The sequence below is a fragment of the Trifolium pratense genome, linkage group LG4, assembly GCF_020283565.1.
Source record: "Trifolium pratense cultivar HEN17-A07 linkage group LG4, ARS_RC_1.1, whole genome shotgun sequence".
Classification (NCBI taxonomy): domain Eukaryota; kingdom Viridiplantae; phylum Streptophyta; class Magnoliopsida; order Fabales; family Fabaceae; genus Trifolium; species Trifolium pratense.
In genome coordinates, this window is record NC_060062.1 from 46,483,021 (window position 1) to 46,550,715 (window position 67,695).

At 30.6% G+C, this 67,695-nt stretch overlaps 3 protein-coding genes across 3 annotated transcripts; 2 read left to right on the forward strand and 1 right to left on the reverse strand.

Moving 5' to 3' along the window:
* The first annotated feature begins 13,894 nt into the window (after positions 1-13,894).
* LOC123919801 (probable LRR receptor-like serine/threonine-protein kinase At4g37250) lies at positions 13,895-17,193 on the forward strand. Its single transcript, XM_045971804.1, has 2 exons — positions 13,895-15,685; positions 16,339-17,193. Exons 1-2 carry the CDS (start codon positions 14,020-14,022, stop codon positions 17,013-17,015), a joined length of 2,343 nt encoding a protein of 780 aa, XP_045827760.1. The 5' UTR covers positions 13,895-14,019; the 3' UTR covers positions 17,016-17,193.
* A 17,779-nt stretch (positions 17,194-34,972) lies between these two features.
* LOC123919802 (cyclin-D3-2) lies at positions 34,973-36,909 on the reverse strand. The gene is made up of 4 exons (XM_045971805.1): positions 36,250-36,909; positions 35,937-36,138; positions 35,638-35,771; positions 34,973-35,509 (listed from the first exon to the last, which is right to left on the reverse strand). Exons 1-4 carry the CDS (start codon positions 36,748-36,750, stop codon positions 35,225-35,227), a joined length of 1,122 nt encoding a protein of 373 aa, XP_045827761.1. The 5' UTR covers positions 36,751-36,909; the 3' UTR covers positions 34,973-35,224.
* A 24,125-nt stretch (positions 36,910-61,034) lies between these two features.
* On the forward strand, positions 61,035-63,158 carry LOC123919803 (F-box protein SKIP2). The gene has a single exon (XM_045971806.1). It carries the CDS (start codon positions 61,122-61,124, stop codon positions 62,859-62,861), a length of 1,740 nt encoding a protein of 579 aa, XP_045827762.1. The 5' UTR covers positions 61,035-61,121; the 3' UTR covers positions 62,862-63,158.
* The last annotated feature ends 4,537 nt before the right edge of the window (positions 63,159-67,695 follow it).

Genomic DNA, 67,695 nt, shown 5'->3' on the forward strand with positions numbered 1-67,695 from the left:
CTCTATGTAACTCTAAATTTAGTGGGGTTTGATTCTGTGGAAAGCTAACTCAATTACGGTCATTTCGGTATCACTTTGATGAATTATTGATCCAAATTGAGTTTTGTGCTAAGCTTTGAAGTTGAGACTCAGAAGTAGATTTTGTGCTTGTGAGGGGGGCAAAATCCAAAAAATTATAAAATAGGGGGGGTAAAATTCCAATTTATTCAAAATAGGGTGGTAAAACTGCATATAAGCCATAATAATATAATAAAGTTAATTAGTATCAAACTTATTTTCACCACCAATTTAATCTGGTTCGGGGGTCAGTTCTGACATCAAATGATTCTGGTCACCACGGAATCAACCAACGATTGGTACTATCAAACTTACTAAATTACCCTAAATATTCCTGGTAAATTTATAATTTTTGATTAAAAATATACACGGGACTATTATTTCTCAGTGAAACATAAAAAATTGAATAAATAAGTTTACAAGAAATAATTAACACAATAAGGATAATAAGAATAATTTATTTCAAATGATTCATTTGAACTTCTGGTTCTTATTTTTCAACTGTTTATTCTCTCTCTCTAATATTGGAAAAATTAACTCATCACTTGATAATTAGCGTATAGGACTGTAGATAAGTCTCCAATTTTTCTATCTCAAACTACTTTATAATGTATGGAGATTCATATCAAATATATTTTCTCAATATTCTTTTATAATTCGTCTTAGTGCATTATATTGGAGCAATTGGAACATACAACACATCCAAAAATGCTTATATGAAAAATATTAGGTTATGAACCTAAACTTAATTGGAAATTAAGGGGAGGACTTTCATATTATAATGTATTGGCTTGATGCGAATCAAAAGCTCAATATACCGTGTGCAACCATAGATTTTCAGGTAGATGATGAGTATGAGAGAGAATATTGTCTTCAAAGTTGTCCAATTTTTTTTGTACAAATATCATTTCTCAAATCATATTGAGTCTTTTGAGAGATTCTTGACGCCATTCACAAAACAGCGCGTGAGATATATTGATCATGTAGTGATTGATTGTTGGGAAGGTATGTTATAATCGCATTTCTTAGCTTCTGTTCCTGTGCTTATTGTCGCTCTATTATCCACTTTCACACCTCATTCAACTGAATAAACACCTAATTTAAAATGGATGATTCTGACGGTATTGATTAATGAAGCAAAGATATTGTCTTCCTTATATTATTCCGATGCTCCACCACTCGACCATGTGATACCTTCATGTGCAAGCATTTGTGTCGGAATTCTGGTGTTACAAATAAATCATTATTTTTTTAATTATTATTACTAGGCCCTTTGGTACTAATAAAACCTTAACGTTACCCATAGTCACATTATACAAAATCACTTTACAGTCTATCTACACCTTATAATTTAATGACATATATTTTTTAAGTTTATTAAACTTGATCTAAAGTAAAATATACACATATTCTCAACTAAGATTATGGGTGCATGTGTGAATCTAGTTGTATAAATCTGTGTATTATGGATTAGACAAAGCACAAGACAAAATGCCAGTGAGAAAACAAACCTTTAGTCAGCCTGGTGTTAAGGAGCAGCCACTTACTACTTAGGACTTAAATCTAAGTGTCACATAATTAAACATAAGTATTAATTAATGTTTAATATTTGTTGGACTTTAGACCAAGTCACGCCATGCCTTACCATCCACGGGTCGACTCCGCTTACCGAAGCTCAACTGCTTAAACAACCTCTTTTATATTCCTTCATAACGTTGTTGACAAGTTTTTATCATCTTAATTTCTTCATTGATTTTTGTTCTCTTTGGCTAAGTCCAATTAACTAAATCAATAAACTAATTGGAATCAAGGGTTAATAAGTTGGTGAGGCATACACTATTTGGTGATAATTTGAAGTATTTGTCCAACAATATGCGAACAAGCTACGTAAGTAGATTTGTATGTAGTACCAACAACCAACGTACTCTTAATCAATTTTTACTTCACATGAATATGGTTTGTTATCATTAGTTATTGGGTAAATATCTGCAAATTATTAAGAGATAATGTAGAAAAAACCTAATAAGTTCAATTAAAGACTAATTGTTTGGGTCATTTATTTATTTATTTTTCACCACCAGTTGAATCTAGTTCGGGGGTCAATTCTGACATCAAGTGGTTTCAGCCCTCTCCCGATCACAGTTGCGGGGGACATGTTAAGGATCTAAAAAATATTAACTATTTATTGTAAAAAATAAAATTGAATGCACACTTTACAAAAGAAAATTTTCATATTTGATACCTAATGACACATATTAGTATTTTCCATATAATTTTTAGTTAGACTTCACTTACGGATGAAATTTGAATCACCAAGACCTCTTTTTAGGAATTAGAGGGTTAAAAGCTCTATAGCATTGGCACTCATGATCGATGACGTGTTTGGTATTCGACACTTGCCGGTGTTGACGTGTCAGTGTTATGTTTGGTATCTGTCGTGCTTTCATAGTTAAATACAACTAAAAATTAAGCACAAGTAAGTACTACTAGTTTTCACTATCTCTGCCTGTTATATACTATTCCAAATTGTTTGGTTGATGATCAACTTAACAAAATGTGAAGAGATTGAAAGATTCCAAGTGGTAACTTATTGAATAAGGAAAGGGATGAGAAACAAGATCCGTTCATTGGGGGAAGCAAACGTTGTTGAAAGGTTAAGGTAAAAGGAACAGCAATTCCGTTCTTTCAATGTTGATGAAAATAAAAAGGCAAAAACAAACTTATTCATAGCTAAGCGCCAATAACTAAAGTGTTACACTAACTCAATGAATAGTCAAATTTCTTTTTGGCCCTTACTCATTGTACACCAACTTAAAGGCATTGGATGCAGAATCTTTTCACAAACTTTGGGATTACATTGCACATAAAAGGTCTTAAATGAAGGAATTAATTGAGAAATGACATAGACTAGACATCACTAAATTCACCACTACTAAAATTATCATTTCAATGTCCTTTTTTATTCCTTTCTAAAAATAGTGTTTTCTATTATTGGTATATTAGTATGGAGCTGCTTGGTGTTAACATTTACTACTTGCCTTAATTTGTTGTTTTTAATTCTTACTTGGATGTGGTGAGGTTGAAAATTTCTGTCTTTTTTCATAATTATATTCAATTTTTTAGTTTGATGAATTATTCTTTCTCATAATTATATTCAACCTTTACCTCTTTTTATAAATATAGTAGGCAATTAATAGAATGATAGGGAGATAAATTAATTTTCTTTCATAAAAAATAAACTTCAAAAAAATATTTGATGAGTTTAAAATCACTATTAAACTTTTTAATTTTTTTTGGTTTAGTGAATGAGATTCAAATTCAATATTAAATTATCAAATAACTGATAAACTAGAGATGTAGCATGTAAGCTCTCTTTTTTTTTTTTGTAGCATGTAAGCTCTATTTGGTAAAAACTACTATCAAACAACTGATAAATTAAAGTACTAAATTTGTCGTATTTAATAAAATTAATAGTTGAATTATCTAATAAACAAATAAATATTTTTAATTAGAATTTAATTTATTATTAATTAAGTTAGTTATGCTTAAAATTGACAGAAAAATAATAAATTATAAACTATAAATTCAAATACTATTTCAAGAAGAAATACCATAAATTTATCAGTATAAGAAATACCATAAATTCTATCAAAAAAAAAATACCATAAATTAGTATAAGATGTTATACTGAAAGAAGAAAAAAAATTATTGTCAAACATATATTTCACTTATATACTTCCTCCAGTTCTAAATATATAAAAATCATTATTATTATTGTAATAGAAGATTAATTAATATGTAAATTATATTTCAATTCATCTAAAATGTAAATTATTTATTATTTTAAAAGACCGGAGAGACTATATATTATCCGCTATAAGCTCGAAAAATGGTATAAAATATTTTTGAAGTTTACCATGGGAGCTAGTTTTAGTTATCAAGCAGTCACAATCTTAACCGTTGGTTTGGTGCACCTTAGATCATCTATCCCAACAACGTTCATAGTGTGAACTTTCTTGGAGCTATTTGTTTGGCCATCTTCCCTTAACAGCCATGGCCCTCAACCTTCTCCTTTCTAGTAGCTCTTACCATATTTTATTATAATATGGGAAGAGAATATTGTGTAGTATACTAAAAGAAAAACAATATACAAGTGCTTTAAGAGCCTTTTAATTATCTTTTATTCCTAGTAAAGAATAAAAGGGATGTTCTTATTGAAAAAGAATTAAAGTAGCTTTTACTATTAATAGGGGCAATAAAGTAAAAGTTAAATAAACTTTAGTCTAGATCATCTCTGCCAAATTAATTTTTTTTGTACCATATAAAGCTGGTATATATCATACCTTTTGAATCTTGATTATGATTATTTTTTAAAAGGGTAATGACATACCTTACCTGTTTGGTTTTTTAAAACAAAAAGTCGGTAAAGTTGTTACCAAATATTTAAATTGCAGGAGCCAAGTTTATAGTTAAAATATATGCTAGTATATGGTAATGCGATTCCATGTGTGATCTAAAATATGAATGCAGCAGTTCCTCAAGTCTAAAACAGAACTCCCCAGTACACCAAAAAAAAAAAAACAGAACTCCCCAAGAATATAATTTTTGTGATTTATTACTACATAGTACTATCCAATTTTTCTAGTTAAATAGTCTAGTAGTTTTTCTTTTTACGGGAAATAGTCTGGTAGTTAAAAATTAATATTTTTTAATATGAATAAATGAAAGTATTAGAGTTTTAATCTCGGTCCTACATAGTTTGGTGGTATTGACTTGAGATTTGGGAGTGCTCCTCTTGATATAATCTGGTGGCAATTTGAATGAGTTAATTTAGCTTCTTAAAAAAACTTTGGTCCTACATATTAAATGTAATGTTCTTGCTGTTAGATATTAATTATTTATGTTTTTATTATATTGGTAAGGGTAGTTTAGTCTTTTTCTAGTATCTAATATTTATACTCTATTGTAACCTTTACTCTTCAAGTTTTGTTCATTCTATTGAAACCCTAAGTTCAAGGGTCTTTCTCTATGTTTCTATATGTTCAATTTTATTAACATGGTATCAAAGAGCTTGGTTGATTAGTAATAAAAGAAAGAAAATAAATAGCAAAGTTGATGTATTGCTTCCGCCGCTGCTTTTGCAAATTGAAAAAACATAAAATTGGGAAATTGAATTTACGCCAACGTCAACAAATTGTTGGGTTTCTCGTTGATCAACAATTCAAAGTTTGGTACTTGATTGGTATTGAATCATTGTATTTGCATAATTTCATGTTTGTTAATGAATCAAAAGAGTTTTGGGACACTTGAAGTTTTACTGGTGGTGGTTCTGACGGTGGAAACTGGAGGAGTTAGTTGATTTAGTATTTTAGTTATTTAAATTGAATGATCTTGTTCTGAATTATGTGTTGTTATGCCTTAATTGTATGACTTTGATTGAAATGTTCTTTGTGGTTCTCAGTTATGGTTTTTGTTACTCGTCATGTGGTTGTCGTTTTTGATCTCTGAAGTTGTGTACTGATATAAACAGTTCATCAAAGAATAGTCGGAAACAGTTTAGTTTAAAAAAAAAAAAAAAGACTACCCTTATGAGACTGGTGGTATATATGATTCATTGGATTTGACGTTGTGGATTTAGCTTTGTGGGTATTTGGTTAAATTTTTTAGTGTTTGATTTATTGTTGGTTGATTCATCTGAGTATTTGATATGGCTATGACTCATTCTTTGGTTGCTCCTCTCCCTATTAGTTCTGGTATTGATGGTGTATATCCATATGAGACTACTTCACGAGTATTTGATCTTGCTACGCAGTTCCAAAAGTTTCTTGCTACTCAGCCACATGCTACATCTGTCTCGTCTATTAAAGGTTTAACCCCGTCTAATTTGCCAGGTATCTCTTCTTCTATATGGATCCTTGATTCTGGAGCATCACATCATATGTCATATGATCATAAGTCTTTTTTATCTTTAAATTCTAAATCATCCATGTCAGTTATGACTGCTGATGGCACTCCTATGCCAGTAGCAGGAATTGGGTTGGTATCCACATCTAATTTGTTTCTTTCTGATGTTTATTATATTCCTAATCTCACATTGAGTCTTGTTTCTGTTAGTCAATTGTGTGATTCTGGTTATTCGGTTATGTTTTCTTCCACTCATTGTTATGTGCAGGATACACAATCTGGGAGGTTGATTGGGACTGGTCGTAGACATGGGGGACTTTATGTTTTGGATGAGCTGAAAGTTCCAGATACCGCAGCCTCGACTTCTACTTCCATTATTGATTTATCATCTTTTCGTTTGAATTTATCATCTTCTAAATTTTATTTGTGGCATTCTCGTCTTGGTCATGTTTCTGCATCTAGACTAAAATACTTAGCCTCTACTGGAGCTTTAGGAAAGTTGCAAATTAGTGATATTTCTGATTGTTGTGGTTGCAAACTTGCCAAATTTTCTGCTTTGCCGTTTAATAAAAGTGTTTCTATATCCAAAGCACCTTTTGACTTAATTCACTCTGATGTATGGGGTCCATCGCCGGTTCTTACCAAAGGTGGATCTAGATATTATGTTTCTTTTATTCATGATTGTACTCGTTATTGTTGGGTTTATCTTATGAAAAATCGTTCTGAGTTTTTTGAAATTTATCATATGTTTCGTGCTATGGTTAAGACTCAACACAATTCTGTTATAAAGTGCTTTCGTTGTGATTTAGGTGGTGAATATACTTCTAATAAATTCTCCGAGTTACTTGCTTTTGATGGTACTATTCACCAGACTTCATGTACTGATACTCCTCAACAAAACGGTGTTGCTGAAAGAAAACATCGTCATATTGTGGAGACTGCTCGTTCCCTTTTGTTGTCTGCTTCTGTTCCAAAAGAGTTTTGGGGCGAAGCAATTTTAACTTCCGTTCATGCTATTAATAGAATTCCATCATCGGTCACATCAGGTTTGTCTCCATTTGAAAAATTGTATGGTTCTAGTCCTGATTATTCTTCTTTCAAGGTATTTGTATCTACTTGTTTTGTTCTTCGTCCACACGTGGAACATGATAAATTGTCTCCTCGTTCTACAATATGTGTTTTTCTTGGTTATGGGGCTGGTCAGAAGGGTTGTCGTTGTTATGACCCCTCAAGTAAAAAATTGTAAGTATCTCGTCATGTTGTGTTTCTTGAGCACATACCATTTTTTTCTCTGTCCTCTGATTCACATGATTCTAGTAGGTCTGAATTGACTAAGATTGATCCTTTTGGTCTTGATAATAATGTTTCTAGTGATTGTAATTTTGAGAGTTGCAGGGATGGTACTATTGCTACTCCAGATATTGATATCCCCCTTGTCCCCACGGCTACCCAACAACCTCCTACGACTGTTGATCCGCCGCCTCCTCCTCGTTATCCCTCTCGTGACCGTAAGTCTACTCAGTTACCTGATTTTGTCTATTCCACTTACTCTGCTTCTTTTGCTTCTTTTCTAACCTCTATCCACAGTTTGTCTGAGCCATCTTCTTATGAAGAGGCTATACTTGATCCACTCTGGCAGCAGGCTATGACAGAAGAACTTTCTGCTTTGCACAAGACAGATACTTGGGAATTAGTACCTCTTCCTCTTGGAAAACGTGCTATTGGGTCTCGTTGGATATACAAAATCAAAACTAAGTCTGATGGGTCAGTTGAGCGCTACAAAGCACGCCTTGTTGCTAAGGGATTTTCTCAACAATATGGTATGGATTATGAAGAAACATTTGCTCCAGTAGCCAAGATGACAACTATTCGTACTCTTATTGCAGTTGCATCTGTTCGTCAGTGGCATATTTCTCAAATGGATGTTAAAAATGCATTTCTTAATGGTGATCTTCACGAGGAAGTTTATATGGTACCTCCACCAGGTGTTTCTCATATTCAGGGGGAAGTTTAGCACTGTGATTACATCTCTTGGCTTCCGCTCTAGTGATTATGATTCGGCTTTATTTGTTAGAACCACTTCTCATGGTCGTATTTTACTCTCATTATATGTTGATGATATGGTTATTACAGGTGATGATGTTGATGGGATTGTTGATTTGAAATTACAGTTAGCCAAACAGTTTGAAATGAAAGACTTAGGTTCTCTTCGTTACTTCTTGGGTCTTGAAGTTGCCTACTCTCCTAGAGGCTACCTTCTCTCTCAATCCAAGTACATTGCAAACATTATTGAACAAGCTCATCTTTCGGATACAAGAACAGTAGATAGTCCTCTTGAGTTGAATGTGAAATATGCTCCCTCTGATGGTGTTCCTTTACCAAATCCCACTTTGTATCGTACTTTGGTTGGCAGTCTGGTGTACCTTACAATTACCAGACCTGATATTGCTTATGCTGTTCATGTTGTTAGTCAGTTTGTTGTCTCTCCCACTACAGTTCATTGGGCCGCCGTTCTTCGCATTCTTCGCTATCTTCGAGGGACACAGTTTCAGAGCATTCTATTTCCCTCATCCTCTGCATTGGAGTTACGTGCTTATTCTGACGCTGATTGGGCTGGTGACCCAACTGATCGTAAGTCTACCACTGGTTTTTGTATTTTTCTTGGAGACTCTCTTATTTCTTGGAAGAGTAAGAAACAAGATATTGTCTCTCGCTCCTCTACAGAAGCTGAGTATCGTGTTATGGCATCCACTACTACTGAAATAGTTTGGTTGCGTTGGTTACTTTCTGATATGGGTATTCCTCTTTCTGAACCAACTCCCATGTATTGTGATAATAAGAGTGCCATCCAAATTGCCCACAACTCGATATTTCATGAACGCACAAAGCATATTGAGATTGATTGTCATTTCACTCGTCATCATCTTCAGCTGAGAACGATTACTCTACCGTTTGTCTCCTCCTCCTTGCAGATTGCTGACATGTTTACGAAAACGCTTTCCACTAAACGTTTTCGTTTATTGATTGACAAACTCTCGATGCTGCCTGTTAATGCATCGTGAGTTTGAGGGGAGATGTTAGATATTAATTATTTATGTTTTTATTATATTGGTAAGGGTAGTTTAGTCTTTTTCTAGTATCTAATATTTATACTCTATTGTAACCTTTACTCTTCAAGTTTTGTTCATTCTATTGAAACCCTAAGTTCAAGGGTCTTTCTCTATGTTTCTATATGTTCAATTTTATTAACACTTGCCAGCCGAAAATATAATTTTTTTTTTGTTGGTTACGAAAATATAATCATTTGGTTCATGAATTTTTTTAAAAAAATAACATTCACCACTAAATTCAAGGGTTTTTTTTGTAAGAAATTTAAGGTAGAAATTGCATTTTGCATGAGCCAATAATTTAACATGGCAAATCCACTGTATTTTTATTATGTTTTCAAAAAAGTAGAACCAGACAGAAATAAGGGTCCGGTTGGGTTTTGTCCACCGTCAATGTAAGGACACAAATTATTTTTATGCACAGAATCATAGAATAATTGTTTTAAGCAATCTTCATCACTGTTATAGTTTATCGTTAACCAGAAGGAAAAACAAGATGTTACTAGTACGAATTTATTGTCTCCCTTAGCATGCAGAGTGATGGGACCAATACCGTCTCGCGGCAATGAAATTCAATATATGAGTTGGTCATTAATTTGTTTGTTCACACATGAATTTCATCTTATTATTGGTGTACGCCAATTAATTTGGAAATGGTGTACATTTAATTTAGATAAGAATAAGATTTAGGAGTATTTCCTACTACTTTTTACCCTAATTAATCCAATAATGACGTTACGAAGGGATATCGGTGTTCAATTTTTGGGACCCTATTCAATAATGATGGTACTGCTAGTGTATCTTTTCCAATCAAGAAAATATTAGTAGTACAAAGAAAAAGATAATTGTATCTTCAACTACAACCATGGTCCAATATATAATATTTATTTCTAAAATTTTGTGGTTCCATTTTATAAGATGATTTTTAAAGTTTACAGAGAATTAATTAAATTTTCAACAAAATATTTCTAATCAAATGAAGAGAATTAAAAAATCAATTATATATTTCTTAATAATTGAAGAGTAATTTTAGAAAGAAAAAATATATTTTTACTTTTTTTTTTAATTCTTGTGTTTTTGTATACAAATACTTATATTTTGGGACGACGGTAGTATATATTAGAATTTAAGTCCATTTGGCAATTGTTAGGATTTAAGTATATGTGAAGAGTTTGCTCCAAAATACTAGTTTAATAGGTGAGACTTTTATGGTTTAAATGTGGTCAATCGTTAGTTAGTATAGTAGTGATTGGTGTTAGACTTGGTATGGAGGACCGCGGTTCAATCCTCCGCAATTGCGATCAAGAGGATTCCAGATTCAATTGATGTCAGAACTGACATACAAACCAGATTAGACGGCTCAGTAGGCCGAATACAGTCGGTAAAAAGAAAGTGGAACACTTAATATAGCCATGTTTTTAAGAGTGAACGTCTACAACGATCTTCACTCTAACAACATTGACCTGGCGATAGCTCTTTCATTTTTTGTAGTTTCACTCATCTATCAGTATTTGATGAAACACTTTAATCCGGTCTACATGTAGGTAGCCATCTATGTGACCCAATTTTTAACGAAAACACCAATGATTAAGACTTAAACACACGCTGAGAGTTCAATTCAAAAGTACCATTTTTTGTTAATAGATTTTTGCTTATAAATAAAATTAGAGGCAATATAATATTAATATTGTCTATAAAACTTAGTTCAACTAATAATTTTAATATTATTATATCGGATGTTTTTTTCCCGAATTCGAGCTAATATTGGTCACTTATTCTTATGAAATAAAATAGTATTGTGCTCATTTCTTTTCTACTATTCCTAAAATCATTTTCCTTTGGATTGGTAGGGAACCACTTGACAATTGCGATCGAGAGGATCCTGAAACCACTTGATGTCAGAACTTAAATCCGAACCATATTTGGCGGTCCAGTAGGCCTAATACAGGCGGTGAAAAAAAAAGTGGAATGCTTAATATAGCCACTTTTTAAGAGTGGACGTCTACAACTACTTTCACTCTATCAACATTGACCTGATGATAGCTCTTTTATTTTCTCTGGTTTCACTCATCTATCGGTATTTGATGAAACACTTTAATCGGATCTACATGTAGGTAGCCATATCTGACCCAGTTTTTAATGAAAGCACCGATGATTAAGACTTAAACACATGTGGAGAATTCAATTCAAAAGTATCATTTTTTGTTAATAAATTTTTGCTTATAAATAAAATTAGAGGGAGTATAATATTAATATTGTTCATAAAATTTAGTTCAACCGATAATTTTAATATTATTATATCGGATTTTTTTCCCGAATTCGAGCTAATATTGGTCACTTATTCTTATAAAATGAAATAAAATAGTATTGTGCTCATTTCTTTTCTACTATTCCTAAAATCATTTTCCTTTGGATTGGTGGTGGTGGTTTGAATTTCAACATTTTCCTAATTCTCCATTCTTTCGAATCCGTAAAAGGTGAAAATTAAGTGTATCCAATTAGTGAAGGAGTAGATAGATTTGTGGTAGAATTTTATTAATTTTGATCCAATTAGAGGGAATTTTAGTAGAAGAAAACAAATGACACAGCCAGGACATGACTCATGACAATTGTCTATAACAACTTAGTACATCGTCCATTTATTTAAATAAATACTGTACAATAAAGTATCTACTAATATTTTATGTATACGTAACAGGCTTTTGAGAGTAACGTAAATAAAAAAGAAATAAAGTCCAAGACATAATTATATTGACAGGGTTATGATTGAAGAACTCGTGAAGTCAATAACTAAAGAGTTAGCAAATCTACAACTCCACCTGTGTGTCAAGTAGTGTAGTAGAAAAAGATGCCATACTAGTACTATTATATGTAGATCAAGATGGGTCAAAAATACTACTAAAATAAATACTACTGTATTATGTTACGTTAATCTAGAAACAGATGATTACTACTATTATTAGGATATTGAACAACATCAATGATTTATTCACCACAAATTCACCAAAATATTAAGGGTTAAATATGTTTTTGATCCCTATAGTTTTTAAGAATTTTTGTTTTAGTTCTTGAAGTTTGTTTCTACACTTTTTAGTTTTTGAATTTTTATCAGTCAATATTTTTAGTCTCTACTTTTCATTCAACTCGTTTATACTTTCACATTTTTGAATTAATTTTTGTATTCATGTTTATAATATTATAAGAACATCTCCGATAAAAATTTAGAATTTTTTAACATAAGATGAATTATTTATGTGCAAAAAACAAAAAAAATTATATTTAATTCATCTTTTGTTAGGCACAACGTTGAACGAAAAGTAGAGACTAAAAACATTGACTGATGAAACTTCAAGGACTAAAAAGTGTGAAAACAAACTTCAGGGACTAAAACGAAAATTCTCAAACGTAAATTACACTTGAGAGAATTCATTTCCTTGAAATTTAGTTAGTAATTCCCTAACATACAAGGGCAGCTTTCAGCATATGCAAGATGCACTATATAGTTGAACCTTTATTTATTGAGGACTTCAAGAAAAATAAAATAATAGTAGGTCTAAAAAAATATATAGAAAAGTTGATTATAAAATAAAATTAAGAGGTCAAATATTTTATAATCTATTTTTATTAAAAAAAAAAGTAAAAAATAATTTAAAAGGTTAAATACAAATGGCTAGGTTTAAAAAAAATATAAAATAAAATAAAATACTCCTACAATATGAAAACTTCTCAACGGTCAACATTGACACTGCACATTCACACAGAACATTAGTCATTCAATATAATTTCCTTCATTTATAGTAGTAGTATTTCCATTCATGCAGAGACTTCATATTTAATATTGAGTACTCAAATACAGGATGCAACAACTTAATTAAGAGGGTAAGGTAGTGAGTAATGAGAGAGCAGTGAAACTATTTAGAGCTCAACCATAAATTTTAGCAGCATTGTAGGTACAAAGAGAGAGAGAGTGAGGCATATTTGTATACGAAGAGGTTTGAGTTTTGGTGAGCTGTTAAATGTCCTTCTTCTACATACTAGTACAACCTTTGAATTTATTTATTTACCGCTCGTTCGTCTCAAAATATAAGAACTATTTGACTAATACACATATGTCAATACATACTTTTGATTATGAATATATTTAATTCTCTATTAGTAAAAATTATAGAAATTTGATATTTTAAAAATATACATCGAAACAAATCAAACAAGATCTTATATGATAATATTTACATTTATATATTTTTAGAAAAATACGGTAAAAACAAGACATATGAACAATGCATTTAGTCAAAAAAGATCTTATAAAATTGGACGGAGGGAGTATTTGTTTTGGTATAATAAAAGTATAAAAGTATCATCTGCATGTAATTATAAAGACTAATCTTTCAAGGTAACTGAGATTCATGTGATTAACATCTCTCAACAAATATTTTTCTATACATACTTGCCGGGGCAGACTTCGACTTTTTAGAGGCTCGGGGCACAACCCTGTGATGTAGCCTCCTTGAATTTATAAACGCCGCCACTGAACCAAATATTGTGTTGTGTAATAAGGTCTTCACACAAATACTTAACCACTGTTTTGACTAATGGGAATGGGAAAAAAAAATTGACACCCAAAATATTTTGGAGGCCCTGACCCAAAACCAGGCTTGATACTGACCGAGAATCGAATTCAAAACTAAACGATTAAAAAACTCAAGTATCTATCACTTGAGCCACATATTACTTATTTATTTATTTATTTATTTATTTATTTATTTACTATACTATAGTTTTTATTATTATTATTTTCATAATATATACATCAACAAATATCATTCCATCCACATGGACCTCTGTCCTTTCGCATTAAATCCCCGTTACCTCTTTCCCTCTCCTTTCTCTCTCCGTTCTTTCTTCAAACAAACAATGTTGTAAATTCTCACTCTCTAAACCTAAAATAACCATGAACAACTTCACCACCACAACCCTTTCTCTTCTTCTCACACTCTTAACACTAACCCTTAACCAATCTTTTTCCCTCTCTAACGACGGCGTTTTGTTACTCTCTTTCAAATACGCTGTTCTCAACGACCCTTTATCAATCCTTTCAAATTGGAACTACACCGACCAAACACCATGTTCATGGAACGGGGTTTCATGTTCCAACGTTGTAACAACAACAAACACAAAAAATGATACACCATTTCGTGTTACTGCTTTATCACTACCAAATTCTCAGCTTACATGTTCTATTCCCTCTGATCTTGGTTCCATTGAACATCTTCAAATTCTTGATCTTTCTAACAATTCCATTAATGGGTCTCTTCCTTCTTCTTTTTTTCAACCAAATTCCAACCTTCGTTTTCTTAATTTTTCAAACAATTTAATAACAGGGGAAGTTCCAGAGTCTTTAACAGACCTTAAAAATCTTCAATTTCTTAACTTTTCCGACAATGCTCTCACCGGAAAACTACCCAACAATCTCTCAAACATGCAAAACTTAACCGTTGCTTTGTTTAAAAACAATTACCTCACCGGTTTTCTTCCTAAAGATTTACGAACTTTACAGATTTTGGATCTGTCTTCAAATTTGTTGAATGGAACTTTAAGTCCAGATTTTGGTGGTGACAATATTCGTTACTTGAATGTTTCTTACAACAGATTTTCCGGTGAAATTCCACCGGAGTTCGCCGAGAAAATTCCAATTCACGCCACCATTGATCTCTCGTTTAATAATCTCACCGGAGAAATACCGGATTCCCCTGTTTTGTTGAACCAAGAAACAAATTTTTTCTCTGGTAACAGTGATCTATGTGGAGAACCAATGAAAAATCCATGTTCTATTCCTTCTTCTCCATCTTCTGAACCTAAAGATTCTTCTCCTCCTGCAATCGCCGCAATGCCGAAGAGTTTCACCGATTCTCCTCTATCACAACCAGCAGAGTCGAAAAAACAGAGTGGTTTGAGAAAAGGAACGATTATTGGAATCGTGATTGGAGATTTCGTTGGAATTGGAATCTTAGCTATGGTTTTTGTTTACGTTTACAAGTTAAAGAGAAAAAAAGATGAAGAAAAAGCAACAAAAAACGAAACTAATACTACAAGAAGTGAAAGTTCTTCTTCAACATTAGAAACAAAAGGTTTCACGAGATGGTCGTGTTTAAGAAAAAGAACAGAAGATGAAGAATCCTCGGAGACACCGAGTTCATCTGACAGTGACGTGGAAGCAGCACCGCGAAATGCGGAAGGTGTTGAAAATCAAAAGCAAGGAGAAAACAAAACCGGGTCGGGTTCGGGTTCCGGTTCCAGTTCGGGTACTCTTGTTACTGTTGATGGTGAAAGAGAACTTGAAGTTGAAACGCTTTTGAAAGCTTCTGCTTATATTTTAGGTGCTACTGGTTCAAGTATAATGTATAAAGCTGTTCTTGAAGATGGAACTTCTTTGGCGGTTCGGAGAATTGGTGAAAGTGGTGTTGAACGGTTCAAGGATTTTGAGAATCAGGTTCGGGTTATAGCGAAACTGGTTCATCCAAATTTGGTTCGGGTTCGTGGGTTTTATTGGGGTCATGATGAGAAACTCATTATCTATGACTTTGTTCCTAATGGTTGCCTTGCCAATGTTCGTTACAGTAAGTCAAATTTCTTCAACTTCAGTAAATAATTTAGTTTTTTACTCTCCCTATAGTAAATATAAAAGACAATTAAGATTTAAAAAAAGTATTTGATTCAATTTGGACGAGATATATCGGCTTTTGTTGATCCAACTGTCTCGTATATTTTGTGCATGTTAGCATATTGCATAGTGTTTTCACTAAAATGAGCTTGGGCTATAGTATATGATGATATTGTTATGAGTCATGACGTTGATGGTGAAGTAGGTGTAACTGAACCTTTACTTTAATGAATGATAGTCAACCATGTTGAAACTTAAATGCTAAGGGTCGTCCCATGGCTTTCTGATAACGATACGCGTGACTATAATTGGAAACATTTACATGCCTATTGTTTCTTGTTCTTATATCATAAAATGGACCTAACACTATACAATAATACAAAAAATTAAAAAAATGGACCATTTCATTTATGTGAGATAACAACATAAACACTCATGTTCTAGTATAATTATTTTGTGTTTATTCATAATAATGGAGTATAGCACAATAGAATTGTTCTTTTCTTTTCATCTTTGTGTGTAGCTTATTGTTTTGTTTTTCATTCACCGACTATTGTTTTGAATTTTAGTGTTTTGATGAAAAGTAAATTTGTGTGTGCTAATTGTCAGGGAAAGTGGGGTCTTCACCTAGCCATATACCGTGGGAAATACGGCTCAAGATAGCAAAAGGGGTGGCACGTGGGCTTACTTATCTCCACGAGAAGAAGCACGTGCATGGAAATTTGAAGCCCACAAATATTCTATTGGGTAATGACATGGAGCCCAAAATTGGAGACTTTGGGCTTGAGAGAATAGTAACGGGTGACACAAGTTATAATAAGGCTGGTGGGTCGGCCCGTATATTTGGTAGCAAGAGATCAACAACCTCACGTGATAGTTTTCAAGATATTTCATTTGGGCCTAGCCCAAGCCCAAGTCCAAGTTATATAGGTGGTGTATCTCCTTATCATGCTCCTGAATCGCTTAGGAATTTAAAACCACATCCAAAGTGGGATGTGTATTCTTTTGGGGTCATGTTTCTTGAGCTTTTAACGGGGAAGATTGTGGTTTTGGATGATTTGGGCCAAGGGCCCGCGGTTATCGTTGAGGATAAGAATCGGGCTTTGAGGATGGTTGATGTGGCAATCCGTGCTGACATGGAAGGTAAAGAAGAGGCTTTGTTGGCTTATTTTAAGTTAGGGTATAGTTGTGTGACTAATGTTCCTCAAAAAAGGCCACAAATGAAAGAAGTGTTACAAGTACTTGAAAAAATACCATCTACATTGTCGTATTATTATAGTCACTGAAATTTGATTTGTCATATTGGTTTTGTAGAGGGAAAAAATGTATGTAGTTATAATAAACTAATAGGTTTTTGTGTTTGAGTTCAATGTTGTGTTGGTTGTAATTGTTAGAAGTCCGTTGACTATATCTTTGTCAATTCATTACTAATTTTCACGAAATAGATTATATCTTTGACGCGTTAATTTTACTCTCTTTTGATATGAATTAAAGTTTAGGTGAGTTGAATATCTCCCTTTCTTGAAACTTAGTTTACATGGATTATGTTCGTGATGGAACATAAGGGACCTTTGTCGGCAATGAATCGAGTTCAAGGCCTAAGTGTTTAAGAATTTTGTCTGATGAATAACTTATCTTATTCAGCGTAATTCTTGCTTGCTATTACGGCTCTTTGACTAGGTTACACTCTGTACCATCACGACCTAATATTGTACTCGGGTTTAGTTCGGATCCTGCAACTTTGAGGCTGATCGAGCCCTAAAGGCAAATGACCCGAGCATAGGAAAATGACTTTGTTGGAGTAAGGGAAGCCCAAAGACACCGAGTTCTCTATAAGCTCAGTATTACGATGCACGAAGCATGAGACCTGTAAGATGCTTCAGGGCTGAGGTTAATTATAGACCCATGACAATCCAGATCATGAAACCAAAATTTTACTTGTATAATTTGAAGATATCATAGTTTATGAATACCATCTACTCAAAATGCTAACTATAATCATGAAATGATATCTTGCACATGCCAAATCATTCAACTACTAAAATTATGAAGTACAAGAGCTATAGTATAAGCAAGATATTCAATAAGGCCATCAAAGAATTGATTGAATAAAGTTAGACTAGACAATATTGTATCAAACCAAAAACTAAGTTATCTTATAACATATCATGCATGCTAATACTGAATAATTGATGTACAAAAAATTCAACAACTTATAAGATACCAAACAGTTATGCATAATAGTCAATACAAAAAATATTATTAGAATATTCATATAGCAACAATATTTACATACACATAAACAGCATAATCACAGTATATATCATAGATATTGGTAGCAAACCCATCATAAAAAACTTTGACATTTAGATCATGAATTTTGAAAACTCTGTTTTTAACATAAAAGTTGAAATAGAATTCAATGTAGATACTGTTTGGTACATAAATTTCAGTTTCATTGTCTGGGATAGGTGAATATAGGACAAGGCAAAGTTTGTAATTTTTTGGGTCTTTTATACTCTTAACCCTCAATATAAGCGATTATTTTAATACAAAAGATCTAATATGATGGATTAATATATAGTAAAATATAGACTACAAATTTACAATGATATGAATTTTGGACAATTTCTATCTAGATTTGAGAAATTATTTTTATAATACAAAAGGTACCTTTAGATGTGTATTAGAATGTAACCATACAGACTGAGTGGAATTCACAAAGGAGGTTGAGTGATGTCGGTATTTGGCATTTAGATGCAATAGCCTGCGTCTGGGGTCGTCAAATGAATGATTAACTTAGAACAATAATGTATATATGAGCAAGATATATGTTGAATATGGTCAGCATTAATTCATCGAAGCAATGATTGAATAAGTTAGAAAAATAATGTATCTTAAGTTATTATAATAATATATATCTTTCGAATACTTATATTAAAGTCGGTCTAATATGTACAAGTGAGACAATTGTTTTACCATTTGATATAATGGCGACACTTACTAATTCAAAGTGCGACGAAAATAAATTTATGCATGATAAAAGACTTGTCTCATTTATACAAAATAATTGGTGTATTACTTTTCTTTTGTGGCCTAGAACACAAATCAACCTAGGGGAAGTTGATGTTGAAAGATCTTCGATGATGGTAGTACACTAGTACATGTCATTTGTGGTGGTTGTCTGAGAGAAAAGTACATGCAAAAAAGACACTCTTATGCTAAAATGAATCTAAACATAGTGTATAGTAAATGAGTGGATATAGGAATTCTTCACGATAATAATTAGCGTTTAACTTAGCCGTTTTTCTAAACACAAACAATACTTACTGATCATATTATGATACACACACACGATTTAATAATCATAGTATATCAAAGATATCATTAATTAATGTTCTGGGCCGAGCTTAGAAGCTCGGAACACAAGTCAACGAGCTGGTGTAGTCAAGATGACCCCTAATCGCCGGACATACCCTAAACGCTCGGGATACCAACGGCTACTTCTCTATGGCTTCTGTAACGTCAGACCACCGGAATGATGAGCATTAACTGCTCATCAAGGCTCCTTAGCCGTTTTCCGGCAGCCACTTGATGGTCATAAATGCCATCAAGGGCCTTGGCCCTGCGCTGGGAGACTATATATACGTGAACTCATTTCACTTCCAAGGTACGTATATTCTTAGCAAGAAAACCTTCACATACACAAACTGACTTGAGCGTCGGAGTGCCTGCAGGTACACAGCCCCCCTCCGCTTCAACAGGGGCTTCACCGTCATCAACGCCGGTGCGGTCGCACACTTCTGATCAGACACGATCAATTAACAAACTAATCTTTAAATTCAAAAGTACATGGATGAGATGGTAAAGATATTTTCAACTTCTTAATCAAAGGTTTTGGGTTCCAATTCAGCTTTGAGAATATAAGGGTCCATTTAATAGCCAGCATAAGAGACAGAAATGATAAATGTATCATATTTTGTTTTAATCCAATGTTTGATGAGAATAATTATTATGTTGATGGATTAATAATAATAATTTAGGGACGTCCCCATGAGCTTAGCTCAATTGGTTGGGACATCAGCATTTTATATGCAGGAGCCAGGGTTCGAACCCTGGACACTCCACTTATCCATCTTTAAAGGTGGAATTTCAAGCCACTAGGCTACCTGACCAAAAAAAAAAAAAATTTAGGGACTAGTTAGTGTACGGTATTTCTTTATAATTTATGGACTACAAATTGGAAAGAAATTGATCATTCGAAGACTAAATTGATGGTTTATACTTTCAGAATTTATCTAAAAAAATTGGGGAGATACTCTGAAGCTAAACTTTCCTAAGGAATAGAACATGAATTTGGAAGAAGAATTTCAAGACTGGCTTGCAAAAAGAGGATGCTCTTGCAAAGTGTGCATATATTGTCACTTTCATTGTTGTGCCATTTAATTTGCTCTGTGCATAATCAATGTTATCATAGATGAATTGAGATATTTTTGGAGTTAAAACGTCTAAGAGGAGTGCTAGCAACACACTCTTTAACAAACACACTCTAACACACTCTCTTTTATTGGTTAAAATTTATATGGGTCCCATAAAAATTATATGGGTCCACATTTTTTTATGGGACCCATGTGAATTTCAACCAATAAAAGAGAGTGTGTTGGAGTGTGTTTGTTAAAAAGTGTGTTCCTAGCATTATTCAAACGTCTAATTCAACATATTCGTTCTTTCATACAGCCGGCCCTAATTTTCCACTCAAGAGTCTTCTTCTATTTGTTTCAAAAAGGGGTGGTTTTGGGTCATTCTTTGACTCGGAATCACTCCTGTGCATTTTCTTTTTCATTCGTTTAATTTAAATAAGTGATTTTCATATAGATTAATAGAGTTTTCTTGTTTTATTTTGTGATTTCTTCACTTCAGTGTGTCCCGTTTTCATGCGGTGTTTGATTGATTTCCCGTCTTCGTGCGGTGTTCGTTTGCTTTCCTGCTTTTGCGGTATTTGTTTGGTTCAGATTGACCGAACAACTTTGAATGATTCAATCAATGACAAGGTCATTAACGATGAAGATCCGAAGACATGAGTATTTCGATTACTTTTATTTTGTCACATTATTTGTAGGGTTGAGTATGACGTTTTATGCTATTAACTTGGATGTTGTGAGTTTGTTCACAGATTCATCCTTTTTGTTTTTAGCGATATTGAATTTGTGTTTATATCTGATGTATCTATCAATTTGAATGAATGAATATTTGTTTCGATAAAAAAAAAAAAAAAAACATATTCGTTCTTTTATCCTCATAACTGCATTTGGATGTGTCAAAATCACAGCAGTTCTGTAATTTTGTTAAAACTCTAAAGTGTAACTTTTGCAAAATCATGTCGACTCACATCTCACCGTAATTCTTCAAATTCATTGTGAATATAATCATGCACTTAATAATTCGGTTTTGGTAATTTTTTCTCAGCTCTCCACAATTCCCTTTTCCTAAGTTTTGGTTGACTTCAGAGAGCACAACTTGATGCAGCTAAGAAAACAACATGACAAAAATGAAAAACTTTTGAGAAGTGGTGGCTGCTATGTTTTCTTTATCCTATGGACGTGTGGGTTCGTTCATACAATCATTACTACAAAAAACATACATACATCATGGAAATTTGTCCCTATAACGAATATGGCAAGTTGGCAACAAAGTGAAAGTATTATCTGATATATTTATTGATATGGTAAACTGATGTATTACAATCACATTTAATTAGACATAAAATAGAATAGAAATTTGTTTCTATTAACAAGTTAACAGAAAACTAAGAAACTGAACTAATATATCTAACTCTATCCAGCTACTTTAACGTTCGCACTTCACATTTATCCAATATTTAACTCTACGTACCTAGCTACTTTACGGCTTACGCCTCTATATCGTGGATTTTTTTGGTTACCCTCTATATCGTGGATTTCTTAACTCTTCTGAAATATGTTAAATATGTCAAATTTTTTTGAGAACTACTCACTCCGTCCTACAATGAGTGAGCTAGTTGACTGCGTCACGCATGCTAATACATAACTTTGACGATTTATATTTTTAATTGTATAATAGTAAAAATTATAAAAATATGATATTTTGAAAATACTAATCGAGATGAATCCAACAACATCTTATATGCTAATATTTGTTTTTATTTATTAGTAAAAAAATATCTTAAGTAAGATATGTGAATAGTGTATATAGTCAAAATGGCTCACTCATTTTGAGACGGAGGGAGTAACATGCTAAGAAAAACATAGTTAAATAAAGTGTTAGTACTTGGTAAAAAAATTAATTTGATTGATTGATTTGAGTGTGTTAAACATAAAATTTATGAGTGATATTTTCCTTATGGATAAATGATTCAAAGGTTAATATTAATTAACCATGATCGCGGCCTATAAATTTGTGCGACAAGTGTGCAAATGAGACGTTTATTTTTAATATATGGCCTCCTATTTCTTGCGTTGTTCTCCATGTTAATTAAATTAAATATTTATAAGTGGAGTTTTTTTTTTTTTATCAAATAATTGAAGTTTTCTTAGAGGTGCCACATCATCACAATGCTTGCTTATGAGCAACTCAACCTTCCTTTTACTAGTAAAAGATTCTATTATTGACTTAAAAACATAAGTAGAATCTTTCTGCTAAATGATCCATTTGCATTTAGCTTGACCTAGCGCATTTATGGCTATTAGACGAAGCAATCGAATGTTGCACCTTAGATAGTGAAGAAGAGAAATATCTTGTCATGAAAATCTCTACTACGTGAATATTGTTTGTATTTATTTTCAAATAAGAGGACTTCTGTTTTTTTTTTAAGAGAAATTTCATTCAATCTAAAACCTAAAATAGCTGTTTAAAAAAAAAACTAAAATAGCCAAACATATATCATGAGTATATCACTTACTTCCCACCATAAGAAGACTCTACTTAATTGAGCAATGGAATGAATGTATGAGATTTATTTTTGTTACTCTACTTATTTTTCATGCTCCCTATGAATTAACCACAATAACATCGTCCGCTATTTAGGTAGCGAACGCCCCAAAAACACTCTACCTTTATAACCAGAAGGGTGACAAAAGTAAATCTTTGAATGTAGGCCAGACACTTGCAACATGCAACAGACCCAACATGCACAATGGACACGGGCCAAGTCAACAAAGAAAAATGAAAATTTCTCTTCCGACCCCACGTTTCTTTTATACCCCCTAAAATCTCACTTTGCCCTTGTAAATTCAAAAAAATTGGAACACAAAATTTCGATTTCTACTAACCGAAATTTTTAAACGATGAAAAAAAATTGTACGTGAAAACCGAAATAAGATCAGTGTTAAAAAAAATACATTTTGCCCAAAAAAAAAATCAAAATCACAAACATAAGATCAGTGTTAGAAAAGCTCTGTTCTGCAATTTCATCCTCATTATTTTTTTGTTTCTCATTGGTTTCAGTGAAAATTTCAGCAAACCACTTCGTAGACTTTGAATTTTCGAAAATCTACGCCCCATTGACGAATAAAGTGCAAATTTTGCATTCTTTTTCGTTGACGGAGGCGCAACTTCAACCGTCAACCTTCAACCATCGATCCTTTTTTTTTCTTCTTCTTCTTCATGGAATCGTATCTGTAACGGAACCCATTTCAACTACCTCCACAAGCTGTATATTAATCACTCTCAATCGAAGTTTGGAGGAACACAAAACTTCGGTTTCTATTAACCGAAATTTTTAAACGGTGGAAAAAATTAGTTCGTAAATATAGAAATACCTTGTAAGAGGGCAAAAATATCAGTTAGGGGGGTATAAAAGAAATGTCAGGGTCGGAACAGAAATTTTCAAGAAAAATGGCCTAGTGACTACTAAGAAGATGAAGCCCAATCCAAAACATTGAAAAAGAGGGCTCATAAACCCGATAGTGGATGAAGAACTACACTTAAAAGAAAAATGGCCTAATGACTAATAAGAAAATGTGATTTACTTTTACTACTCTACTTATTCTTGAGCGCGCTTTACAAAATTACCAAAATATTTTTGTCCGCTATTTAAGTAACGGATTATACATTTAAAATATTGAAAATTTCATGGTAGGAGGGTGTTTTTTTCACCAAAAACCTGCTACTTAAGTAACGAGCGTTATAAAATATGTTAGGGGGTGTTTTTTTCTCTTCTCAAATTTCACATTTTTATAACGTTCGTTACTTAAGTAAAGAACTAATTCCGCTACTTAAGTAGAGAACTGGTAAAACCTTGATTTTTTATGTAGGGTGTTTCGCTCAAAATTTCTCATTTTACAATGTCCGCTACTAATGTATAGAACTAATTCCGCTACTTAAGTTGAGAACTGGTAAAAAAAACTTGAATTTTCACGTAGGCTATTTTCGCTCAACATTTTTCATTTTACAACGTCCACTACTTAATTAACGGAAGGGTAAAAAGAGAAATGCGTAGGCTCATGACTTATGTGTTGGAAATTGCTAACCCTCGTCTAATTTCTATTTAATTTTTTTTTCTGTGGACTTCGACTCTCTATTATTAAAAATAAAATAAAATAGGATGAGTCATTACAAATATCATATGCCTTGTAAAAAATTACTCTATTATTTGATTCAAAAAAAAAATTACTATATTATTATTATACACTAACATGTTTTGATTTTAAAATTGAATTTTAAAACTAAAAAAAAATTTTACAACCACTCCAAATAGTCGGTAAGAGTGCATTTGATTCAAAAAATAGTAAGTACAAGATAGAACAGTATAGGACAAAATAAGATAGTATAAGATAAGACAAAGCTATGTATCAGAGAGATGATTTTTTTTTATATTCAAAATTAAAATGGATTTAGAGAGATAATATCAGCGAGTGACAAAATTTATTATTTTTGTCAGGTCCCTTACCTATTTGACCAGTCTCATAGCCAGTTTCTAAATCAAACGGTGTATAAAAAAAAAGTTGAATATTCTTGTTTGTTAATTTCCTTTTCCTTGGTCAGGGAGATCATCTAATCTTGTATAAATTAACCATCATTTGAGAAATTTAGTAGAATGAAAATTTGTAGAATTAACATAGGAAGTAGCAGTGAAACACAATAGTAATTAACCATTAGATCGATTTTTTGATCTCTGATCAATGTGTATGGAAAAATGTTTTTATGGCGGTTCAAATTGTGGACTTTTAAAACTCTATTTTAACATAACTTTAAAAGTTTTTGTTGAAAGTAATTTAATTTAGAATTAACATTCTTTAGCATCTTTTTTGAAACATGATTGAATGCAGAAATTGCTGAGCATATAAGTGACATCTTCACTGTCTATAGGACAGGGAAGTATAGGACATAGTTGTGGGTATATTTGACTACGGATACTGTCTAATTAAGCATAATAGGTTAATGACAATTAGTATAAGTAAAAGTTATGGTTATACTATCCCGTGAGATTAGCTCATTTGGCAGAACATTGTATTATATATGTAGAGGATCATTCCGTTTATACACTTTTTAGCCATTAGACTACTTGACAAAAAGAAATTATGATTATACTAAAAAATATTTTCTCTAGCTCTTTTTATAAGAAATAATTTAATGGTTCACTCTTATGTAAATGGAAGTGGCGGTGTCTGAATGATTTGTCTGCTTCTTGGTTCAATCTTTTGCATTTTCGTTATGGTTCTTTTGCCGCTAATTTCTTATATGGGGAAGGGAGGGAGAGTCTCAAACATGCTTCAATTTGGTGGCGGGATATGTGGAAAACAGGAGGAGCGGAGGAAGGGGGTTGGTTTGTTAATAATATTAGTAGCATTCTCGGTGACGGTAACAATATAGCTTTTTGGAAGGAAAAATGGTTAGGAATGGAACCGTTAAGTGAACTGTATCCATCTTTGTTCCAAAAATCAACTCATAAAGATGCTTGCATTTCAAATATGGGGATATGGAATAACAACATGTGGTCTTGGAAACTTAATTGGATGGAAGCACTTGATGATGCAGATATTGAATCCCTCAATGAATTGCATCAATTGCTTGAACAAGTTCGGCCTAACAGAGCTTCTAGCGACAGGCGAAGATGGTCATCAAATTCTGATGGTTCTTTTTCGGTTCGATCAACGTACATGGTTTTGCAGGACAAACGTGTAGGTACTACTCTTGATACAAATACAGTGGCAGCATTGAAAAGATTATGGAAGAACAATGTTCCATCAAAAGTTAGCGTTTTCGGTTGGCGGTTGTTACTTGAAAAATTACCAACCCGGGAGGCTTTATTTTGCAAAGGTATTATCACGAATAATCATGAGAGAAGTTGCGTATTTTGCTTCAAAGAGGTAGAGGACATACAACACATCTTTTTCACTTGCTGCATTACTTCACAAATTTGGCAGAAAATATTTGTTTGGTTGGGCACTAATGTGATCTCTTTTGAGGATGTCACAAGTCATTTCACTTTGTTTGGTGAATTAGCAAAAGGCAACCATAGCAAGCGAATTCGTCATATAATTTGGCTGGCGACGACATGGAGTATTTGGCGCACGCGTAATAACATTATTTTTAGAGGAGACTGTGTCAACATATCATCTTTAGTGGAGCAAATTGTTTATTTTTCTTGGTTTTGGTTTATAGGCCGAACAGGGAACAATGTTAATTTAGTTTTTTCTGAATGGCGTAATAATCCTTTAGATTGTTTTCAACGCATCTAAAGTGATCTATTCTGAATTGTAAGGGTTGAGTACCCCTTGTACTCCTTATAATTCATTTTTTTGCTTATAAAAAAAAAAAGAAATAATTAATTTACTTTTAAGCTCATTGAATAAGTAAGGTAAACAATAAATCTAAAAAATAGTAAATTATGTCCACATGTTTTGCATATTAGATTACATTGATCGGATTTTTTGCCAAACTCTATCTAGATTCGACCATTGTAGAAACATTATTATTTTATAATGCAAAAGGTGTAATATTTGTACTAGATTGTAACCATTGAGCTTGAATTTAAATCCCAAAGCCAGACAAAGTATGCTTGCTGAGTGATATCGGTATTTGGCATATGTGCATGCTTCTGTTATGTGTGGTCCAAATTTGAAATTTCCGAGATTAGCCTTTAGAGCCTTAAAAGGATATATGCCATTGAAATCATCTTTGATTTGCATATACTTTTAGGTCAAACTTGGTGATGTTACATTACTAGTATATTTTCCAATGAGCAATATCTTGTCATTACATATGTTTTAGAAATAGCAAATGAAATGAGTTTGGTTTGCACTTTGCATTATTCACTTTGCCATGCCTCTACTGCTTAATTATATATATATGAAACTCATGAATCTTTGTATCCAAAGATTTCATACCTTTCCTTTAATTGATATCTTATTAAGAAGAAAATAGTGTATGAATCTAATACATAATTATAGTATTAACCAATCGTTAGTTGATTTAGTGGTAATTGACAAGAAATTTGGTAGGAAGGACCACGTTTCGATTCTCGCAATTGCGATCAACAAATGGCTCGAACTACTTGATGACAAAACTAACCCTAAACCTAGATTAGACGGTTCAGTGGACCAGATAGTAATAGTGAAAATCAAAAAAATTAAAAAACAAATATCAATATCAATAGTATTATCAAACGTGAACGATTTTTAAAAAAAATTGTCTACATGACACGTTAGGAGCAATTTTGTTCCGTCAACGTTTACGTAATAAATGTGTGTATTACGTAATTATAATTAAATCAATTTTAGTTAATATTTTTTTTAAGGAAGTTTTTTTTGGTGGTTTTTTTTTTTTTTTTAAGGAAGTTAATAATGTTGATTGATTTCCTAATCAATTAAAATCATATAAGGCAACGATCATAAAAAATAAATAAGGAAACAATCATTTGGCATATTGCACACTTTAAAAAGGAAATAATATTTTGTAAAAAAAAAGGAAATAATATATCAACTAATATATTAATAGGGGGATTTGTTTTATTTTTGTAATTTATTTATACGGTAGTTTATATTTCTACTCATATTAATAAGCATGCATTTTTTATCAACTTTATATTCCTTTTAGTGGAGAATAATAGAAGCAACAACTATGATACACTTTTAGTTTGATAAAAAAAATACGAACTAAGGAATCTTTCCTAAGAAAATCTTTCACACTATGCATATAAGTTTTTATCTTAATTAACATTGATGACACCAAAGTCGACATTATCGGAACTAATCATTCAACCCGAAATAAATGAACACTGCACAAAGATGGAAATACAAAAATACACCGTACAAAAAAGAGACAACAAAATACACCGTACAAAGACGGAAATTCAAAACAAACAAATATAAGGGTGATTCAAGGCAGGGGCGGAGCCCTTCATGGGCTGGACAGGGCCATGGCCCGCCCCAGAATTTTTAATTTTTTTTCATAGGTATACTATTTAGCGACGGTTATAAACCCCCGCTAAATAGTCTGTGTAGTTTGTTATATTTTATTTTGCGGGGGTTTCAAACCATAAAATTCAGTATTCTTTAACAGGTTTGCATTTTGCGGGGGTTTCAAACCCCCGCTAGTTTTACGTCCCAGAATTCAAATGATTCAAATATACTTTTTAATTTAATTTTTTAAGCATCCCTTCTAATGTTTTATTGTTTAATAATTTATAGATGTCTTAAAATTTGTAATTTATTTTGTCGAAGTATTCAAGTATATTTTTTTGGAGAAAAAACTACTCAAATTTTTATTTAAAATAGAGTTTGTGCATAAAAATTCATGTTTGATCAATCTTTTGTTAAAAAAATTTAAATTTTTGTTAGAGAGATGCATATAATATTATAAACATAAATAAAAAAACTAATTAAAAAGTATGAAGTTTACATATTTGACATAAAATATATTTAATAAACATGTTAATGGTCCACCTTTTGACTATTTTTGAGATATCCATACTAGACAGATTCTCAATATGATATGTCTTTTTTTAGTAATTTCTTTTGCATATTCGATTTATATTTGTAGCGGCCCGCCCCAATTTTTCGGGCTAGCTCCGCCACTGATTCTAGGTCAATTTGAAGAAGAAGAAGAAGAAGAAGAAGAAGTTTTCCCCAATTTAATAATGGCAAATAACAACCTAAAAACTACTTGTGAAATTGAAGAGTGAGATGAAACATCATACTAGAGTGAATTTCATAAAGAGAGGAAATACAACTGTGAGCGACTAAAAGAGAAGGAGTTGCGATTGAGAGAGAGAGGAAATACGACTGAGAAATTATACGAAGTTGCCGTTTTTATTTAACGCAATTGACAGAGATATAGAATGAGCTAATAGACGAATGAACATACTACTTTAGTGCACAATGAGTTGGTCGTGAATATAAAAATATATACTTTGATGATTTGATATTAGCGGCAAGAGTCCTCGATAGAAACTCAACCCATATATTGATAATTTAAGTAAAATAATTGGTTTACATTTAATTTATGCTAACTTACACCGTATGTTGAAAAAAATACGAATATCAATATTGTGAGATGTTTATTTTTCTACCAATTGACTTTAAACTTTATTTTGCTAAATTTTAAAGTTAGCTTTTATCACATAGTGTCATTCTAATTATTAAATTATATAAGATCGTAAATATTTATGTTATTGTCATTAATTATCTTATATTACCAATTAAAATTTTAATATTTCAGTTTAAAGTAAAATATATTAAAATATATTATTTATAAGTCAATAAATCTACAAACGCATTTTCACTCATGCTTGGTACGGGTCTGGATACTAGTTTAGTTTAAATTGAAACAAAGAGAAAAATGTCTATCGGTTTCAATTAATGCTAATATTAATAGACCGAATACTTTTACTTGAATTTTAATTTGGAACATTGTAGTTGTATACTCCTTTCGATCTTAAATATAAGCAAAAGTCAAGATATAGTTGGCTCAAATATAGACTAAATATATTTTGATTTTTGCTTATATTTAAGACCAGAGTATGTAAGTTTTACCTGTATTTACTGTTTCGTGACAAAGAAAAAAAAGGTGATAATAGATCATACGTGTTGAAATGAAATTAGCCTATTCAATTATCATTTCAAATGTTTAGTACATCTTTGTTAATTGTTATCTAATCGACCATAGATTCATAGTAGCATATCACCTATATCGTGATATAATTATTATGGTTGTTGACTAATGATTTTGACCACTCAACTCAATGAGAAAATACACCAAAAAAGAAGAGATCATAGTTGGGGAGAAGGTCCCACTGTCTACAAAACTTCACCAAGGCAGCTTCTGTTCTATTTCAAAGGGGTTGTTGTGTTTCTTAAAATGACAGCCATTTTTTTATATGTATTCAATTATCTTGCAATGGCATAGTATTAGAACGACCAAGACAAGTTTTTGAGAAATTTCCTAATGTTTATACTTTCTGAATTTTCCTATTTCAATCCACAGAAACAGAAGTACTTGTCCTTTTTGACATTTTGTCCCTAAATGTATTGAAAACAAAATTTTGTAGCTGTTTCTCAACTACTTCTCACTTTCCTCTCTGCATTTCACATGTGAACTATTATTACATAATCTCTATCTTTAATTGTGTGGCATATTTAATCTTATGTCGTGCATGTATAAATTCGCGGTGAATTTAACATATTTATGGTGTGCAATTATAATCTTGTAAAATCTACATTTTTTTTCGTTTCTATAAAATCACGGTGTCATTATCAATCGTTAATTGGTTCAGTAGTGATTGACGCTGAACATGATAGGGTGATCTCTCACAACTGCAAATGGGAGAGAGCTGAAACCACTTGAAATCTGACCCTCGAACCGGATTAAAGTAGTGGTGAAAAAAAAAAAAAAATCACGGTGTCATTATGATTTCAGTATACCTACCATGATATCTAACATGGACATTATAATATTTCATCATTCTTGCTTCCCTTAATTTTTTCAGTCAAAATTTCAATTATGAATAGGACAAAAAGTGTTGGTTTGGATAAACTTTTCAAAATTCATTTGTAGAAAAACAATTAGAGAACTTGTTTTTCTACATTATGATTCTCAAAAATCACCCTCGTTCGAATTTATCCATCTGAATTGGGAAAAACACCATTCTTTTATAGAATTATCCTTTTGGATGCGAGATTTTTTATTTATTTTTTTTGCCCTAATTGGTAAATTTGGAGGGGTGTGATTTGTAAGAAAATAAGTAGCTCACAAAACATTATAAGTAATATAATTATTATGAGCTTTTTAAATAATAACTTCTTATAAAGTTAAAATTAGTTATTGTATCTGAATTTATTTCGAAACTCTCTCATTTTGAGTAAAAAAACAAAAAACTAAGAATCATACAAAATATATAGCATAAGATATGATATCAAATTGTATTTGTTTAAAAAAAATCTTGCTTTTAGCTTGGAATCTAATTTTAATTTGTAAATTATAGAAAAGGTTAATTAACATGACACCATTTAATCAATGGAAAATAGTTTTTATGTTAGACGTGTCGTTGGTCTTCTGTTCATGATGGTGTTCTATTTGGGCCTACAATACAGTGTATGCTATGCCAATAGAATAGAATAGCTCGTACAATACAAGCAACATGGTACGTACGAATGCAGTGTAAGAGGGAGCGTTCTAAAATGATTAGTGTAAATCAATGTACAATTACAAACATGTTTGTTTTACAAATTTGGCATTTTCCTCTTGTATCAAAACTCGTATAAGGTGTGTTTTAGAGAAGAAATTTATCTTGTTTGGTAAGAGAAATTTATCTTTTGGTTCACACATATATGAGTTGGCATGAACAATTGAGAAACTAAATTAATTGATATTTTTCAATTTAAAAGACTACATATTGACTCGATTGTGTGAATATTACAGTTTTATCTAGACCAAAATGTTACTTTCAAATGAAGAAATGGTTGTTTCCAACAATTTTGTATTATTTTTCATTTCTATTCTAGCTTTTAAAAAAGTTAGGTGATGTAGTATGAATTTGTATTGAATACAGTTACATTGTGATGACTGAGATCTTATATTAATGCCAGAGATTGTGTTTACTGAGGTGTAATATATGAACAGACCAATTTTAAATGGATGACTGAGATCTTATATTATTATTTTTTTTTTGAAAAACCTAAATTAGCCCACTTAAATTGGGATTGAGATCTTATATCACGTGTAATTGTGACATTTTACTACAGCAGTGAATCTCGATCTATGCAGAAAAGACATTTTATGTATATTAAGAAGTCTCACATCAAATTTGAGTTTGTAAGAACATATATTTATTACGTAGAGACAATCTTTAAAGTTGAATTAATTAATGTCCATTCAAAAAATATAATATTTCTCTCATACTCTATATCTTCTTACATTATCTTCAATTTCTCTTGTCTTTATCTCTTCCCATTTTCTTCTCACCTCCCATTACACTCACATGATGAGCACACGCATGAGTTGCTTAGCTTACATTAATATTGTCAAAGACATTGATGCTAGGTTGACCTGCATCCTAAACCTTTGCAATCAAAAGTCGTTCGTAAGATAATCTAACGGTTGAGACTTTAGATCAATATCATCAAGGACTCAGTCAATATTAACCTGATTTGAGCTGATCCTATAGGTAGCTACTAGCTAGCATGTCCTTTGAATCTATGATGCCATCAATTATATAGTAGTAACATGTATCTTGACCGTATTTATATTGTGATGCATTCCTTGATCCTCATCCCTATTGTACACACACAAAATTTACTAAGATACAAAGGTGCAAACAACTTATTGGTTGCGAGGTTGATATTTCATGTGTGAGTAATAGTCTCATATTAAATAGAAAAGTGAATATTTAACACTAAAAAAAATGATTTATAAACTTAATGTATTGTTTATGTGATTATTTAAGGTTCAATGTAATGGACTAATGGATCTCCTCGTGACCCAACAAAATTTTCCATTGTATTTTTTTAAGCATAAATCGGATATTCTCTACGCATAAGTGAAGATACTAATCCCTCAGACCTTGTGAGATTCAAATGAGTGGCAAACTCGTTTTAACACTGCTGCATGTCCAAATCGGGAATCAAACTCAACGTCGCGCGTTTAATTAGAAGATACTCGCGTCATCTCATGTAAGTGCTTTTGTGTTCTCTTTATATTTAAATATACATGGGATATGGTTATTATTATTTTTTTTTTTTTTTTGTACAATCTTAATTCCAATCTTTTAATTAAGACATTTCACAACTTTAGCAAGTACTTCTAAAGATACGAAGAAAGCACTGCAAAATAACTACCTAATTTGACTCTCGCAAACAGACTCATCATATCACCAAGAATTATTATTATTCAGCACGAATATAGCTGTCACTTTGAAAAGGAAAAATCTCTCATGCTCATGCTATGGACTAATGCAAAATCATCATAACCATGGCATCATTCATCTGATTCATATAGCTAACCATAACCAACTCAAAGTGATAAAAGTAAAAAATAAAAATAAAAATAAAAAAATAGGACCACAAAGTGGGAACAAAGACAAAAAAGTAATATCCTCAAATCAGAGGTTTACCCAATTATGGGCAGTCATTTTCAGAACAAAATTGTCTACACACAAGGTAACCTGTCTTTACCCTTGGATCATTTTTGTGTATTTGATGGTGTTTTTATTGAGTCTAGAAAACTCATTTTCTCTTCATCTTAAATGGTAATTTATGTTGTCAACATAGGTCTCAATTATCACTTTCCTAACATGATATTTCAAACAAGAGTCATTAAGGTTTGGACTTCAGAGATAATTCAATTTCTTCCAAAAATGAAGAGTCAAGTACCATAAGCACAACTGGTTGAAAATGAAAACTCAACTTAATGCATTGTTTTCCATTTACATCTTTTGCTTAATGCATTTTCTATTTTGACTAATTTATCTTAGCTCTTTTTTCTTAAGATAGCATTTGTATTGTAGCAGCTTGGTTTATTTTATCATATATGGTTTGTTTTTTTAAATTGTAACCACTGACAATGAAATTTTATAAAGTCCAATGTGATACTTTAATGTCAAACTGCAAAGTTGAATAATTTGACAGTAGGAATCTTAATTTTTTACTGAATACACACTTCAAATTTAAATCCTTTTCCTGCAGTAGTTTTTAAATGCTGAGCTAAATATGTAAGACCAAGATTCCTGAGCTAAATATGTAAGACCAAGAATGCTAAACTGACCAACTTTGAAACCAAGTTACCATTTGAAGCAACATTCATAAATTTATGAAGTTAATAGTTGAGATTTTCTATCCTTGTGTAACCAAAAAGTTAATACAGTCTCTAACACAATATCAAAGGAAATGCCGGATTTGCTGCAGTAATAAAAGCACGTGGTTACACGTAATCGATTTCGGTCGTTAAATTTACATCGAACAGTTAAAGATTTGATGTATTTCGTTAAAGATTTGAACCAAATACATTCATTTTTGTTGACCAACTTTTGCTTATATTTTAGGACGAAGGGAGTACATGCACTAAAATAATCCTGGCCGTTAATTGAAATTAAACAACTGATCGACCCGACTCCGTAAAGTCTCGGTCATTGACGCAGTTACAGCAGGAAATCTGTTTCCCAAAAGATTGGACACCATATCTACAGAAGACTAATCATACCCGACTCCGTAAAGTATCTGAGTTCCCTAACCTATGGAGATCTCGCATTTACTCAGTAGACAATTTCATCCGTTTATTTGATATTAGACGACTCATATCACACATCCACAAAATGATCTTTAAACAATTTGACTAATAATTTAGATCAGACTGTCAAAATCCTAATAACTGCATCACACAGTCACATTAGGGAATTTGTTTCCCTAAATAAGGGACAGGATTTAGAGAAGTGAAAGAAAGATTGAAATTTGATCTAATGTAAGTACAATTATTTAGAATATGCAATGATAGAAGAACCACCACAACTACCTCCAAGACCTAGAGGGACAACATAATTTTCCCTTGGATTTGGTTTGATATTATACAAGACTTTCATTATTTAATCTAATGCTGTCACTGAAGACATTTGACCTATCTTTGATGATTAGTTAGCACCTAACAATTTTCATATGCAGTTCCTATTCTTAATGAACAGCAGAGAGATTGGCATATAGTATGTGATAAGCAAACATAATCTCAAGTGTGCTTATTGACAAAAAATGTGAGATGTGTAAAAGTTGCAGTGAATAGATAACTCAAGTAGAATCACAAGTTCATTACTCATCTTTCTACTTGGTATCAGATCTTTGCTCCACCTTAAACAACAAAGTGGATGATGGAATCTCAGTCTCCGCGTCATTCCATTCATCTTCAAATATTTGGCTAGAAATGTATATAATAACTAGAACATAATGTAATTGAATTTCAATAACATAATAACTGCCAGAATTATGTGAAGAGAGCTACCACATTTGGGAAGTAAAAATACTAAGATTGCTCATTATTAACGAGGGCTATTAAGAACATCAATAGACACGCGATTAACAGAAGGCAATCGCATCTGCTGGTCCTGAGCTCTGCTCCTCTTAAACATCGGCTGAATTGAAAGTGAACCTGAAGATGCCACTGTCCATGAATTATTTGAGCTATCACAACTGAAAGATGCATCAATCACACCGCCCGGGCTACTTGGTTCGGAAACACGCTTCCGTTTCTGGTGAAGACTGTAAATGCCATCATTGCAAACTAATAGCTTCAGCATAAGTTTGTAGCACTCATTCACTTGTTCCTGAAAAATCATATCACCAACAAAACTTAACATTTCACTTCTATTCATGAAACCAACACCAGATTTGACAAATTCAACAATTATTGACAATGTAAAGGAAAAAAAACAGCTAAATTAAATGCACAAACCTCATTAATCTTTAGTAAACTCATAAGTTGATCAATGTACTCAGTTGCATTAAATGGTTCAATCTCTTTAATTACATGGATCATTGTAGCAGCAGCCAATGTAGAAGGAAGATAACTCATCATAACCCTTGAATCTGACAAAAATAGTTACATTAAACACACATAAGTGCATTATTGTTAATACTATGCCATTGATTCAGTTAAATATGAACATCTAGTACTAGTATGTTATTATTTATTAACATTAATGATGAAAACTAAAAAGCCTTAAACAAATCTGTTTTATTACTACTACTTACCAACAATGACATGAAGAAGAACCCTCTCACAACGCCACATAAACTCCCAATGCAAACGGCTCTTCAAACCAAGTCTTCTAACAATGTGTTCAAAGAAAGAAATTGGTGTCACTGGATGCATCCTCCATTTCAAAGTAGACAACACCAAAAGCTCCATTCTTTGTATAGTTTTAGCTTCAAACACAAATCTAGATTCCTCAACCTAATAAAAAAAACACATAAAAATCAAACCCCTTTACCTTTAAACAACAAAAAACAAAACTAAATGGCATTTCAACAAACACATAGAGTTCAATCTGAAAGTTGAACATACTTGAAGGTCTAAAAGAAGTGGCACATGGGTTTCTTCCATTTTAGCAGCAAGAGACAAACAAGCAACAGCAGTAAGCTGAGTCATCCAAGGTTTATCTTTTTGAAACAACAAACTAGTAACAAATCTATCAAAGTAGTTAACAGCAAGAACAGTAGTCAAAGTAGAAAATCCATAATGAGAACAAACTTTAGAAACCCAATTAACAGCTTCAAAACGAGAATCTTTCAAAGATCCATCAACAATAGCATTAACAGAAAACAAATGGGTCTCTTTTTCTTTGAAAATTAACGAAACAAGTTCATCGTGTTCCCAGAAAAGATCATTTTCAAGTAAAACAATAGGTAAAGATTGAAACTTTGTTGATGGGTTTTGGATACATGTTTCAGAATCAGTAACGTTTGCATCGGAATCATCATCTTCGAATGTGTTTTGCTCTTCACAGAGAAGAGCATCGAGAAAAGAAGGAGATTGTTGTTGTTGATGATGTTTGGTTTGAGACATCTTCTAAGGAGAAGATGAAGAACAAAGGTTGTTTCATTGTGAATAAGGGAGAGAAAGGAGAGCCATTTTTCAACTATGTTTTTGAGTTGTGTGTTGTTTCTCTCTCTCACTAGGCTTATGGAAGAGAAGAGACGAATGAAGTAATGAAACAAAGGTTTTATCCTACAACCATTTCAAGTTTGTCCTTTTTCTTGATAATAATAACTTTACTATTCTCAACATTTTTATTTTGCTTACTTTTTAATTTTTTATTTGATTTTAACAATCCTACTTCTCGCACCCCGCTCCCTCTAATATTTTCAATTTATCCATTGTTACCTAGGAAGTGAGAGTAAAAAATAGAAAAATTAAAACACCGTTGTTCGGTATTTAGGATGCGAGTGTATAAAACTATAAAAATTGAAAAAATCACACTTCACATTCTAGGATGTGAACTAGTTCACCGTATAAAAATTAATTTTTTTTATCTCATTAATCTTAAAAAGCAGTAATATTATTAATTAAATTGTATTAGTATTGAGAGATTACATGCACATATATATTAAAACTATTAGAATTATATCTCTATGTATATTATTATACTTTATTACGAAAAATTACTCATAATTATATGAGAATCATTAGGAGTAATCTTAGGAGTAAAAGCAATAACACACAATTCTTACATGATATTACAATTCATATAATTATGAGTAATCTTTTCATAATAAAGTCTAATAATATACTCCCTCCGTCCCAAAATATAAGCAAAAATTGGTCAATGAAAGTTGATGTATTTGGTTTAAAATTTAGTCCAGATACATTCACTTTTGTTGACCTCCTTTTGCTTATATTTTGGGACGGAGTAGTACATAGAGATATTTGCATAAAGATATAATTTTAATATATATATATATATATATATATATATATATATATATATATATATATGACAATGCAGTTCAACGTCAATCACCACTAAACTAACTAACTATTTATAAATTTGTCTATAATTTAGAAATGACAATGCAGTTTAACTAATGTAACATAGTGAATAATAAAAGGAATTATAGTAGTCTATCTCTTCTTCTAGATTTTGAAAATAGAAATTAAGGGTCCGTTTGATCTACTAAAAAATAAGGGACTGTACAGAACAACTATAGTTGTACAGTGTTTGATTGTAAAACTGTTTCAAGAATTGGACAAACTGAGAGGCAATGGACAAGACAAAAACAAAGATTTTTGTCCCTCACTAAACCACAACACAACTTTTTGTCCGCAATACAAGTTGTCTAAAATATCAAAATACCATTTTGTTAACCAAATATCGTATAAGACAAAAAATTGTTCAATATCACAAAAATTTGTTCTGTGCTGTTCTATCACAGGTGCGTTTGATTCGTAAAACAGCAAGAACTGGACAGAACAGTACAGGACATAACAAGATAATACAGGACAGGACAAAACTGTACCGGAGAGATATAGGGCGATAATATTTTTATATTCGAAAATAAAATGGGTATTTTCGTATTTTTTATAGTTGTACTGTGGACAAAAAGTTGTCCTGTGGGCCAGTGAGGGACAAAAAAATCTTGTTTTTGTTCTGTCCCTTGCTGCCTAATTTGTCCAGTTCCATAAGTTGTTTCAAATCAAACAGGGTACAACAAAAGTTGTCCAGTCCAGTCCCCTATTTTTTAACAGATCAAACGCATTGTGTTGTTCTGTCTTATACTGTTCTGTCTAGTACTCATCCTTTAATAGATCAAACACATCCTAAAATAAATATAAGTTATACAACTCATTTACAATCACATATTCACATTCAATTAGCTTTTATCCTTTTACCGTTTTTTTTAAAGGAAAGAAAAACATTACCAAAATCATAATTTTATTTTCTCTTATGTTGGTTTTGTTTTGCTTAGATTGTTAAAATCCTTTGTTAAGTGTTTTTATGTTGCATCTTCAATTTTTAATATAAAAAAAATGTAGACAATTGGTTCGCAACAAATAAGTAACTAGTATAACTTACCCGTGCTATCGCCCAGGTTAATGTTCTATGAAAAATATAGATCATTTTTTTTCACACATGAAAAATATGGATTATTAAAATTTTAATATTGTGATTTTTTTTAATTATTTGTAAAATTATTTTTATATTTAATGTAATAGTTTATTTAAACATGATAAAAGATCCAAATTTTAGAGATTTTAAGGAGAAATGACATAATGGAGAGTGATACTCCACTCTCCGTTCCCAACTCACATGTTCATATATATTTGTTCTTTTCTTTTCATAAAAAAAATGTCATCATGCAAAAACTAATCTAACGGTTAATATATTTGTTTTTAATCGTCATCTCTCTCCTTTAGATATTTGTTTTCTTCAGGAGTATTTTATCTCATGTCCCCGTGTGAAAAAATTTCACATTTGAGAAGCAAAATGGGGCGATTTTAATTTTAATATTATTTATTTAAAAGTAATGAACAGTAGAATTGTTTGTCATTTGCTTGACACAAAAAAAAAATTATATAATTTTTTTAAGCATATCTCATTTGTTAATGTGAAAATTTTAAAAAATGTATCTATTTATTTTTATTTTTATTTGTTTATCTTACAGTAATGTATGGAGAATAAAAATAAAGTAATACATGATATTATTGCTTTTAATTCTTTTTTTTTATATATATATATATATATATATATATATATATAAAATCATTGTTACTTTCCCTGCTTTCAATTGATATCGTATTTTTTATATAATAAAATCTACAAATGTATGTCTCACCCCGTGTAAGTTATTTTTTGTTTAATACCTCCATGTAGGTTATTTTTTTTTATCAATACCCCCGTATTTTAATATTTTGTTTGGTACAAATCACTATGTATTTTTTTTTATTAGAAAAACCACATTAAGGTAAACCATAATTAATAGAATAATAAAATGAAGTAGAAAAATAATCTATGAAGTCAATTACTTCATTCCTTTTATATTTCAGACAATGACACCTTTTTCTCTATTTGATAAGTATGAAGTTTAAGAATAATTTTTTTTAAGCATATCAATTTCTCAATTCCACATTTTTCCAATTCATTCTATAGTATAGTCATTCGAGGAGTTTCTATTATTTTATCAGTGTATTTGTTAAATATCACATGAAAAATTAGACAAATAAAAAAATAATGAGTAAAAAAATAGAGTACAACATTTATTTATAAATAATAGTAAAAAAACATTTATAAGCATGATTTAAATCCAATAAAAAATAATATGAACAACAATTCTTTTTTAATAAGTAAACATATGATTAAAAAAATGACAATAAAATATAAAAAATATAAATAAATACTTAAAACTCTAAGAAATGATATTATAGATACTTTCTGCGTCCCAAAATATAAGCAAAAATTGATCAACTAAAGTGAATAAAAGTGAAATTAAACATTTGAAACATTTAAAAATTAGTCCAAGTTTCTTAGAAAAATGACCAATTTATCTAGACGATATATTTCACCATTCCAAATTATAAGTTTTTTTCTCAACTTATAAAGGAAAAACCATTTTTTTAGTTAATATCTAAAGAAGACAACTATTTGAAATTGTACAATTATTTTAATTTTAATTTATTTTTTTTGGAAAAATTATTTTCCTTTAATTAGAATTAGAATTATTTGAATCGATTTTTTTTATTGAATTGAATTATTTTTGTATTAGAATTATTTGAATTGAATATTTCCTTTTTAAATAGAAAAATTAATGTCATGTATTTTTTCTGACGCAACTATAATGTCATCTATTAGAATATTAAAAATAAAAAAATATTGTTGAACATTTTTTAAACGAAGCAAAAATCTAAACATTGAATACTGTTCAAAATAATTTATAAGAATAAAATATTTCTATATATATTTATAATTTAGCATTGATTATTAAAGGAAACTCTTAAATCTATATCAAAAAATGTAAAAGTTCTAGTTAAATGACACGTAGGCTGTGAAAGCGTCATTGAATGACATGTAGGATGATTTTTTGAGGAGTTTTGAGAGACCGCCACATATGAATTTTATCATGAGAGAGAAACTCTCAAACATATAAATAACTAGTATAACTTACCCGTGCTATCGCCCGGGTTAATGTTCTATGAAAAATATAGATCATTTTTTTTCACACATGAAAAATATGGATTATTAAAATTTTAATATTGTGATTTTTTTAATTATTTGTAAAATTAATTTTATATGTAATGTAATAGTTTATTTAAATATGATAAAAGATCCAAATTTTAGAGATTTTAAGGAGAAATGGCATAATGGAGAGTGATACTCCACTCCCCGTTCCAAACTCATATGTTCATATATTTGTTCTTTTATTTTCATAAAAAAAAGTCATTATGCAAAAACTAATCTAACGGTTAATATACTTGTTCTTAATCGTCATCTCTCTCCTTTAGACATTTGTTTTCTTCAGGAGTATTTTATCTCATGTCCCCGTGTGAAAAAATTTCACATTTGAGAAGCAAAATGGGCCGATTTTAATATTATTTATTTAAAAGTAATGAACAGTGGAATTGTTTGTCATAAATATTTTTTTAATTGAATTTGAAGACCATAAAAATTATTATATTCAGCTGACAATTATACCTAATTAGTATATGCAGTTGGCAATCTTCCTTTCATAAAAAAAAATTTAAAAACAATTGCTTTGGTACAAAAATAATTTTTTTTTTGACGAAATTGGTACAAAAATAATTATTAGAGTAAATTTATGATTTTCGGTCAACAAAAATAATGACTATATAATTGCTTGCTATATATAGCACTTCAAAAACAATTCCTTTTGTAATAATGCAACAAAAAAAATCATATAAAGCATTTAATTCATTTATGGCCAAAAATATGGGAGAAAAATGCATTTGGGAACGCCATGTGTACAGAATCCTTCTATCAATAATAATAATAATAATAATAATAATAATAATAATAGATAGATAGATAGATAATAGATAATGGAGAATGATTTGAATTTATTTTTTGGTAACAAATGATTTGAAATTTTGAATTCACATTAATTGAGAGATCGTGTATTAATGATTTTGAATTACTACTTGATTTGATTTAGTTGAAATCATTTGATTGATTTGTGGAATTGAATTTTTTTTTAATGTTTATTTATTTTACGGCGAAAGCAACCTGTATGCATGTATTAATAATAATATTAATATGTTAACATTATTTCTCTAAAAAATATATATTTGAAGTTTATATTGACGGTTGTTATTTTTTTTATTTTATTTTGTGTCTTTCAAGTGTGTTTAATAATATGAAATGAGTTTTTTTTCTAAAAAAATAAAATGGATTGGTAAAAAAAATAAATAATAAGAATTCATAATGATTATAAAGAGAATTGGTAATGTTGTTAAAAAAAATTAAAACGTATTCGATTGTTTCATTTTGAATGATTATTTGTAAATTAACATTAAATTTTGATTCAGAAAAACACTAAAGAAAAAATATTCCTTATATGAGTACCACACATAAATTCTATTGAAGATGCTCTCTAAATTGCCATATAGAAAATATGTTCTCAATTGTTGCCACATAGATTATGATGAATGAGAGGATGCCACATTGGATTAATAAAAATTAAAATTCATAAGAAAGTGACACGCAGATTTGTTTCCTTGAGAAAAAACTCTTAAACATATAAATAATAGATAGATTCACAAAAATAAAGATCTCCTTTTTTTTTAAAAAAGAAGTATAAAATAAAAATTGCAATAGAAAAATATACAATAATGATTAACTTAATACTATTGAAAAAATACATCATTTGATTAATTTGTTAATAGATTCATCAAGTAAATACATCATTGATATTCCAACTTGTATCCAAGACATCATTGATATTGATAAAGTGCTATAAGCAAGATTTTATAAAAAAATAAAACAACAGTTGTTAAAACAGACTCCGAGCTCTCAATTCAATCCATTTTGTGAGAATGTGATGCATTTCGTCTTGCCTCTCAATTATTTCCCTGTCACGAAAATAAATAGGATTAATAAATAAAAAGATGACCAAAAGAAAATAATCTAAAAGGTAAAACAAACAATATATTAAAAATATAAGAAATATCGAACAAAGAAGAAAAAATAAAGAAATTTAAAAAGGTGACAATATACAGAAAAAATAGTGATTATCGAGAGAGATGAATAAGAGATAATGAAGATTGAAAAATTGTGAGTTTTAGAGTTCAGACAAATGTTATATATATATAGTAAAAAAAATGGACAAATGAGTAATTTTGTCTTTAATATGAAATTAAATTCATTAAAGTCAAATATATTGATTCCATTTTTAATTTTAAAAATATATTAGTAAATTAGTAAATTAGTAAATAAGACATATTCCATTATATTATAAATAAATTAAATAAATTAATGCACATGAATACAACACACATATTCCAATTTTTTTAAATAATAATAAAATATTAATTATATTATGTGACTCTATATAATTATAAAATTATGAAAATATATAATATATTTTTTTTTACCGTAATACAATATATATATATATATATATATATATATATATATATATATATATATATATATATATATATATATATATATATATATATATATATATATGTGTGTGTGTGTGTGTGTGACCTTAGTATTTTGATACACGACCATTTAGAAAAAAATTTGTGAGAGAATAATTTGGAGACCATAAAGATTTAATATTTTTTTAATTGAATTTGAAGACCATAAAAATTATTATATCCAGCTGACAATTATACCTAATTATTATATGCAGTTGGCAATCTTCCTTTCATAAAAAAAAAATTTAAAAACAATTGCTTTGGTACAAAAATAATTTTTTTTTGACGAAATTGGTACAAAAATAATTATTAGAGTAAATTTATGATTTTCGGTCAACAAAAATAATGACTATATAATTGCTTGCTATATATAGCACTTCAAAAACAATATTTATTTAAATGGATTGTCCAACCAAGAATCAGAAAGTAAAATGTTAACATGATTTTGATTCAGAAAAACACTAAAGATTCTAAGTAAAATTATTTCCTTTTAAAATTATTTTTAATAGGTGCATTAAATTCGATTTATAAACAATAATTGAAAAATGATTGAATTTCCAAATTAGCCAAAGATTCTAAGTAAAATGATATCATCATGTATTAGAGAAATTGCTAAGGCCTTCATAGTTAGCCACATAGGAATTGGAGAAATATTAGAATGCCACATAAGACATGGATCAAGGAAATGGTGCCACATAGGAATAAGACCATGAGAGAGAAACTCCTAAATATATAAATAATAGATAGATTGATTGACATAAATAAAATAAGAAATCAACACAACAACGAAAAAAACAACATTTAAATTTCACGACATGTAACAACGTTAAAATGTACGCTTATAAAAAAAAAACATTAAAATGTACACATTTAAATTTCACCTTTTATTTGGTCAATTTTGATTTAAGGAACAAGATGAACATGAGATGAAGTTTATTAATTTCTTTATTTTTGATTAAAAAACATTTTAAAAATTAAAATTATTGATAAAAGTATTAATCAGCATTTTTTAATTAAAAATTTGATAAAAAGGACTAACATGTACACATTTTGATAGATAAAAGATCTAAATGTTAAAAAAAATAAAAAAGTAAGTGACTTCTAATGTAATTTTGCCAAAATAAAACACATAAACCAATAAATGAACTTGAACTAATTAAAATTTAGTCCAAATTCATTCGTTGATTTCCATTTTTTTTTCCTTTTTTTTGGGTCATGTAGCATAGTGGCTAGAAAATCCACCGTTAAGATGTGTTTTGTTTGAACCCGAACTTCTGCGCATGCAATATTCCTACCAACTAAATTAAGCTCAAATCGACATTTTTTTCCTTTTCTTTTTTTATCTCAAACCAAACGCACCAAAAACACATGTTAGCATTTTTCTAAAAAAATAAAATGGGTTGTATATTAACCGAAGGTAATAAGGTATCGAATCGGTAACTAACCGAAGGTAATAAGGTATCGGTAACCAGTAAAAAGACGGTATTGGTAGCATGAAACCTGGGATATTGTAGCGTTTCGGTATCTCTTATCGTTGATGCGATTGTCGTAGACGTTTGGGATATCCCCAGCGGTTGGATCAAAATTGAAGTCACATATGGATTTGGTATGGAGTAATAGAAACCATAAAAGCATTGACTGCATGTCGGGTAGTACGTGTCATGCTTTGGTTTGTAAAACAAAAAATTGATCTTACTCCCTCCGGTCCTTTTTATAATAAACACTTTGAAAAAATTGCACATACCAAGGAAACACATTTAACATGGTTATTTTCATTTAATACTCTTATAAATTTAAATTTATTCCATGTATACCCTTATTTAATTATTTTTTATTCAACTAACTTACTTATTTTTAAATTCTCACTCATAATAAATAAGGGCATAAGTGAAATTGAACATTTAAACCATTTGAAAATTGGTCAAAGTTTCTTATAAAAAAGACCAATTTTTTTTCTCAAAGTGTTCCTTATAAAAAGGACCAGAGAGAGTATTAAAATAAAAATAATTAATAAATGATTTTTTTCTAATTTACCCTTTGATTTTGAGGCTATTTATCTATCAACCAAGAAGAAAAACTGAAATGCAAATCCACATATGCAAATTCAAAAGTTCGTTACTTCCCCCGGTCCTTATTATAAGAAGAAGTTGACTTTTTAGATTCATAAAATGTTAGATGTATTTAGTCCATATTTTTTATTAGATACGCTGAACATTTTATGAATATAAAAAGTAAATTTTTTCTTGTAATAAGGGCCGGAGGGAGTACAAGTTAGTTATGGGTGTCGCATGCAAATCCACTTGTTTGGTTTGTTTTCATTGGTTGATGAGTAAATATCCCTAAATTATGAATGGGTACAGTAGGCCCCACCTAAATAAATATTTTAGTTTTAAATGTGTTGATTTCACACATTTCTATAAAAAATTCACAAATATTAATTAAGACTCTTAATAAGTGTCCTAGAGACTATTGTGTTAAATATTACTAATCTTAATTATAAGAAAAAAAAAAATTATTTTTAGATTTATAAAATGTTTGATGTAATTAGTCTATAGTATCAATTAGATATATCAAATATTTTATGAATTTAAAAAATAAATATTTTTTTATAATAATGACTAAAAGGAGTAATATAAGCTCTCTTTAATTATAATAAAGAGTTAAATAAGTTTTTGTCTTTATAAATATCACAAATTTTATTTTTAATTATTACAAAAAAAAATCAACAAATTTTGATCTCTTAATTATTTTCTGTCACGATTTTTTGTCTCCATTTTTAAGTCAACTCATGCGTACAATTCAAAACTTTACTTTTTTTTTTTGCGGTCATGCTTACTATATTATAGAAATATCTATTGCAAAATTTTATTTATTTTTAAGAATAGATGAATTAAACATGAATACAAAAACTCGAGTCCAAAAACTCATTCCAAAAATGTTATAGTACATACGAGTTGACTTAAAATAGGGATCAAAAGTTGTGAAGAGAAATATTTGGAAGACTAAAATTTGCTGATTTTTTTTAAGGACTAAAATGAAATTTAAGATATTTATATGGACAAAAAAAACTTATTAAACCATTTTTTTTCCGGCTAAAAATATTAAAGCTTTTATTTAATCCCTCTAAACTACCAACTTTTATTTTTAGTCTTTATCTGAACTTTGCCCTCTAAATGTTTTGTTTTCAATTTTAGTATTTTTTTCCAGAAGTTTACGTTTACTTATAACTTTTTTTTTGTGACATGTTATTGTTAAAACTTTAAAATATCACCGGTTTAATATTTTTATCATTTAATTTAAATTTATATATATTGGATAATTAAATAATAAAATTATTAAAACTAATGATATTTTAAGGTATTATCAATGACCCGTCAATCAATTGAAACAAGCGACATGAACTTTTATGAAAAAAGTAATGACTAAAATTAAAAACAAAAGATTTAGAGGATCAAAGTTCGAATGGAATTTTTAGAGGCACTAAAAATAAAAGTTCATATATTTAGAGGAACGAAAATCATATTTAACTCTAAATTTTTTATAGTTAATTAAAATTAATAATTGATTGTCTCATATTCATCTTGATTGATAGCTGCAAAGATGCTGAGGAGTCAGGGTTAAAATCTGAGATTTCTCATTTTTCCACACTTAAATTTCGAGTCAAGAGACTAGCTTGATTGAAGAAAACAAATGATAATTAATTTTGTAGACATAATATATAATATATAATGTGGTAACCCTTCGAAACCTAATGAAAATGAGTTTTGGCAATATTCAGAATTTGGTTGGGAGGTAAGTAAAATTTAACGATAATTTATATTTTTATTACTTTTACGTTGCAATTTTGGTGTTTAAAAAATTCTGTTTTATATTTTATAGGTTCAAATTTTCGTTATATTTAGTTTGAATTTTAGGCTTTTAAAAAAAATTATATTTCATTCGTTTGAATATAACAATGATTACATTGAATTGTCATTTTATAAAATTATTATAGGCATTGAGTATTGACATGTGTGTCTTTATCACGTTTGATATATGTGCTTGATAGGGTTGAAAATATTTCACGTGATTATCTGAGTTTGAACCTAGATTTTCTCTTTTTTGTGTGTGAGTTTTTAAGCAATATATTTGTCACTTCATTTAAAAAATAAATAAAATAATATTATAACTATATTACAACCTCTATCGCTAAATATAAGACCTCTATAATAAAACTACAGAGACTGAGAAAGTTAATCGTGGTATTTAATTTGTTAACAATTGATATTATTTTTACAATATTATCCTTCAAGAAAGAGGAATGAGTTGATATTCTTTTTATAAAATATTTATTAATTACAAATTGTAGAAAAAATGCATTACTATAATTTAGGATATGTTGTTAAAGAAACAATACGCTATAATGTTTAAGGAGTAGAGATCTTCTTCATTTTTTAAAATAAATAAACACTATAATTACTAAAGCTTTAGTGTATAAATATTAATAACATTCTTGTAAAAAAAAATTAATAACATCAACAATTCAAAAAAGAAGCTATCATGATTTACGGAGGCAATCATGATATCAATTTATAGATGTAGTACTCTCTTCAGTCCTTAATATAAGAGAATATTTGCTTTCTAGATTCATTGAGTTTATAATGCATCTAAAAATCAAATCTTCTCTCGGCGACAATAGTATATTAAATACACCCCCCCCCCCCCCCCCCCCCCGGCAAGCCCCTACTATGTTATTACTCATGCCACCAACTACGTACAATCCTTTACAGCTGAATTAAATTTTAACAAAATTAATACAAGTAATAACAAAAACATTTAAGAATTTTTTGACTCCTTTCCGAATTTCAAACTTGTTCCTTTAATTCGATTGGTGTGTATATTTATCGCATCAACAAAGAAGTTTGTTGTTACTTACCATTGATATGATAGGAATGATGAATTGTTGTTCACGTTATGTAAAGTTCTCAGTATATCCTGATCATCATTCTGCATGGTGTGTCATTTAATTTCTTAGCACAAATTTGTTGCTTCCAAGCTGATTTGTAGGTACTATTTTTTAACCAACAATGAAAAAGTTACTAGTACGTGATTAGGTGAAAATCAAGCTAGAAAATTAACCAAAGGATCATTGGGGTATTTGACAATTTTCCTAATTAATAAGTTCAATCATTTATCTTTAATTAGTACTATAGCCAAAACAACCCTTATGATGACAGATTATTGTCCTTTTGTTTTAACATGGATTAAATGATGTACTATGTAATATGAGCAATTAATTATGTACTATTAGCGTCACTAGTACTTGTGTGCAGCATAAAATGCCATATATATATAAAACAAATTATTGAGTTCAAGTGGTTAATGAGTTTCAATGAAAGACGAATCGCTTGGAAGAATTTGAGTTTAATTCTTGAATGAAACAATTTTTTGATCAACCTTAATTTAACTAGCGGCCGAACTCCGATTTACTAGGGTTCGTTTCCCTTAGCAATAAGAGGGTTAACAAAAAAGATTTTATATATATATATATATATATATATATATATATATATATATATATATATATATATATATATATATATATATACATACGTGTAATTAAGAAATTGGTGATGGGGTTTGTTGAAGTTAATTAAACATGCATGATCGGTAAACAAAGCCATATTATGCATACTAGTACAAAAAGTGCCCGGGTTTCTAAATATAGCTAGACAACATTTACTATGGACGCTAATTAAGACCATGTACAATGGTTCAAAATTTTTAACATCATTTTTTCACTTTCTAACATTTCACATCATTTTTTCTTTTTTTTACCTAATTATTCAACACTCATTCAACTTTTACCTTATTCAATGGTTTTTTCATTCAATACTCTATCCCACCACTTTTTATTTCATATTCTTATTTAAATTTTTATGATTACATAAAATTACAATTATCGATTAAAATTAAATTAAAATAATAAACACTTAACAATTTATTTTTTAGTTTTTTTAATAAAAACAAAATTTATTAAAATAATTTAGTACGATACAAATAATTGATTTGGATTTTGATAATTGTTGGAATTTTGATAATTGTTGGGGATGATTAGAAGAATTTTGGGTCTTGAAGTGATTATTGGGATTAATTTCACTAAAAAAAAGACTAATACTTCAAGATTAACACTAATAGGAAGATAATAATAAGATTAATATAGTGGAAAAATCCGTTTTTTTTTTTTGTCCAAATCAAATGAACCAATTCTCTATTTATAGACAAAAAAAATCATGAATTTTTGTAAAAAAATGAAAAAATATTTTGCGATGAAATAATTGAGTTCAAAGTATTATTGTGTTAAAAATCTCCCCAGCCAATCAGATTATAACACGTGTCAGATAACACTTTCTCTCTCCATCCGTCTGCAACATCACTCTCTCTGCCGCGCGTGTACTACATGCGCCAGTTTTTAACCACTGCGAGCGCGCCGCGTGTCCCTCTTCGTCAGGTTCAACTGTGTTGAATATTTTCAACTCTTCCCTCCTCCACATCATCTTCAACATATCTTCTCCAATCATTCAACACACCCTGTTCAACTCCCCATTCAACTCCCATTGCACATGGTCTAACAATACTAAACTCAAGGGGGGATCAAGTAGTTTTAATTAATTACTGAAGCAATTTTCTTATATTAACAATATTTGTATAAATGGAAGATGTTAATCTACATGATAAATGAAAGTTCTAGTGTCGATTGAGAGATGCGTCTACTTTTTTTTTTGAACAAAAAGATTATACTCCGTTTTAGTAAGGTTTTGAGATTATACTCCGAATGTTACTGATGGTGTTGTTGTCCAACATTCAACCTCCTTTAGTATGACGCTACATAATGTTCATGATGATATTGTTCTTGGAGATATTCAAACCAATGATCTAGTGTAGCAACAAGTGACCACTGATGATGTGGATGGTGTTACTGTTACTAAACATGGTTTAGACCAAGAAGCGGAGGAAACAACTGATAACTCATCGAGTGTTCCATATACGCAGCCAGTGAAGCAAGCTGATGCGGTAGAAATTGAAAATTCTTTCACCCCGGTAGATATTACAGTCACGACGGCTAACGACTTTGATGCCTCCGCTCGTGCTTTACCGATACAACGCAAAAGATTGTGATATTTGATGGGGTGGTCCAAGCAGACCTTCGACTAATTAAACAAGCTTGGGCCGTAGTGGCAAATGGAGAGAAGTTCACCCCTGTTATTTCTAAAAGTAAAGCGAAGAAGATAAAACAATTGGCTCGGAGTGTTGGGCAGCCATATAACACTCGTTTTAGGGGTGGAACATCTCACAGGTCCCAATAAATGGGAGGTGATTTTTGAAAACCGAAAACTCGAGCCATTTGTGAATTCCCTCTGTCGGGATGACTAGTTTGTACTACTTTATTTGTTTTACTTTTGGGGTAAGGTCTAGCCCCCCATACATATTTTTTTTTTCTATTTTTATTTATAATAATATGAGATATAGGTATAGGATGAGATTGTTTAGGTGTGTGCCAATTTCGTTGGAATGTCTACTGAATCTTTGATGCATAGATGCTCTTAATTTATATATAAAAAAAGGTTTTGAGATGTGTCAATTCAAACTTAATGTCTTCAGGTTTTGAGTAAGGTTTTTTTAGGCGCATTTTTTCATCAAAATTGAAAAGGAAAAAAGTCAAAGTTTATTAGTCCACTAAATTTTAATAGTTTAACGTCAATTAAAAATACCATCAATTTACCATATCTTACAACTAATTTCAAAGTATCTTTACAATTTGACAAAATACAAAATATTCATTTGGCTATAGAGAAAAATCATGCCACTAAAAGAATAATGGAAAAAACAAACATTTTTAAATCATGCCACTAAAAGAATAATGGAAAAAACAAACATTTTTAAATTGATTAGCCAGACTAACCCTAAAAAATTTCTATGTCTCATTTTTTCAACATATAATATTAACAATGAGGATCGAACCTTGAATCTCATGCATACTACTCAAATCTCTCTAGATCAAACCCAGTGACTTTCATTTTTTCAACATATATGTTAAGCGGGTTGAATTAATTTGAATTGTATGATCCAAAATTGCAACTTATTCCATCCAAATTTCAACTCATTTTTTCATAGCATTTTTTCACCATAAGTGCCATTACCCCCGTTTTCTATTTAACTATTTGATTGTGTTGCACGATAAAGGTTCTGAAATGCCAGCAATGATAGAGTCTTAAACATGCATTTCTTGTCCAGAGAAAGAGAGATATGTAGATTATTATTTTCACCTTTCCTCTCTTCTTTTCTTGAATGCGAGGCTCCTATATTTCTTCTACCACTTGCTTTTATCTTTTTCTTTTTCTTTATGCACTTTTATGGCTCAAGCTGCGAGGCACATTAGAGAAAGCAGTGTAATCCACCAAAACCAAACTTTGAATTTAAGAAGAGAATTGGTTCCTCTGATGTGCTTTCCATTGTGAACAGTGCTAAATTTAGTTCAGGTGATTAATAAACTCTTTTTAGACTAAATTGTTTGGGAGAATTTAATTTTAATTTCTGGTGAAAATAATTTTTTGTTAGACTTTATTTACGGGCGGTCATGGAGGGTTTTACAGTCGGGTCACTTGCCCAAACTTTGGTATAAAAATTTGGTATTTTAAGAGTTAGTTTAGAGCAAAAATGAGATTTTTATGAGTTAGTTTATGACAAAATTGATTTATTTTTTTTCAAAACCGAAATTTTTGTTTAAAACTGAAATTTTACCCAAATTTTATAAATTTTCTGACTTCGCCGGTGCCCGCGGCCGATTCCTGACCTAGGCACGCTTACTTTGGAAATCAGAGAGTCAATAATAATAAAAATGATTATTAAATCAATGTTAAAAAGCATAATTACCTTATTTGCTAAAGACAAAACACTAAGAAACAAAATTACATGTTATGTTTGCATTAACCTAGTTAGAAGTCAACTAATCTTCTTTATTTAAGATATCATAATTTGTTGTTCAATATATTAATTTAGAGTTAATTAATCTAGTTGAGATCTAATTAATTGTTTGTGGTACTTTTTTATTCCATTTAAAATCTTGAGACATTGACCACATTGCTATTTCATACTACAACAATTAGGATATATAAAATTGACCTTGTGAAGTTGTTATCATATTCTTCTTTTCTCTTCCCTAGCTTTGATTATGGTACTATTTTAACTTTTTTTTTTTGGACCATGACCCGTGACTTATTTTATAGAAGAAGGAAAAAAAGAAAAAGTTAATTTGTGTTTAAGGACCATTGGCATTTCCCTTCAAATAGAAAATATTGATACTGGCATATTTGGTCCATTTCATATTCACCTTGTGGTAAATTGCACACCCAAAACATAATGAAATGGTACTATGGTAGTACGAGACAAATGAACTTTTCAAATCATGCACTTTAATTCCTTAGGTTTGGCTCAAATTCTGAACAATTTTGATGATATACATATAAGCTTTTACACAAAAAATAGTAATAATTGTTTTATTAAAATAAACAAGATCAAAAGAACAATTAATTGGAAAAAAAAAAACAATAACAGTATAACACAAATTAAGAAGAACCCTTAAAAGAGAACAACATCAACAAAATTTAAACTCAAAAAGACACAATTTGTTCCTCTTGTTATAAAAATCTAAAATGTAAGGAGTACTATACAAATCATCACAGTATTCTCAAGACCGATTACTGCAATTTTATCGGTACATTAGTTATTGTTGAGTGTATGGCACATATACGCATCAGTGCCCCGCGGTACGGTCAGGGGCGTCTCTGAGTTTTAGGAGGCTTTGTGCAAAATTTAAAAGTGGCCCCTTAATAAAAAAATACAATTTTTTTTTTAAAAAATTATCAATTTAAATTGTATATAATATAAAAAAAATCATTTTTATTCTTGTAAACATATAAATTATCAATATTAAACCAATTGCATTAAATCAAATAGAACAAGAAATATAAAATAATTATCTTTGTATATAACGTCAAAAAGGAACCTCCTAATCTAAGATTAAATTTTATGCAAAGATTAAAATGGACTAGAACTATATTTCCGAGTATAGATAACTAATCTATTGATACTCATATGATATTTTATGAACATTAATAATATATAACTATTATTTTATGACCTAAAATTTAATCTATTAATATACATCTGATATTTTATGAGTATAAATAATATATAAGTAATATTATAGGACCTCCAAATTTTGAGTTGAGGCCCTCAAAATTTTGAGGCCCGATGCCGTCGCACTTCCCGCACATGTGTGCAGGCCGGCTTTGGGTACGGTACATGGGTATTTGTTGTTATCTAGGCTGAAATATTATTATTACAAATACCGCTTATCACTAAAATCATATTTCATTCATTCATCTAATAGAAACGTGTTGTAGTGAATTCTATAGTCGAAGACGTACTTAAAGAACTCCGTTATCGAACTTGTTGTATGTTTATTATCGTTTGCTCGTTATTATTTCTTTTTATTACTAGGTGTTCCAACACTTATCCGCTTATCCTCCTTAAAAATATGAGAAAAGTAAAATTACATGTTATAAACTCCATACAATTAAACCACACATGTTCTTTAAATGCGAAAAATATTGTCATAAATTGAGGGTATATGTCCTATGCTAACATGACACCAATCAAATTCAGACATATATGTCCAAGTCAAACATAAATAATTTTTTACCAAAAAGTAATCTTGACTACTTTAATTTTCAAATAATTATTATATTGTCCAATCTTTCTAACCCTAAATTCAATTTAATCTCATTCTAGTCAACAATCAATTCATAATTAGCCAATTTGTTTTCTGTTTGGGACACTCTTTCGTTCTCCGTCAATCTTGATTATCGCGCTCAAAAACAAATAAAATCAATGTTACGTGGATGAACCGATTCTGGAACAAATGTAGCCGAAACAAAATTCTGAAAGACAGTTGTTTTTATTCTCAATGTTACCTAGATGAACCGATTTTGGAACAAACATAGCCGAAACAAAATTCTGAAAGACAATTGTGAAGAGGCCGATAATGGAGAAGTGATTCCAGAGCCTAAGGAACCGGCGATCTTCAAGGATCACAAGTGAAGCAGCGACGACGACAAGTGAAGCGACGACAACAAGCGAAGCGCCGACGAAAAAATTTGATCTTATGGAGAAAGAAAAGATGAATTTGTAAAAAAAGATGAATAGGATTTGTGAAAAGTGTTTTTTTTAATAAATGATAAAAATATGTGTATCCTAAAATATACTCCCTCCATTTTCGTATAAGTGTCTAGTTAGAATGATAACACCAAATTAAGAAAGTGAATTTTTGCACCTCATCTTCCTATTATACCCTCATCTAAATTCACCAATAAATTCCTATTTTTTTGCACCCTTTCAAATAAATTTATTGTTATTAAAAAAAAATTGTTTCTCTCGTAACAATCCATTGTTAGTTTCAAGGAACCATTATTATAGATAACAAACTCTGTTTAAATCTGATTATAATAAGAAAGCAACAAACTTTCCTATCGTAAAAAAAAGGAACAAACTTTTTTTTTTTTTTTTTAAAAAAAAAAAACTTTAGTTTTTCAAATATATAAAAAAATATATTGAAAAACATAACAATAATTGACAAAATGTATAATTGACAAATCATATCCTTAAAACACAAACTGGACAATTTATTAGAAACACTAAATATGATAGAACTGAACACTTATACGAAAACGATGGAGTAATTAATGAGAAGTAGTAATGTAAAATATAATTGTTTGAAAATTAAAGTAATCAAAATTACTTTTTGGTAAAAATTTATTTATGTTTGACTTGGACACAAATGCCTGAATTTAATTGGTGTCATGTCAGCATAGGACACCTACCTCAATTTATATAAGGGTTAATTAGAAAAAACCTTTTAAAAAACATAGTAACTAATTGAGGTTAAACTTAAAAAGCAAGTAATATAAAGATTTATAATAAAACCACCAAAAAAAATTCTAAAGTTTTTCCTAAAATCTTGTTAAAAAAAAAAGTTTTTCCTAAAAATTTCACCACAAGTTGCGGGGATATAACAACCCTTAGCAATGCTGTCATGATTACACTTAAACTAACAGTTAAACTAGTCAAGTAAAAGATGTTGCCAGCCACAACACTTCTTTAATGCAAGAGAATTTGACACATGCATCTCAACAAACTTTTAAAATACAGTAACAAACAAAATTCTTGAATGCTATAATAAATCTAAAAATGAGCCTTTGAATAGCTTAATTAAATTTGAAGAATAGTACAAAGAAAAAAGATCTCGACCAATTATTATTTTACGCTTGGTGTTGGTGCTAGCTATAACTCACTCACTCACTCAACTCAACCTTGAGTAACGAGCCAATGGGAACCCATGATGTGAAATTGATGATTAGGTACGTCAAAGCAAATTGCCTATTCCCACGAGTTCTCTCTCATCATAGTAGGATACAAATCAAAGAGCAATGAGTGCCCATTATTTTCCTTCAACCGGCAATGTAAATGTAATGTCACAATATATAGCTACTTTGTAAGAAAAACAAACTCAACAATCTAATCACCGTTAAGGATATTGCATGCTTGTGCCATCCACCTAAGTTACAATATATTGTAAAAGTGAATCTCAATTATAGCTTTGACTTATGCGAAAGGGTAAAAAGGCAATGTCCCAATTTGACTAGTAAACCACATTGACTAGTTCGTGTCAAGTTTTTACAAAATTATAGTCTTGTTTTTCAAGTGGGACACCCACACTCCATTGTTTCACCCTTACAATACTGTTGCTATATGAAACATATATATATACTATCTTGCTTTATTAGGGACATCAAAATGACACGTTTTTCCTTTCATGTACTCAAATGACCAAAATGGACCCAATGCCAAATAGCCGCCAAAAAGCACAAGCCCGGAAACATAATATAACCTTCGTAACTCCAAATACCCAGATTTGTTATAGTCGCCCCTATGATATTCCAACCACCCCACGAATTGGTTATTCCTAAACGAGTTATGAAAGATATAACAAACGAACATGCCCCGTCTCCACATTGGGTCAACAACGGGGTTAGAGGGATAAAAAACTGCTAATTCATAGAGGGCCATCGAACCAACCCAACCAGCAATCAAAGCTGTCAGATGATCAAAATGGTACTCTATATATGCAAAAACCAACAAAGAGTATAAGAAACTCTTACAATTTTGATGATCTAACTCAACTCTTATAAAAAAAAATAGCTTGTAAAGTAGAGATTTTCCGCTACTTAATTATAGTAATACATTTTCAATCATATCTCTTTCAATATGATACTTTTAATGTTATCACGACCATAATGGAACGTTTGAAGTGTAACTCGCATGACTTGATAACGAGTTATCATCATATATTACTCTTATGAAGAGGCTGTAACAAGACTTGGAGATTTGAAAACGAAAATATCTTTGAAACTGTGTCACTTTGAAAAATGGTATGGTATCTCCAATTAATATGGCAAGGGGCGAACTGTTTGAGAATGACAAATAACAACGCCTTTTTGTTTTTTCTTCATGTTTCTTTCTCTTTTTTATCGTACACAATTAGACAAGAAATACATGTGCAACACAAAACAATGTACATAGTAGACTTGAATGATATGAAATATGAATTAGAGATGCGCTGCAAAAGAAATAGTTGAATGAATCTTTAACATATTCAATGTTAGAAGGAGAAAGCATGACAATTGGGCCCTATAAATACGCCCCAAAATAGTTGTGTTATGGGCTAGCTAAAGCCCATTACACTTTGTTATAAAAAAAAAAAAGAAGCCCAGTACACTTAAAGATCCAACACAATGGATAAGATCTACACGTGGCGCCTGAACAATCACGGAACCACTCACGATCATATAATGAGGGTTCGTCGCTCATATATACGTAAGTGTACACTAGATAAATATACCCCGATGGATAATTGTGGCTCATCCTCTGCACATGTAGGACTCCACCACGCTATAAACCCTAATATTCCTTTATATAAGCATTCATGCACTCACTCTCAATGTAGACATTTTTCTATCCAATTTTAGCACATCCTCTCACCTCATTCATATACTAACTTGAGCATTGAAGTGCAAACATTTTTGCAGGTACATTTTTCCCTCAAATTCTAGGAAATCACACCAATCATCAGCAAACACAAATATGACAAATTAACCTTCACCATCAGAATATTCTCATATGCCCACCCAGTTCAAGTTGTTCATTTCCTTGCAACTTGTTCACAATAAGAGGAAAATTTTACCTCATTTCCCTACACTTATACCTCTATCCTCACAAACTATTAAATTTTTATATGGGACATTCATACGAAAACGAATTGATAGACTATGATACCACATTTAATTGATAGGTTCTAATATTATTTTAAATTTTATATTAAATTTAATTTATTCTTACAAAATCAACTTGTAAAGTAAGAGTAGCCACACTCTTTATAAATTCATTTCAGATCTTCTTTATTTTCTACGTGGAACTTAAATTTTTCTCAATACAAATTGCTTAACTTTTCAAAATACACTTTAAGTATAACAAATAAAAAAAATGGAGCTCTTTTTCCACACACCCCTTAAAAAAGTGTTCCGAAAATTATACCATCCAAATCACTGGAATTGACATCATTTTGATAATTATAAAATTGAAAGTGTCGGAATTTTCAAATTTTAAATTTGGAAAAAAGAATATAAATTTCAATAATTTGAATTTAAAATTGTCGAAATCGATATTCATTCCTACAATTTTCAAAAGTGAAATTGTCAAAATTATGCATCTTTTTTTTAAAAAAGTGTAACAACAATTTTATTATATGAAAGCGCCAGATTAGGGCTGTTTGATTGACTTACTTTTGAATTTATGCAAAATTGGATTAACAATAAATTATCGGGTGGAGGTACAATTGAGGGGGTGTGATTTAAAATTTTCTAATAGGTGACTACCTCCTTCTTTTAGAAGGAGTAATATTAGCATTGTTTCGTTGCAGGGCCTAGTGCGGACAATAAGAGGCCCTAAATATTTAAGCCCAAGCTTAGCCTGATTTGTTTTGAGAATTTTTCAAAATTTTCATAAATATACCCCCCGATCATATTCTATAATTTGAAGTGTGTTTCAAATTCTAGATTCTAAATTGGTGTTTTACAAGAAATAAAATTACATCAGAAAGTAAAATCAAATCAAACATTGAGACAAAAATATTACACCAAACATTAATCAAAAAAATTACATAAAAAATTATAATGGACTTAGATTTGTCATTGAGATAAGGTAATCTAGATTTCCACTTTTGAGGGTAGATGAGAGCATATGAAATTCTTTTATTCACAAAAAGGTGGCAAAATAACCACCTAGCACAGGGAAAACCTAAATTGCATTGCAGTTCGATACAACTCGTAAGCTTTCGTTTGATCAATTATAACATTCTCATTCTCAATAATCATGGTTCGGCAATTCCTCGTTGATGAACATAACATTCTCACACTTCATCATCAAATGACAATTATGAGAATGTTATGATTCGTAAATAACGGATTATGCAATTGTTTACCACAAACATTTAAAATCAAGAATTGGAAATCTAAAACAAAAATGAACAAGAACAATGTAAAAGTATATCAAAGGGACCAGGTCCAAGTCAAAATGTCCACTTTTAATGTCATCACAGTCCTAAAGTCGTAAATCATTTCGTGCTTGGATGGAACAAAGACATCATCATCAATTTATACGAGAACGCCGAAGAACTTCCAGAAAAGTAAGTCACGTGGTCCACACAAAAAGCATTCCATTCCACTCACAATTTTTCTGCATTGAATTGAACTCCAACGTCAAGAAATACTATAGTTTATTGTGATTTCGTGACTAGGCCCAAATGATTTTATTTTTTACTATTTCTTTTAAGAATTTAATAATTGCAATTTGTTTAGTAGTATTTATTTTTAAGAATTTTTTTTACCCTTGAATGGAATGAACAGTATCATCCCATCAAGGGGTCATGCGGATTGCGGAAGGAGCATTCACGGCGGCTCGTATCGATTTTTAACTTAAAAGAGTAAATTTAATTCACCAAGAAAAAAAAAATTAATTTTAACATATTGTCTTATTCTTTTTTAAAAAAAAAACCAACCAAAACATGTTGTCCTAGTTAAATCTTTTACTAAATATATATTTGTTTGGTTTGTATCAAAGATTATATTTTTTAATCGAATGAAAAAAAAATATTAATCTTATAAAAAAAGTAAAAAATTATTAAAGAAAAAAGAAATTATATATGTATTTATTTTAGATTGGGCTTAAGCCCAATTTAGTGTCAAGTACAATTTATTTAGGTGTCGAGTTCGACCCAATAACACGTTGGTTCAAGACAACACACATATGCTCATCGGCCATAAAAGTTGACACTTATGTAACAACCGACATCAAAATTATTGACATTTACTATCAATCATGACTTTTCATGCGTTATTCTGCCAGCTATTAACGTCGAGATCACGAGATTTGCCCTCACACTAGTGATACTGGCTCTGAGGACTTTTTCTACCCTTCTCATGTAGAAGGATAATGTATTCCATCATTCCTCTCTCAAACCTCTACTTTACGCAAATAATAACTTGAGCGTCGAATTGAAGTGTCTTACACGCATATCCCTCATCACTACCACCGCATTGAAAATGCATTCCACCGACCACAACTATTCTAATATAATAAAACCAATATTAAATCATAAAATCAAATTTGTATTCACAATTGAATTTCATTTTGTTCAATTTTAAAAGAAAAATCACATTTTTAGAAAAAGAAAAATATAAAGAACATTGACAATTTTACTTAATTCAACAAAAAAATAATAATTACATGTATGTAATCCAAATTTAGACTAGAGTAGATACATGTATTATTCTTTTTGGTAAGTACTATTAAATCATAAAATTTCTATACACTATTAAACCTCCACTTTACGCAAATAATAACTTGAGCGTCGAATTGAAGTGTCTTACACGCATACCCCTCATCACTACCACCGCATTGAAAATGCATTCCACCGACCACAACTATTCTAATATAATAAAACCAATATTAAATCATAAAATCAAATTTGTATTCACAATTGAATTTCATTTTGTTCAATTTTAAAAGAAAAATCACATTTTTAGAAAAAGAAAAATATAAAGAACATTGACAATTTTACTTAATTCAACAAAAAAATAATAATTACATGTATGTAATCCAAATTTAGACTAGAGTAGATACATGTATTATTCTTTTTGGTAAGTACTATTAAATCATAAAATTTCTATACACTATTCAATTTTCTTTGGTTAAACTTTAAAATAAAAATCACAATTTCATCTCATTCAACTAATATTCACACATTTTGTAGAAAAAAACAAAACAAAAAGTAATTTTACACAAGGAAAATCCAAAACATCTAATCACTTCAATAATACAGCATTTCCAACTTTTTGTGAGCTGTTAGTAATTATTGTAAAAAATAAACAAAATTCTGTTAATAATTTAACTTTTTTGTCGATAATTCTGTTAATAAATTTTCTTTTTTGTCGATAATTCTGTTAGTAAAATATAAATGATGCATGAATCTACATGGAAGTCGGTAATAATAAACCCATCCTGGGTAGTTGCTGTCTTGCTGAGGCGACACGCGCTTCACCCTTTGACGGGTGAAACGTTCAAACCCAATGCATCTTCATCTTCTTCTCCATCTCTTTATTTCATTCATTCCTCACTTTTTCATTTCAAATTATCTTTCTATTTTTTTCTTCATCATATTATTATTACTATTTATTATTTTCTTCAATTCAATGGGACAATCACTGTCCACATATGTTCCATCTCCTGACCTAAATATTTCTAAAACTAACCGATTCTGTTACGGTTACGTTGACGGGTACGGTGACGGTAACGACAATGATTCTTCTTCTGATAACTTCGGTTATCGCCGTAACTATATTGATGAAATCCCTGACGAATGTTTAGCCAGTATTCTTCACTTCGTTGACGCCGTTGATCGGAAAAACTGCTCCCTTGTATGCCGACGGTGGTTACGCGTTGAAGGTGAAAGCCGGCAACGGCTTTCCCTAAACGCGGAGGCGAAATTGCTCGATGTTGTTCCTTCTCTGTTTACTCGTTTCGATTCTGTTACAAAGCTTGCGCTTCGTTGTAATCGCAAATCAATAAGTATAAACGATGATGCTTTGATTTTGATCTCGCTTCGTTGTAAGAATCTCACGCGTCTTAAGCTTCGTGGTTGTAGGGAAATAACTGAGATCGGAATGTTAGGTCTTGCGAGAAATTGTAAGAATCTGAAGAAGCTTTTGGTTGTTTCGTGTTTGTTTGGTGTTAAGGGAATTCACGCTGTTGTAGATAATAGTAATGTTATTGAGGAGCTTTCTGTTAAGAGGCTTCGTGGAGTTAACAATGACGGTGGTGAATTGTTATGTGGTGGTGGTGGTGGTTCATCGTTGAAATCGATTTGTTTGAAGGAACTTGTTAATGGTAGCTCGTTTGCGCCGTTAATAATTGGTTCTAGAAAGCTTCAAACATTGAAATTGATTCGGTGTATAGGCGATTGGGACACGACGCTTACGAGCGTGGGGAAGTTGAGTTCAGGGTTGATTGAGATTCATCTTGAGAAGATTCAAGTTAGTGATGTTGGTCTTGTTGGTGTATCAAAGTGTTTGAAATTAGAAACTTTGCATCTTGTGAAAACACCTGAGTGTTCAGATGTTGGTCTTATTGCTGTTGCTGAGCATTGTAAGATGTTGAAAAAGCTTCACATTAATGGGTGGAGAACTAATAGAATTGGTGATGATAGTTTGATTTCTGTTGCAAGAAATTGTCCTAATTTACAAGAGCTTGTGTTGATTGCTATGTTTCCTACATCATTGAGTTTAGGAGCAATCGCTTCATATTGTCAGGGTTTAGAAAGGTTCGCGCTTTGTGGGATTGTAACGGTTTGTGATGTTGATATTGAGTGCTTTGCTTCTAAGTGTGTGGCACTTAGGAAATTATGTATCAAGGGTTGTCCTGTGTCGAATGTTGGGATTGCGGCTTTTGCTTCTGGGTGTCCTAATTTGGTTAAGCTCAAGGTGAGGAAGTGTGTGAAAGTTACAGGTGAAGTTGGGGAGTGGTTGCGCGTGAGGAGAAGTTCTTTGGCCGTTAATTTTGATCACAATCAAGTTGAAGCGTTGGATGGAAGTGGTAGTGATGTTGGAGTTCAGGAAACTACAATGGCTTTTCCACCAAATGACAATGAAGTAACCCTTATTGGTGATTCTCCTTCAACCAGCAATAACAACAACAACAACAACCGATTGTTCAGGACCAAGTTTGGATTTTTTGCTGGTAGAAATTTTGTGCCTTGTGCTTTCAGAAGGTGGACAAACATTGATACTATCTCTAGTAGCAGCTTTTCATGATGATTCATTATTGTAAGAATAATTATACATTTTTTTTCACAAAATGTTTGTTGAGCTCTTGCTTCATCAGTGAAAAGCATTGCTATTCATTAACTTGGTTTACTATTTCCTATTCAATTTGTTGTTTTGAATAATGATGCCACATTTTAATTTTCTGTTTTGCTTGGAAATTGCAGTGGATTGTTGTGAAATCCATTTTCATTGTCACCATGTTTTCATAAATTTAAGCTGAAATTAGACTTTTCTAATGCCCACCCTTGTCACCAGAACTTGATCAATTTCTCATTGATCAAAATCAAACCAAAAAGTCATTATGAAAACTGAAGTTATTGTAGTGCTAGACTAGAAGTTGTACAAACAGAAGATGCAAAGAACATTGTAAACTTAGCATTTGTGTTTCTTTGTTGGCATCCAGCAGTATCATTTTGTAATTCTATTTATAGTTATCGTGTGTCGCTTATTCTCTTCAATGTTAAGTAAATCATGCTTTTCAGCCTCTTCCCAGTCTAATTAGCTAGTATTATTAGGTTTTGAGAAGTAGCATGATTTTTATCTCAGACAGACCCAATGAAGTTAGAAGCTTTTTAAAAAAAATTCAATGAGAGAAAAAAACAATTAAGTGGTGCCATTAATCTTAGAAAACAATTAAGTGGAGTATAACAAGAGTAATTAATAATTGTAATTAGTATATTTAATAAAGGGTAAATAGTGTTATACCCCCTGCAAAATAGACGAGTTTTACGTTACCCCCCTGCAAAATATTTTTTTGAGATTACCCCCCTGCAATGTCAAGATTCTTTGCGTTACCCCCCTGGCTTAACAAGTGGGCATATGACATGGAAGAATCTTGACGTGGCATGACACGTGGAAATTAATTTTTTTTTTATTTATTTTTAATTGCAAACTTATTAATTAATGTGGGTTTTTAATTAAAAAAATGAAAAAAAAACTTAAAAGTTGTTATATTTTTATGAACTTACTTAAAAGAAAGTTTTGTTTTTTTTTTGGACTAAAAGTTGTTATTATATATAAAAAAATTCTTATATATATATAATAACTAATAATAGAGTAACCAAAAAAAAAATGAAGATGAAAAAAAACTAATAATAATAATAGTAACAAAAAAAACTAATAATAATAATAATAACTAATATTATTATTAGTTAAAATATGTGATTGCAGTTTTTTTTTTTGGTTATATTAGTTAAAATATGTGATTGCAGTTTTTTTTTTTTTTTGGTTATATTAGTTAAAATATGTGATTGCAGTTTTTTTTTTGGTTACTCTATTATTATTAGTTATTATTATTATTATTATTATTAGTTTTTTGGTTACTATTATTATTATTAGTTTTTTTTCATCTTCGTTTTTTTTTTTGGTTACTCTATTATTAGTTATTATATATATATATATATATAAGAATTTTTTTTATATATATAATAACAACTTTTAGTCAAAAAAAAAAAATCAAAACTTTCTTTTAAGTAAGTTCATAAAAATATAACAATTTTTAAGTTTTTTTTTTTCATTTTTTTAATTAAAAACCCACATTAATTAATGAGTTGGCAATTAAAAATAAATAAAAAATAAATTAATTTCCACGTGTCATGCCACGTCAAGATTCTTCCATGTCATATGCCCACTTGTTAAGTCAGGGGGGTAACGCAAAGAATCTTGACATTCCAGGGGGGTAATCTCAAAAAAATATTTTGCAGGGGGTAACGCAAAACTCGCCTATTTTGCAGGGGGTATAACACTATTTACCCTTTAATAAAAGTTAAACAATTTTTTTTTGAATCACATAAAGTTAAACATTTAAGGTACAAAGTTTCTTCTTTTTTTTTTGTATAAAAAAGTGTCATTTTTTAATTTTTGCTTAGCTTCATTTAGTACATATTTATCATGATACAACTTTAAAACTATGTTGCCTACAAAAAAGAAACCTTAAAACTATATACAAGTATAATCTCATATTTTATTGACATAATTTTTTTAAAAAAAACTTGGATTGCTTTCCTACATTCGTATGATTTTAAGATTATTAAAATTAAAATTTGTTATCCGCTTCAAGCAATGTTTTGGTATTTGAGCAATGTTGAGTTTCTCCTTATGTTCATGGAAGTCAATTACCACTACTAATATCATATATTGTAATTCAGTTTGCAATTACTTCATATTGTCAGGGTTTTAAAAGGTTTGCACTTTGTGGGATTGGAACTGTTAGTGATGCTGAGTGTGTGGCACTTAAGGGTTGTCCCGTGTCTAATGCTGGCATTGCAGCTTTTGCTTTTGAGTGTCCTAATTTTGTGAAACTCAAAGTAAGAAACTGCACAAAAGTTACCGGTGAAGTTGCGGAGTGGCTGCGTGGAAGGAGTTCTTTGGCCGGTAATTTTGATCACAATGGAGTTGAAGCATTGGATGGAAATGGTAGTGATGTTGGAGATCAGGAAACTACCATGGCTTTTCCATCAATTGACAATGAAGTAAACCTTATTGATGATTCTCCCTCCAGCAGCAACAACAATAACAATAGATTGTCGATGTTCCGGACCAAGTTTGTGTCTTGTGATTCAGAAGGTGGACAAACATTGATACTATATCTTGTAGCAGCTTTTCATGATCATTGTTGAAAGAATAATTATTATACATTTTTTTTCCACAATATGTTTGTTGAGAGCACTTGCTTGTTTAGTGGCATGTTGCTTGAAGTGTTACTCAATGGATTTTGTTTTTGCATCAGGAACGTGAATAGGAGTTGATTGACTATTCTTATTCAATTTTGTTGTTTTGAATCTTCTAATGGTTGATGTCACATTTTGGTTTTCTGTTTTGATGATTGAATATTCCAGCTTCATTCTCACTAGTTTTCATAATTTTAGCCCAAATGAGACTTTTCTAATGGGAATAGATCCTTCAAGGTAGTTAGTAGTTACCGCAGAGTCTACTGAAATCTCAACCATCAATAAAAATCAATTGAATGATTGAGATTTTCACTGAACACCCTCCTATGAGAAATTTACTAGAGATGATCTCCACGCCTTTTCTAACACCTACTCGCAATCATCATGTGTTCTAGTAAGGAGATGATTGATTGTTTATATGAAAAGACTATTGAATTTATCGAGGAGTGATCATTAAGTTTTGAGAGTTACAATTTTATTTCGGCGAAGCCTTGATACATTGTGCAACTATTAGTCAAACTTTGAAAATTGATAAGGAAGAAAAGGCGTAAAAATATGATGGTCGGGTTTTTATAAAGACCTCTTTTTGAATCAATTTGTTTGGACAAAGTTAATATTTTCAGTTATGAACGTTTTTGGACATGTTTCTTTTGTTAATTAGTTTAATGTTAAAGACTAATCAATTGTTAAGACTATAAGCATTGTAACTGTATATTATCTTTTCGTACATCTTACGGTTTTGTTTGCTACATACTGTAATTGTATATTGTGATGGAACAAAATTAGGCTTACGACGTCTTTCCGTGCGGTGGGAGGTGGTTACGACACCAAAGAATGTCGGGGGATTAGGCCTACAACGTCTTTCTATTATGAATCAAGCTTGTATGATGAAAATGGCTTGGAATTTGTTTATAGGGAAGAATGATCTTTGGTGTCAAATTTTGAAAGGGAAATATGCACGTGGTCATTGTGAGAATGCAATGACAGTAGATAAATAGTAAAGTTAATGACTCAAGTTTTTTGAAAGCAATAGTAGAGATGTGGCCTAATTTAGATAAACACGCTTGGAGTAGTAGTCCAGTTAATGCTGAGCCTAAGTGGAGAAAAGTGTGGAGACTAGAAGTTCCCGGGCGTGTACGCTGTTTTGTTTGGCTCATGAAGCATGGCAAACTGATGACAAATTATCGGAAGAATAAAATGCGATTAGGATCTGCGTGTTGTCGGCGGTGCATGCACGCAGTTGAGACTGAACTTCATGTATTGTGCAGCGTGACTGTCCTCCGGCAATGGCATTATGGTTAAATGTTGTGAGTATAGATGCAAGAGCATTATTTTTTGCTTCTGACTTTGACAGTTGGGTGGAATTGAACTTGAGCAAAGCTTCAAATATGAACAATAATTTTGTTTGGGCTGATTATTAGGCAGTGGCATGTCACACATTGTGGAATTGGCGTAACAAGGAGAACCATGAAGATCATTGGGTTCGTCCTCTTCAACCTGATGTCTTCATATCTAAGCATGTTGAAAATTAGGACTGCTAAATGCTTGGATATGAAGACATAAATTTTAAAAAATATAAGCATGTTGAAAATTAGGACTGCTAAATCCACTTAAATTTTATGAATTCATATAAATCCTTCAAAAATTTCTTCAAATATAATTTTTGAGTTCCTCCAAATTGAGATAGTTCTCCACTCTTAAAAAAATCACCAATTTGTTTTAAAATATGTTATACTTAAATCACTGTTTCCGTGTGATTTTAAAATAGGAGGATCAATCACTTATAATAATATAATATAAGCTTGTATACATAAAGTAAATCCTAAACCTAATTTGTTTTCCCTCCATTTTTATATTGCAACTTTTTATTAAAAAAATACAGATTTGTTTGACTAGAATTCGAACTTGCATCCCTTCATTACAAGACAACATTTCAACCACTATGACATATAGACCAATTGTGATTTTGAATAAAAAAATTAGAATTTTGCAATGGAACGAGACTTATTATTACAAGAATCGGAAAACATATTTTTGATGGAAAAATTATTTTAGGAAGTAATGTTTGTGATCATATTTTCATATTGTCTCTGACACCATTTGACGTAAAAATCATTTTAAATTTCAATGGAGTCAATTTCATTTAATCATTT

Coding starts and splice junctions, on each gene's coding strand:
- LOC123919801 (XM_045971804.1), top strand. CDS start 14,020: ATGAACAACTTCACCACCACAACCCTTTCTCTTCTTCTCACACTCTTA. Junction 15,686..16,338: donor CCTTGCCAATGTTCGTTACA/GTAAGTCAAATT, acceptor GCTAATTGTCAG/GGAAAGTGGGGTCTTCACCT.
- LOC123919802 (XM_045971805.1), bottom strand. CDS start 36,750: ATGTCTCAAACCAAACATCATCAACAACAACAATCTCCTTCTTTTCTC. Junction 36,139..36,249: donor CACTTCTTTTAGACCTTCAA/GTATGTTCAACT, acceptor TTTTTTTATTAG/GTTGAGGAATCTAGATTTGT. Junction 35,772..35,936: donor TCTTCTTCATGTCATTGTTG/GTAAGTAGTAGT, acceptor TATTTTTGTCAG/ATTCAAGGGTTATGATGAGT.
- LOC123919803 (XM_045971806.1), top strand. CDS start 61,122: ATGCATCTTCATCTTCTTCTCCATCTCTTTATTTCATTCATTCCTCAC.